The 72089-nt window shown below is 32.9% G+C and overlaps 3 protein-coding genes and 2 long non-coding RNA genes across 7 annotated transcripts; 3 read left to right on the forward strand and 2 right to left on the reverse strand.

The window, feature by feature from the left end:
* Nucleotides 1-5936: 5936 nt before the first annotated feature.
* On the forward strand, nt 5937-17819 carry hmw (hemingway). 3 transcript variants are annotated; one of them, XM_075292793.1, is made up of 5 exons: nt 5937-6146; nt 6214-6441; nt 9964-11165; nt 17343-17493; nt 17545-17819. In XM_075292793.1, exons 2-5 carry the CDS (start codon nt 6271-6273, stop codon nt 17683-17685), a joined length of 1665 nt encoding a protein of 554 aa, XP_075148908.1. In that variant the 5' UTR covers nt 5937-6146; nt 6214-6270; the 3' UTR covers nt 17686-17819. The 3 variants fall into 3 exon arrangements, with proteins under 3 accessions (XP_075148908.1, XP_075148909.1, XP_075148907.1); XM_075292794.1 differs by lacking the exon at nt 5937-6146 and having other exon boundaries at nt 6178-6441; nt 17343-17478; XM_075292792.1 differs by lacking the exon at nt 5937-6146 and having other exon boundaries at nt 6179-6441.
* WRNexo (WRN exonuclease) lies at nt 17761-27821 on the reverse strand. Its single transcript, XM_075292795.1, has 6 exons — nt 27635-27821; nt 27063-27274; nt 26769-26996; nt 23158-23299; nt 22572-22673; nt 17761-18163 (listed from the first exon to the last, which is right to left on the reverse strand). Exons 1-6 carry the CDS (start codon nt 27683-27685, stop codon nt 18005-18007), a joined length of 894 nt encoding a protein of 297 aa, XP_075148910.1. The 5' UTR covers nt 27686-27821; the 3' UTR covers nt 17761-18004.
* A 2812-nt stretch (nt 27822-30633) lies between these two features.
* On the reverse strand, nt 30634-31060 carry LOC142219469 (uncharacterized). Its single transcript, XR_012717591.1, has 2 exons — nt 30953-31060; nt 30634-30870 (listed from the first exon to the last, which is right to left on the reverse strand). It is a non-coding gene; the product is annotated as an uncharacterized LOC142219469 (long non-coding RNA).
* An 11180-nt stretch (nt 31061-42240) lies between these two features.
* Nucleotides 42241-42753, forward strand: LOC142219470 (uncharacterized). The gene is made up of 2 exons (XR_012717592.1): nt 42241-42482; nt 42540-42753. It is a non-coding gene; the product is annotated as an uncharacterized LOC142219470 (long non-coding RNA).
* Nucleotides 42754-43907: 1154 nt separating this feature from the next.
* Nucleotides 43908-45514, forward strand: Nup43 (nucleoporin 43). The gene is made up of 2 exons (XM_075292796.1): nt 43908-44303; nt 44631-45514. The coding sequence occupies exons 1-2, from the start codon at nt 44027-44029 to the stop codon at nt 45440-45442; spliced, it is 1089 nt and encodes a 362-aa protein (XP_075148911.1). The 5' UTR covers nt 43908-44026; the 3' UTR covers nt 45443-45514.
* The last annotated feature ends 26575 nt before the right edge of the window (nt 45515-72089 follow it).

Genomic DNA, 72089 nt, shown 5'->3' on the forward strand with positions numbered 1-72089 from the left:
TGGACCAATTTTTGCATGGTTGTTAGAGACCATATACTAACACCATGTACCAAATTTCAGCCGGATCGGATGAAATTTGCTTCTCTTAGAGGCCTCGCAAGCCAAATCGGGGGATCGGTTTATATGGGGGCTATATATAATTATGGACCGATGTGGACCAATTTTTGCATGGTTGTTAGAGACCATATACCAACACCATGTACCAAATTTCAGCCGATTCGGATGAAATTTGCTTCTCTTAGAGGCCTCGCAAGCCAAATCGGGGGATCGGTTTATATGGGGGCTATATATAATTATGGACCGATGTGGACCAATTTTTGCATGGTTGTTAGAGACCATATACTGACATCACGTACCAAATTTCAGCCGGATCGGATGAAATTTGCTTCTCTTAGGGGCCTCGCAAACCAAATCGGGGGATCGGTTTATATGGGGGCTATATATAATTATGGACCGATGTGGACCAATTTTTGCATGGTTGTTAGAGACCATATACTGACATCATGTACCAAAATTCAGACGGATCGGATGAAATTTGCTTCTCTTAGAGGCCTCGCAAGCCAAATTTTGGGGTCCGTTTATATGGGGGCTATACGTAAAAGTGGACCGATATGGCCCATTTGCAATACCATCCGACCTACATCAATAACAACTACTTGTGCCAAGTTTCAAGTCGATAGCTTGTTTCGTTCGGAAGTTAGCGTGATTTCAACAGACGGACGGACGGACGGACGGACGGAAGGACGGACGGACATGCTCAGATCGACTCAGAATTTCACCACGACCCAGAATATATATACTTTATGGGGTCTTAGAGCAATATTTCGATGTGTTACAAACGGAATGACAAAGTTAATATACCCCCCATCCTATGGTGGTGGGTATAAAAAAAGGCCGATCAAATACGTATATAATTAAGTTTAAAGTTTCTATAGAAATAAAATTTTTACAAAATAAAATTTTTACAAAATAAAATTTTGACAACATTTTCTATGGAAGTAAAATTTGGAAAAAATTTTCTATAGAAATAAAATTTTGATAAAATTTTCTATAGAAATAAAATTTTGCCAAAATTTTCTATAGAAATAAAATGTTGACAAAATTTTCTATAGAAATAAAATGTTGACAAAATTTTCTATAGAAATAAAATTTTGACAAAATTTTCTATAGAAATAAAATGTTGACAAAATTTTCTATAGAAATAAAATGTTGACAAAATTTTCTATAGAAATAACATTTTGACAATGTTTTCCTAAAAAATAAAATATTGGTAGATTATTTTTGGCTCGAGTAGCAACCATGATTATGCACCGATATAGACCAATTTTTGTGTGATTGGGCTATATACAACTGTAGACCGATATGGACCAATTATGGCAGCCGGATCGGATGAAATTTGGTTCTCTTAGAGGCTCCGCAAGCCAAATCGGGGGATCGGTTTATATGGGGGCTATATGTAATTATTGCATGGTTGTTAGAGACCATATACTAACACCATGTACCAAATTTCAGCCAGATCGGAAGAAATTTGCTTCTCTTAGAGCAATCGCAAGCCAAATTTGGGGGTCCGTTTATATGGGGACTATACGTAAAAAAGGACCGATATGGACCAATGTTTGCATGGTTGTTAGAGACCATATACTAACACTATGTACCAAATTTCAGCCGGATCGGATGAAATTTGCTTCTCTTAGAGCAATCGCAAGCCAAATTTGGGGGTCCGTTTATATGGGGGCTATACGTAAAAGTGGACCGATATGGCCCATTTGCAATACCATCTGACCTACATCAATAACAACTACTTGTGCCAAGTTTCAAGTCCATAGCTTGTTTCGTTCTGATTTCAACAGACGGACGGTCGGACATGCTCAGATCGACTCAGGATTTCACCACGACCCAGAATATATATACTTTATGGGGTCTTAGAGCAATATTTCGATGTGTTACAAACGGAATGACAAAGTTAATATACCCCCATCCTATAGTGGAGGGTATAACAAGTAAGGAAAGTCTAAAGTCGGACGGGGCCGACTATATTATACCCTGCACCACCTTAGATCTAAATTTCGACACCATATCACATCTGTCAAATGTGTTGGGTGCTTTGTTCCTAATACATAAATTTAACTATCACTCGGTCTGGACAGAATATGATAGACTTCCACAAAATCTATAGACTCAAAATTTAAGTCGTCTAATGCTCTGGGGTGGAACATAATGTTAGTAAAAAGCAAGTAAGGAAAGTCTAAAATCGGGCGGGGCCGACTATATTAAGCCCTGCACCACTTTGTAGATCTAAATTTTCGATACCATATCACATCCGTCAAATGTGTTGGGGGCTATATATAAAGGTTTGTCCCAAATACATACATTTAAATATCACTCGATCTGGACAGAATTTGATAGACTTCTACAAAATCTATAGACTCAACATTTAAGTCGGCTAATGCACTAGGGTGGAACACAATGTTAGTAAAAAAATATGGGAAACATTTAAATCTGAAGCAATTTTAAGGAAACTTCGCAAAAGTTTATTTATGATTTATCGCTCAATACATAGGTATTAGAAGTTTAGGAAAATTAGATACATTTTTACAACTTTTCGACTAAGCTGTGAAGATTTTACAAGGAAAATATTGGAATTTTGACCATTTTTGTCGAAATCAGAAAAACATATACACAGTCTCACACAAGTTTAAATACGGTTAAAAAATTTATATTTTCTTTAAATAATAAAATTTTAAAAAATATACATATATATCCTTTAGTTTTAGTAAAGTAATTTGAAAAATAAAGTATTTGTTAATTTTCAAGAAGATTTTTTTGGTGTGGGTTATAAACAACAACAAGAAACAGGTTTAGTTAAGAGGTAAAAAACTCAGGGGTATGAAAACTTGTGTGAGACTGTGTATATGGGAGCTATATCTAAATCTGAACCGATTTCAACCAAATTTGGCACGCATAGCTACAATGCTAATTCTACTCCCTGTGCAAAATTTCAACTAAATCGGAGTTAAAAATTGGCCTCTGTGGTCATATGAGTGTAAATCGGGCGAAAGCTATATATGGGAGATATATCTAAATCTGAACCGATTTCAACCAAATTTGGCTCGCATAGCTACAATGCCAATTCTACTCCCTGTGCAAAATTTCAATTAAATCGGAGTAAAAGATTGGCCACTGTGGTCATATGAGTGTAAATCGGGCGAACGATATATATGGGAGATATATCTAAATCTGAACCGATTTCAATAAAATTTGTCACACTTGACTACACTACTAATTGTACTTCTAGTGCAACATCTCAACCAAATTGGGGTAAAACTCTGGCTTCTGGGAGCGTATTAGTCCATATCGGTCGAAAGATATATATGGGAGCTATATCTAAATCTGAACCGATTTCAATAAAATTTGGCACACTTGACTATAGTTCTAATTGTTCTTCTTGTGCAAAATTTTAAGCAAATTAGGGTGAAACTCTGGCTTCTGGGGCCATATATGTTAAGTCCATATCAGGCGGAAAATATATATGGGAGCTATATCTAAAACTGAGGCGATTTCTTCCAAAATCAATAGGGTTCTATTCTGACCCAAAGTACATACTTGTGCCAAATTTGAAGTCGATTGGACTAAAATTGCGACTTAGACTTTGATTACAAAAATGTGTTCACAGTCAGTTAGGATGCAAGGCGGACATGCTAACCATTGCTCCACGTGGCAAACAAATGTATGTTTCTGTTAAATAATGTTTTGCTTGCATCGGCTCGTGGGCGCCGCACACTATGCTATATAAATATAACTTATAACGATAATTGTCTATTGATGACCATAACAGCTACGTAGCCCAGTGGATAGTGTGTTAGCTTACAAACTGTATGGTCCTCGGTTCGATTCTCCGTCCAGGCGAAAGGTAAAATTTAAAAAAAAATTATAAAATTGAATAATTTCTTCAACATTAGTTGTATTAGGTTAGGTTAGGTTATGTGGCAGCCCGATGTTTCAGGCTCACTTAGACTATTCAATCCATTGTGATACCACATTGGTGAACTTCTCTCTTATCACTGAGTGCTGCCCGATTCCATGTTAAGCTCAATGACAAGGGACCTCCTTTTTATAGCCGAGTCCGAACGGCGTTCCACATTGCAGTGAAACCACTTAGAGAAGCTTTGAAACCCTCAGAAATGTCACCAGCATTACTGAGGTGGGATAATCCACCGCTGAAAAACTTTTTGGTGTTCGGTCGTAGCAGGAATCGAACCCACGACCTTGTGTATGCAAGGCGGGCATGCTAACCATTGCACCACGGTGGCTCCCACATTAGTTGTATTACGTGGAAGTGAAAATTATGTGATTCCCGCTTTGGGGAAAATGCTTCCAAGCATATAATATTTTTGGGCTCAAAATGCTTCCAAACATATAATATCCCAGCAAAAAAAGCGTCGCCAAAAATGTAATAAAAATGTTCTTTTTGGATCCGGAAGTGGTGCAAAATTGACGCTGAAGCGATGAATTTAACATGGGCTTGTCATAGGACGGAAGTCCTCCATTTCAACAGCCGTTGCACTGAGTTTGCATCACTTCTTTAGGTGTGATCCGAATTCAATGTTTTGGATGTAAATTAAAAAATTCTGTAATATTTTGTCAAATAAATAATTTTTTTAATTTTTTTATAATTTTTATTGGATTCTAACGTTGGTCTGAAACGTTTGACCTCAAATATTTTCAAAAATTCACAATTTTTACAGATTGGCTTTAGCATTTTTTCGACAAAATTTAAATAATTTGTACCTTTTTATGAATTCTTATACTGTTTTTAACAAATTTGAAACAAAAAATGTTAAAATTACCCATTAAAAATGTGAAAAAACATGTTTTAAAAAATTGAATGAAAATAACTTCCTGTGTAGTTAAAATAAAGAACATCATTGGGAGTAGATCTTCTGGAAGTGCTTTTGGAAGAACGTCCAAATTTTTTTGCTGGGATGTTCACATAAAACCAACATAATAATGTTTCGGCAGTATCCAATAATATATGTGCTTCCTGCAAAATATGTTTGGAACATATGTTAGAGAAGCGATTTTTTTTGAAGGTGTATAGAAAATTTGGGCAACATTTTATTTCTATAGAAAATTGTTGCAAAATTTTATTTCTGTAGAAATGTTTGTCAATTTTTTTTATAGAAAATTTTATCAAAAATTTATTTCTATAGAAAATTTTGTCAAAATTTTTTTCTAAAGAAATAAATAGAAATTTTAGTTCTATAGAAACCTAAAAATTTTTAATTTTATTCCTATAGAAAATTTTGGCAAAATTTTATTTCTATAGAATTATTTAAAAATTCTTCCAAATAATCAAGAATTCTACCAATTTACCATTTTTGGTAGAATTCTACCAACTCTGGCAACCGTGCTTCTTAGTCGATCTAGCAATGTCCGTCTGTCATGTTTTGATTAAAATAGAACCCTATTGAGTTTGGATAAAATCGGTTGAGATTTAGATATAGCTCCCAAAGTTTCACTTTTTTTGAGAGGATATATTAACAAAACTATTATATGCAAATAAATATCAGGTTTGACAATTATAACAGATTTATCCATGTTAAAATTTTTTTCTTATTTAAAAACAAAAAAACATTAAGCCCAAGATATAAAATCCTCAAAATAAGTATTAGCCTATATTTGAAGCTTTTTTCTCTTTAATTCAATATCACTCTTATCTTCAAAATTATCTTCTTAAATATTTAAAAATATTTTTCTTTACATTAACCAATTTCCCCAACTGTAGGGTAATTCAAAACAATTGCCAAGGTAACACACAAAAATGGTATCCTCGGTTTAAGGACATAGCAACCATCGCTAGCAATAACGCGAGAGAGAGCCATCGAATTCATGTACAACCCATGGGGGCCGGTATAAGAACAACATGAATTAGTACTCAAATAAAGCCAAATAAAGTAACAACAACAGAGAAACAATATTAAAAACAAATCGCCCATGCGAGAGAATCCAATAAGAAACGCGACATAAAGGATATTAGTTTTATATCGGAAATATAAAATTGACTGCCCTCCATTATTATTGATGGGAACACATGCAAGCATTGCGATAAGGTTGCTATAGTTTCCACCAAGTGTTCAAAGATTTCTGTAAGTTATTGTCATCGATAAAGTTTTGAAAAAGTTTTCATAAATATTATTTTTTTATTTTCTAAAGACTGAATTGTTCACAAAAAGAAAGGGAAAATTATTTTCGAAGAACTTTAAAACAAATATGAGCAACGCTGATAATTACAATTCGGACGATGAACTTTATGCCGATGATACCTTTGAGCAGGAGTCAGATACAGATGTTCCCGAAGTTGCAGAAATTGAAAGTGAAATATCTGAGGTCAGTGATGAAGAGGATGAGAGGGAAAGTTTACCCACTGTGATATCAAATACGGTGAGTTAAGAAAATTTCAAAAATTTTACACTAGCGGGTCAAGATAATGGAATGGTTTTGGTATATTGAATGTTTCCATATTTTTCTACCTAAACCAAAGTCACATACATATATATGTATGTATGAATGTACATATATATATATATAATAATTATCTTATATACAGTGTATGTTAGTTAATCCCAAGTAGATCCGGGAACTACTGAAGTGGCATGCTTTAATTTTCAAGGAATGTAGAGATAAGACCAGTTTTAAAATGGAATGGATTTTGACAAAATTTTCTACAGAAATAAATTTTTGACAAAATCTTCTGTAGAAATAAAATTTTGACAAAATTTTCTATAGAAATAAAATTTTGGACAACATTTTCTATAGAAGTAAAATTTTTGAGAACATTTTCTACAGAAATAAAATTTTGACAAAATTTTCTATAGAAATAAAATTTTGACAAAATTTTCTATTTTCCATAGAAATACAATTTTGACAAAATTTTCTATAGAAATAAATTATTGACAAAATATTAAATAGAAATAAATTTTTGACAAAATATTTTGTATAAATAAAATGTTGACAAAATTTTCTATAGAAATTAAATTTTGACAAAATTTTCTATAGAAATGAAATTTTGACAAAATTTTCTATAGAAATAAAATGTTGACAAAATTTTCTATAGAAATAAAATTTTGACAAAATTTTCTATAGAAATAAAATTTTGACAAATTTTTCTATAGAAATAAAATTTTGACAAAATTTTCTATAGAAATAAAATTTTGGACAAAATTTTCTATAGAAGTAAAATTTTTGAGAAAATTTTCTACAGAAATAAAATTTTGACAACATTTTCTACAGAAATAAAATTTTGACAAAATTTTCTATAGAAATAAAATTTTGACAAAATTTTCTATTTTCCATAGAAATACAATTTTGACAAAATTTTCTATAGAAATAAATTATTGACAAAATATTAAATAGAAATAAATTTTTGACAAAATATTTTGTATAAATAAAATGTTGACAAAATTTTCTATAGAAATTAAATTTTGACAAAATTTTCTATAGAAATGAAATTTTGACAAAATTTTCTATAGAAATAAAATGTTGACAAAATTTTCTATAGAAATAAAATTTTGACAAAATTTTATATAGAAAAAAAAATTTTGACGAAATTCTCTATAGAAATACAATTTTGACAAAATTTTCTATAGAAATAAAATTTTGGACAAAACTTTCTATAGAAGTAAAATTTTTGAGAAAATTTTCTACAGAAATAAAATTTTGACAAAATTTTCTACAGAAATAAAATTTTGACAAAATTTTCTATAGAAATAAAATTTTGACAAAATTTTCTATTTTCCATAGAAATACAATTTTGACAAAATTTTCTATAGAAATAAATTATTGACAAAATATTAAATAGAAATAAATTTTTGACAAAATATTTTGTATAAATAAAATGTTGACAAAATTTTCTATAGAAATTAAATTTTGACAAAATTTTCTATAGAAATTAAATTTTGACAAAATTTTCTATAGAAATAAAATGTTTACAAAATTTTCTATAGAAATAAAATTTTGACAAAATTTTCTATAGAAATAAAATTTTGACAAAAATTTCTATGAATAAAATTTTGACAAAATTTTCTATAGAAATAAATTTTTGACAAAATATTCTGTAGAAGTAAAATTTTGACAAAATATTCTGTAGAAATAAAATTTTTGACAAAAATTTTTATAGAAATAATATTTTTGAGGAAAGTTGCTATAGAAATAAAATTTTGACATTTTCTATAGAAATAAAATTTTGACATTTTCATAGAAATAAAATTTTTGCAAAATTTTCTATAGAAAAAAATTTTGACAGAATTTTCTATAGAAAAAAAATTTGACAAAATTTTCTATAGAAATCAAATTTTGACAAAATTTTCTATAGGAATAAAATTTTGACAAAATTTTCTATAGGAATAAAATTTTGACAAAATTTTCTATAGAAATAAAATTTTGACAAAATTTTCTTTAGAAATAAAATATTGACAAAATCTTCTATAGAATTAAAATGTTCTATAGAAATAAAAACCTTGTGAAAATGAACTCTAACTAATGGAAGAATTATGAAGTTTTTAACTAGCCTTTGGATCTGTGCATATGTTAGGATAAAGCACATTAATCCACATTGGACTCTAGCTATGTTATTTTCTCGAAAATTATGTATCTGATTTCACAATCATGAATATATTTGTTGAGAACACAATATATTTGCGAGAACAATGTTCTATATTCACCGTCCAAAAATAATATTTTGCTCTTGAAACATTTTTCGGGTATGTATTCATATTCCTTCCATCCATAGATAAAATTCTTAAACCCCGACCGAAGGCCGTCCAATTTTATAACTGCAAGTGCATTGGTCCTTTAAACACCGTGAAAATATCCAGTCTTACCATTTTGACTTCGTGTCGGGCCCCGAAACTTATCTGATATACGGAACAATAAAAGATGCCAACTTTTGCCATATCCCTGAAAGTGAAAATAGTCTCCACTTGGAAACACGAAACATGAACTTCAAAAGGAAATTAGGGTTTATTTTCATTTAAAATACTTGAGTTTATTTTCATAATGTAGGTCCCAAAAATTAAATTAAATTATTCCCCAAAACCATAAAATTTTGTGTTGTTGTTTTCCATATAATTTTCGGGGTCATATTCCATTTATGTTTTGGGGCCCATTTGCATGGGACCAACGCGATTTTAAAGTGTTATAAGAGGGCGATTTCTCCTATGGACAGAGTCCAAATTCAGCTAACGCGTACCAACAGTTAGGGTTCATTTTCACACAGTCGTTAAAATCAAAAGCGAAAATGAGTCCTAATTTAGCTTTAAGGTCGATTTCATTGGGGCTCTTTTTTATAGCGTTCATATTCATTATGAAGCTTCGCCCCACTTTCGAGCCCTGATTAATTTGGGTTTTGCGATTCATTTTTCTGGGCCCCTTTTTCATACCGCAGTTGGAGCTAATTTCCCTGGGGCCCATGTTGAGACAGTCGCATTTTTGAAATTGGGTACAAGAGCGACACAAATACTAGCAAAATTAATTAAGAGACAGGGAGAGAGAGAGAACAGGAAAAATTCGTCACCATATCTATTACCTTGATGCAGCATCCTAAAAATAAATCGCAGCTATTAATAGAAGTTTTTTCATACTTAATCTAAAGTTTCTATATCTCTTAATTAATTCTAATCTAATCTAAATTAATTTAAAATGTATTTCTTTGTATTTTGTATCACTTCAAAGAATTCAACGGAGAAATAAATTGCAAGGATCAGTATCCTAAAATTAATGAAACAAAAAAAATCAGAACAATGATTAAAAACATTCTCTTAATAAAAGTTTATTTATTTTGAAATTTAAAGTTTATTTATCTTAATATTGTGTACATTGTGTACTAAAAATGTATCGATCAGACCGATATCAGTTCTTCGAAAATCTCTAAATAATAAAACTTCTAACCTTTTTGCCCCTTTCCAGAGTAATATCAGAGTGTCTACAAAATACACAAATATACGAACTGTACCAGCTAATACGGATTCTGTACCATTTGATAGTTCATCGGAAGAAGAAAATGATGTGGTCGTCGGTCAAACATTGGTGGAAATCAATACTCCTTCAATGCACTTCATAGATGGTGAAGAATCACCCGTATCGTCACGTCGCGAGCGACGATCCCAGAGATACGAAAGTGTACGCCAATTGAAGAGTATAGATGAACAAAGTGATAGTTCAGTTAGTGAAGAGGATATTGAAGATAGTGACGATGAAAAAGAATTTCAGAAAATACGTGAAATGGAGGAGAATTATTTGTTGCAGAACTCTGCAAAAACACCCAAAACTGGTTTGATGAACAACGAGTCAAACAAATCGGAAGATATTGATCGAAATTTGAATCCAGAGAATTCACTAAAACAGAAAACTGAAAAGAATCCCCAAGATGTGCTCGATAATGACAAAGAAAATCCCGATATAGATCCTATACCAGAACTTATAGAAAAAGTCATGGAGAAATTTACACCTAATTCTCAGGTACCACCACAAATACAAACAGACTATATGGAAATTGTTCAAAATTCTTTGGCCAGTTTACAAACCAATTCCATGGGTCAGACAGAACAGATTGAACAAATTGAGACGATCATAACCGATGAACTAAGACCTCAATCATATATGGCGGATGAGTCTATAAGAATGACATTTAGTTTTGAACCCAATGATGTATTAAATCCAGACAATATAGCCAAAGCTTTCTTTGATGCCATTAATGCTACCAATGCAACCTTTAATCTAGATGATCAAAATCATGAGAGTTTTCACAGAAATGATACAAACGAGATGAATGCTAGTCTTGAAAATCAAATGGATACTTCCAAAAGTTTATCAAAAGAGCTTCCAGAGAATCCAGTTAATCTGAATCCGGAATCCGAAAAAAATGAGAGACCTACTACAGCTGACTTTGGTGAAGAGGAAATAGAGTTGGAGAGGCATAAAAACGACAATCCTTCTCCTACTGCTACTCCCATCTATGAGGATGCTGATGACAATCATGATACTGAAAGTTACTACGATACTCAATTCGATTATCAAATAACGAGTAAAGCACCAAGTTGTTTTAATTCAGATGACTATGTTTTCCATGCTAACTTTATCAGACCTACACCATCAACGGACAATTTAAGGTAAGAAGTTTTGTAGTACCATCACTCTAGTATTTATTCCCGAAATTTGGAAGTTTCTGGCAATTCACGACGTTTGTTGATACAAAAGTCAACCAATCGACTCCCGAGGTCAACTTTTGTTATCTTTGAAATTGGCCGTAATCGACTTTTAATAGTGACCAAAATCCACAGATATAATTTTAAGTAAAATATAAAAGGCCAAAATGGAATAGAAATGGGAATTTAATTTAGATCATTTTGTTGATAATTCATCGCCTTTTGGACAAATCTAATATTTGCCAAGAAATAGTCGAAAAAGTGAAGTCAACTTTCGTAATCTTCAAAATCGATTCCACTTCCACTTATTCCACTTTTGATATTTTTGGAAAATCGACTATTCGAATTTTGCCTTCTAAAAAAAAACAAAATATTCGAATTAGAATTGAAATTGAAATATCATTCCCGATGTTCGAAAGCCACGACGTCAAAAGTCAACTTTTTAATAATTGAAAAAGGGGACATTTAACAAAGTTGAACATTTAATTTATAACAAGTATATACGGCCGTAAGTTCGGCCAGGCCGAATCTTATGCACCCTCCACCATGGATTGCGTAGAAAGTTCTACTAAAGACAGTCATCCACAATCGAATTACTTGGGTTGTGATAATACTAACCGATGGTAAGGAATCTTAAAACTTTTTAACATCATCTTCTAAATTGTAAGTTAGTTCATACAGGGTATATATTAAGGTAAGTACTATGTTCGCTTTTCGAGTTGAAAGTAACCGCGAAACTTTATAAAAACAGTTCAATATAAAGCAGATAAATTAACTCAATTGATGCGCAGTTTCTTAATCTCTAAATTTCGTCAAAACATTATGGGAATATGTTTGTTTTCATTTATAAATTTTATTATTTCAGGAGCTGATAGCCTAAGATTTTTCTCTATTATTCTTATATTTACTATAAGTTTAATAAATAAATAAATAAATAATTATTTCAGGAAAAGTAATCGCGAAAATAAAGTGATTTTCAACTCAAAAACCGAACATAGTACCCACCTTTAGACAAAAAGAAGGCCGATTAAATACGTATATAATTCAGTTCTTGATCGGTATATATAGGGGTGTATATATAGGGGAGTAACAGTTCATATCAGTTCGTAAGTAATTACGAAACGATATGAACTGTTGCGTGGCCAGAAGTGATATATGGCGGTCGATTTATATGGGGGCTATATATTATTATGAACCGATATGGACAACTTTTGTGTGGATAGATATAAACCAAGTTAGGCTCTTCAAGAGGCTCCACAAGCAAAATCTGTGGATCCGTTTATATGGGGGATACATACCACCAATTTTTGCATGGGTGTTAGAGGCAATATATCAACACCACGTACCGAACAACCAGATCGGATGAAATGTGCTCCTGCAACAGACTCCGGAGGTCAAATCTGGGGATCGGTTTATATGGGGCCTATATATAATTATGGACCCCCATATAAACCGATCAAATCTGGGGTATCGGTTTATATGGGGGCTATATATAATTATGGACCGATATGAAACAATTTTTGCATGGTAGTTAGAGACCATATACTTACACCACATACCAAATTTCAACCGGATCGGATGAAATTTGCTGCTCCAAGAGGCTCCGGAGGTCAAATCTGGTGATCGGTTTATATGGGGGCTATATATAATTATGGACCGATTTGGACCAATTTTGCATGGATGTTAGAGGCCATATATAAGCACCACGTACCGAATTTCAACCGGATCGGATTAAATTTGTTCCTCCAACAGGCTTCGGAGATCAAATCTGGGAATCGGTTTATATATATAGCCCCTATATATATAATTATGGACCTATATGGGCAAATTTTAGCATGAATGTTAGAGACCGCTTTCTTACACCACGTACCAAATGCGATTGAAATTTGGTACGTGGTGTAGTAGTTAGTAGTTAGAGACCATATACTTACACCACATAGCAAATTTCAACCGGATCGGATAAAATTTGCTCCTCCAAGAGGATCCGCAAGCAAAATCCGGGGATCGGTTTATATAGGGTCTATATATAATTATGGACCGATTTGGACCAATTTTTACATGGATGTTAGAGACCATATATAAGCACCATGTACCAAATTTTAACCAGATCGTATGAAATTTGCGTCTCTAAGGGGCTCCGCAAGCCAAAACTGGGGATCCGTTTATATAAATTCGGTTCACACATTATGAAGTGATGCAAATTCAGTACAACGGCTGTTGAAATGGTGGAAATCCATCCTATCACAAGCCCATGTTAAATTCATCGCTGCTGCGCCAATTTTGCACCACATCCAGATCCAAAAAGAACATTTTCACCACTTTTTTGGCGACGCTTTGTTTTGCTGGGGGATAACGTCTTTACAGACGTACCACGTGTCAGCACATCCGACTCTCTATTAGATATTATTCGATAATATGCAGGTACCCAGCATATATGTTAGTAATATGATGTTGTTCAGAGAGAGCTCTTAGCTGTTTGCGACATGGACTGTTTGAATCATACAGACCGATTTCCCTTATCTCGTTAGTAGCCAAGACACTTGAGGTACTACTACTCCTCCCAAGCCTTGTGAAGAAATGTCCAAGCAGCAACATGGAGTTCGTAGAGAACATAGCATCCCGACAGTTTTGCAGTTTGGAAGACTCATTCAGCACAAGTCCTGACATAGGAAGGTCCTCGTGGAGTTCGAAGGCATTCTATGCGGTCAACCATTACAGAGAGAGAGAAGAGATTAAGAATTAATAAAATGGTACAAATTATTTAAATTTTGTCGAAACAAATTCTAAATCCATTGCAGAAAACTTGAGGTCAAATGTTTTAGACAAGAGTTAGAATGAATTAAAAATCATAAAAAATTATAAAAATTATTTATTTGGTAAAATATCACAAAAATTTATAATTCACATCCAAAACATTGACTTCTGACCACACCTTAAGAAGTGATGCTAATTCGGTACAAAGGCTTTTGAAATGGTGTAACATTTGTCCTATGACAAGCCCATATTAAATTCATCGCTTCTGCGACAATTTTGAACCACTTCCGGATCCAAAAAGGAACATTTTCACTACTTTTTTGGCGACGATTTTTTTGCTGGGACGCTTTGGATTCTAAATTCATTCGTATGTGGAATTTGAGGATAAAAAATCAAGATCCTGTAAAGTGGAACAGGGAGTTCCCCAAGGTGGAGTCATATCTCCGGCACTGTTCAACATCTACCTATTGTCTATTCCCGCCCATACTGACGGCGTCGAGATTGTGTCATATGCGGACGATTGTACAATCATGGCATCCGGGCCCTAGTTGATCTTACCAGTTATTTCACTGTTACAAATTTGAAGATATCTGCCACCAAATCCTCAGCCACAGTTTTCAGTACATGAACGGCTGAAGTACGCAGGCAGTTGAATGTCGAAAGTCGATGGTGAAATAGTTCTGACTATAAATTAGCTCAATATTCTCGGGGTCACATTCTACAGTCTTTCTACAAGTCGTGTACCCATTCCACTGCAATTTGCAATAAGCTCGGCGGTAGAAACCGTGTTGACTGCTTATAAGGCAATTGGCCGGTCAGAGGTAAACTATGCAGCGCTATTGTGGACACTTCAGACAAGTGATGCGCAGTGGAATAATATACAGGCTTGACGGAATGCTGGCCTTAGAACTGCGTCATGATGACCCCAGCACACACACCTTTATGTGGAGACAAAGATCATACCATTTTGTCAAAGCAGTATCTCCAGGGTTGTTAACGCAGTAATCATCCAAACCACCATCTCGTATATAAACAACCACCACCTAGGAATGTAAAGGTTGATCTAAATCATCTAGACCGCGAGATCCAGCGCTACAAAGGAGAGCCTCTAGATCAGATAGCATACCAGAAAAGGATTCATGAAGATATTGTAGCTAAAGCAGTGAGAAGCTACAAGTTTAATCCTGTTTTCGGAGTCCGACCATCGCTCATAGCATCGGAGGGAAGAGACCTCCCACGGCAGACTAAGGTAGTTTTAGCCCAACTAAGATCTTGCAAGTGCAGCCGTCTCAATTCTTATCTATCAGTGATTGATGCCAGCGTAGCTGATTTGTGTGTCCCACGGCGGCAGGTTCTGTGTACCGGATTGACCCGATGGACCCCATCCATTGCCCAGCGGCTGCCACATCAGTGTACGTGTTGTTTCGTCCGTGTGTTGTGTGTCCCATCTGCAAACAAGGGACACTGACACGCGTCATTTTTCGCTTACCCAGCTAAACCTTTCATCAGCAGGCGTGTATCATCTAATTGTCTTAGGCCATCTGACAGTCAATGTTTGGATTTCCGTCGAAAAATTCCACTAGGTTAGGTTAAGTTTAGAGGCAGTCCGTTATTTCAGGCTTATTCTATATTTAGTTCAATGGCAATCGACTCGACCCTATCCAGAGATGTTAACATTTACATCGAAGTATGAGAAGATTTCTCTAGTTGAAAAATCTATTATAAGGGGTTATGCTGATCCTTTCTCAGTTCTCGCTTCCTACTGTGGACAAAAAATAGTAAGACTTGTCAATTTAAATTTCGCGTAGAAATGCATTCATCCATTTTCATTCTTGTTATCTTGATTCCAGCTTAAAACCAAATCAAATTAAAACTACAATAATAGCTTAATCACAAACAGAGGAAAAGTATGCTTGCCAAATTTATTTGGGCAAAGCCTTTTAGATTGCAATATGGTTCAATAGATGGCCGTTTCGGAATTACCACATTCCTTATCAACTGCCTTATCAGCTCATAGCACTATATATCTATTGGTCGTCCCCTTATCAATTATGCGACCACCGTTTGGACTCCAAGTTTAGCGATAGCTAATGGAGAAATCTTCAAAGCATGCAAAATACTGCGTTGCGGATTTCCACACTCTAAAACACAAGAGCAGCATCTGCAACATGAGTCCAAAATGCTATCGGTGAGGCAACACTGCGTCCTCCTCCTGATAATGTGCAGAGGGATAGGTTAGGTTAGGTGGCAGCCCGATGTATCAAGCTCACTTAGACTATTCAGTCCATTGTGATACGACATTGGTGAACTTCTCTCTTATCACTGAGTGCTGCCCGATTCCATGTTAAGCTCAATGACAAGGGACCTCCTTTTTATAGCCAAGTCCGAACGGCGTTCCACATTGCAGTGAAACCACTTAGAGTAGCTTTGAAACCCTCAGAAATGTCACCAGCATTACTGAGGTGAGATAATCCACCGCTGAAAAACTTTTTGGTGTTCGGTCGAAGCAGGAAGTGCAGAGGGATAAACCATCCAAACCACGCCACATCCAGGGATAGAGACAAGCCCATTCGGTTTAATTTTAGGAAAGATATTCAGTCAATAGACCACTTGATCGGCGATGACAGTGATGAGGGAATAAGGAAGGCATTAAGGCGGCGCACACGGCAGCGGTTCAGAAGGCTTCCTGATTCCTACCAGTGCAGCGTTGTGCTGGGAGGAAGACCACCACCTCTTAGCGGAGATGGGAGACGTCTTCCTAGAGAGCCAAGGTCGTTGCTATCTCAGCTAAGATCGGGTATCTCCAGGTATTTGAATAGTTACCTCTCCCTTCCTAACCCGGCAATTCAAAATGTTTGCACGAATTGTGGACAGTCACCTCATATCACAAGGCATCTCTTCTCGTGTCTTCCAAAGCCAACAGACCGGACACCTATTTCACACTGGACTCATCCAGTAGAGGCAGTTTGCTTCCTCGAACTGGATGTAGAAGCCTAAATGCCTAACCCTAATAATTTGTTTGTTGTGTGTTTTATTTTCCCTATTTGGTTTTCATATATAAATTCCCAGGGCACAACAACCAATTATCAGAATAAATTCGGGTAATTCACTAAATCCAAAGTAAATTACACTTGAACCTCCCGAAAAAAAGGCTTTTGATAGTCGGCTTTGCCTACAGAAATTTACGTGAAAATGCATCTACAATTTGATGTAAAAATGGGCTGGATTTGGTCGCCTAAATATTGTCTACATTTTGGAAGTGTCCACTTATGATAGGTTACTTTTAATGTGATAATGTAGCAAGCGTCCTACGGAAATTGTCCACTTTTGGGACAGTCCATGATTGAGAGGTTTGACCATTTTTGTTTTGTTTTTATTCTTTTTCAGAGCTAAACCACATCCTCGCAAAAGTATGAGCTTTTCCAATGAACGTATGCGTGAAATCGAAAGACACAATCAAATTCTACTACGTAAAATCTTAACACAAAAGCCTACCTATATGTCCAAGAGTGCACAACACAAAGTACAATCGAATAAGGTATTCTGCCACAAATATATTACATTACTATTTAATAACTTTTTCTTGCAGACAAATTCTCAAACAAATGTAAGACTAACAACATCGGCAGTAAATCGTAAAAAGCAACAGAGACAAATTGATTTGGATAATCAAGTATTGAAACGTAAAATAGAAGCAATTGCCTTAAGACGACGTCCATTGATATCATAGCTTTGAATATTAGACCACTTGTTTTTGTATCACTCCAAAAGAAAACAAATTCGTGGTTTGAAAGAAAAGAACGTATTGTAGAAAATAATACAAAATATATTTTGATCAATTTTTATTTGTAAATAGACAATAAATGTTTTTTTTTTCTTTATGATAATATTAAACTGGTAAAATCAAACAAATGGAAAAATTACACACAAATAATTCGACTACACAATTTCACAGAAATGCACAACAATTGTTCTCATATGTAAAACATCTAATAGGATATGTTTAAATAACAACTTTCTAATTAAGAGTGAATGAGTGAGGAACTTTTTTAGATTGCAGCTTCCTCGGATTTTTCATTTATGAAATTTTCTCCCAATGCTTTTATGGCTTTGAATGCAGCCTCTCCATTCTTTTCAATGAAATTAGTCTCGTTAACCTCTTTGAGTTTTGCTCGTCTTTCAATTTCGCGATACATAAGTTGGCCGATCTGAAAAATAAATTGAATTATTGTTATAAGAAAAGTTTATATTTTAAAATTTGACAAAATAGCAATGGAAATTGTTCACACAAAATTTTTTTTCTAATCCAATCACGAAATTAATGGATTGATGATTAATTGAAATGTCTTCAATCACAGAAATGATAGTATCAATTAAAAAATTAATTGATACTACTAATTTTTGTGATTGATTTTTGTTTCAATTGAAAAATTTGTTGAATCAATTACATTTTTAATTGAATATATTTTTAAATTCAATTAAGACTTTAATTGGAAAATTTTTTGTGAAATATTTTTCTGTGTTAAGGTGAGTATTAAGTTCGAGTTTAGCCGCTAAAGTGAGCACTAAATCAGTAAGAAAAATGCATGAAATTATACATATTTGTTGCAAATTTTATTATAACTTGATGGGGAAAAGCCTAAAGCAAATTTTCACAAAGTTTGTATTCCTTAAAATGGATTATTAAAGAAAAGTAATCGTGAAAAATTAAGATTTTAGCGGCTAAACTCGAACTTAATACCAACCTTTAGATATAAAATTTCGAAATCTTTAATTTGAACAGAAATGATACATATGGATCATATACAAAGTTTCGTTCTCGTATGAATTTCGTACGACACCGTATTAAATGCACATTACAGATAGAACTAGCTATGCAATAAATAAATAGTTTATGTACATGTTTTGCCAATAATATACTATGTTGGTATTCAAAGAAAAGTATAATTTTATGATCGAATATTTATGTCATAATAAAAAGAAATATTTTCCGTTAATAAGGACCCCACTTTCATGGACTTACCCTTAACAGAAAAACTATCACCAAAACATTTTCAAACTATTACCAAAACGTAATTAATTAAAAATTAATATTTAGTCAAATTAAAAAATTGTGTTAATTAAAAAAGTAATTGCAAAATTTTACAGTATAATAAATCAGGTTTAGAAAATTACATGCAATTCTTTTTTGTTCACTCCTAGTACTGCGAATCACAGAACCAAATATCACCAAAATATTTTCCATTAAAATGTTGATTGAAACTGAAAACGTTTTCAATTAAAAAACAAGTAAGGAAAGTCTAAAGTCGGGCGGGGCTGACTATATTATACCCTGCACCACTCTGTAAATCCACATTTTCGATACTATATCAAATCCGTCAAATGTGTTGGGTGCTATATATAAAGGTTTTTGTCCCAAATACATACATTTAAATCTGATTCCATCTGAACAAAATTTATAATCTATTGACTTAAAAAAGGCTAATGCCCTGGGATGGTACACTAGTTAGTAAAAAAATATTGGAACATTTTAATCTGTACCAATTTTGAGGCAACTTCGCAAAAGTGTATTTATAATTTATCGGTCATAGATATGTATTAGAAATAAAAGAAAATTTGAGTCACTTTTACAAGTTTTCGACTTAGCAGTGGTGATTTTATCAGCAAAATGTGGGTATTTTTGGCCATTTTTGCCCAAATCGGAAAAACATATATATGGAAGCTATATAGAAATCTGAACCGATTTCAACCAAATTTGACAAGCATACTTGATATTTTAATTCTACTCCCTGTGCAAAATTTCACGTAAATCGGACTACAACTTTGACCTCTGAGGTCATATGACGGAAAATCGGGCGAAAGATATTGAAATCTGAACCGATTTCAATAAAATTTAGCACACTTGACTACACTACTAATTGTACCCCTAGTGCAAAATTTCAACCAAATTGGGCTAAAACTCTGGCTTCTGGGGCCATAGAAGTCTATATCGGGCGAAAGATATATATGAGAGCTATATCTCAATCTGAACCGATTCCAATCAAATTTGTCACACCTGACTACAGTACTTATTGTCCTCCTGGTGCAAAATTTCAAGCAAATAAGGGTAAAACTCTCGCTTCTGGGGCCATATAAGTCAATATCGGGCGAAAGATATATATGGAAGCTATATCTAAATCTGAACCGATTTCTTCCAAAATCAATAGGGTTCTATTCTGACCCAAAGCAGGAACTTGTGCCAAATTTGAAGGCGATTGGACTTAAACTGTGACCTAGACTTTGATCACAAAAATGTGTTCGCAGACAGACGGATGGACGGACGGACAGACGGACTCAGGGACCCACCCTGAGAATTATTGCCAAAGAAACCATGTGTCTATCTCGTATCCTTCTGGGTGTTGCAAACATATGCACCAACTTATAATACCCTGTTCCAGAGTGTGGCGCAGGGTATAATTAATTTTTCTCAATTAACTTTTTAATTAAAATAAATTAATAGAATATTTCCAATCAAAACTATAATTGAAAATTTAGCATGGAAATAATTATTTTTTTATTATTTTTAATATTATATTCATTGGTTCATTTTTTATACCCTGCGCCCCACTGTAGAACAGTTGTATATGTTTGCAACACCCAGAAGGAGACGAGATAGACATATGGTGTCTTTGCAAATGTTGCTCAGGGTCGGCCACTGAGTCGATAGTCATGCCCGTCCCCCGTCTAGGTTGCTATTTGAGTCTAATCGACTTCAAATTTGGCACAAGTATGTGTTTTGGGTCAGAATAGAAGCCTATTGATTTTGTAAGAAACCGGTTCAGTTTTAGATATAGCTGCCATATATATCTTTCGTCCGATATCTACTAATATGGCCGCAGAAGCAGCATATCAGCCTTATTTGCTTTAAATTTAGTACAAGGGGTGCAATTGATAATGTCGTAAAGTGTGCCGAATTTCCCATATATATCTTTCGCTCGATATGCACTTGTATTGCCCCTATGCCATAGCTTTGCCCTGATTTGCTTTAAATTTTGTACAGGGAGTAGAATTAACTTTCTGGATACGCATTCCAATTTTATTTTAGATCGGTTCTGATTTATATATAGCTCCCATATATGTATATCCTTCGCCCGATATACACTCACTTAACCAAGGAGGCAAAAGTTTTACTCTGATATACGTGAAACTTTTCATAGGGAGTATAATTAACGTTCTCGATATGCATGCCAAATTTGGTTGAAATCGGTTCAGATTTAGATATAGCTCCCATATATATTTTCCCCCGATTTCCACACATACGACCACAGAGGTCAGAGTTGTAATCCGATTTATGCGAAATTTTGTACAGGGAGTAGAATTAACGTTGTTACTGTGCATGCCAATTTTGGTTGAAATCGGTTCAATTTTAGATATATCTCCCATATATATGTTTTTTTGATTTCGGTAAAAATGACCACAATACGAACATTTTCCTTGTAAAATCGAAAACTTTTAAAAATCACTTAAATGTTTCTATATTTCAAATACATATCTATCGACCGATAAATCATAAATACACTTTTGCCATGTCGCCTAAAAATTACTTCAGCTTTAAATGCTTGCTATATTTTGTTACTAACGTAGTGTTCCACACCAGGGCATTAGCAGACTTAAATTTTAAGTCTATAGATTTAGTAGAAGTATAAAAAATGTTGTTCAGATCGAGTCAGATTTAAATGTATGCATTTGGGACAAAAAGCTTTTTATATAAAGCCATCGTGGTGCAATGGTTAGCATGCCCGCCTTGCATATACAAGGTCGTGGGTTCGATTCCTGCTTCGACCGAACACCAAAAAGTTTTTCAGCGGTGGATTATCTCACCTCAATAATGCTGGTGACATTTCTGAGGGTTTCAAAGCTTCTCTACGTGGTTTTACTGCAATGTGGAACGCCGTTCGGACTCGGCTATAAAAAGGAGGTCCCTTGTCATTGAGCTTAACATGGAATCGGGCAGCACTCAGTGATAAGAGAGAAGTTTACCAATGTGGTATCACAATGAACTGAATAGTCTAAGTGAGCCTGATATATCGGGCTGCCACCTAACCTATATATAGCACCCAACACATTAGACGGATTTGATATGCTATCGAAAATGTACAAAGTGGTGCAGGGTATAATATAGTCGGCCCCGCGCGACTTTAGACCTTCCTTACTTGTTTATTATTATAATCGAAATAACGATAAGAAACTGCTAAATCATATAGAGTCCTTAATGAAACAATTAAATATTGTTGAAAATATAGGTAACTGATATCCCAATTAAAAATTTAATTGAAAGTGCCGGTGAAATCAATTAATTTTAATATATTTGTCTGTCCAATTAATTCTATGATTGATACTATCATTTTCGTGATTGAATTATATTCAATTAAAAAAATAATTGGGTAAATCAATTTAATTAATTGAAATTGATATGGGCCTCATCGTCAAAGGTTGAACGATGAAATCACCATTTTTGTTGTGAATTTAAACAAATTCAATGTATTGAAGTATATTCTATTCGTGAAATACCAGTAAAATCTTCAAATGCGACATTTAACACTTCTTGTTGTAAAAACCCTTTATAAAGACACTTACGTAAACATCTACGGCTGCGTACATCAATTGAGTCTCATCCAAAGGTATAATATGCCATTTGCTCATACGGACTTTTTTGTTTTTATCGATGGCTTTTCCAAGCTGTAATAGACAAAAATAAATTATTATTTTCTTTTAATTAAAACCAAAAAAAAAATCCAATAAATGTAAAGGCATTTTCTTCTCGATTACAATTTATTATTGCTAGTTTTTATTTTGGTCAAATATTTATATATTTAAAGTTATTTTGGTAGTTTTTTTGTAACCATTTTATATTGGCCTAGAGGCTTGGTTATTTTTTACAATAAATATATAATATATAATGGATCAATTCCCAACATTTACTAGTTGGACATCTAGAAGTAATATTTTTATTCAATTTTTTGATAACTTTTTAACCTACACAGAATTTTGCAGTTCTTATGTTATTTACACCGTCAATTTTAGATATCTTAGTTATCCGATTTGCCTTATATTTGTGGATTGATCTATATTTTTGTTTCACAAAACTATTTATATTTCATAAAACTTTCTATCATTTGCCTTTATTTAATATTTATTTAAAAAAATAGGCATGTCCACTTACCAAGTATTCAGCTAAACGATCTAAACTCCATCGTCCTCCCGTTTCACATACTTCATTGCACCACACTCCCAAATCTTTTCCATTCACAATCAAGTCATCGGAATTTATTTCTGGAAAATCGCGGCCAAGTTTTCGGAAATCACTAAAAAAATAGTTTAAAAATTTGTAAAAGACAATTATGTGGGGTGAATCGTAGCGAAATACTCCCATCTTTTATAAATCCCATCTCCAATGTAAAACTTTTTAAGTTTCGCTGCAATTCGTGTACAAATGAAATGGTCCAATTGTTTTCACAAGTGGTTATTTTGTTTTAAGCCACTCAAATCATAGATGGACAATTTTAACTTTCCGAAAAAAATAAATACTATTCGATAAATCGAAAGGTTTTACTAAAAATTAAAGTAAAATTCCTGAGGTTATTCTAGCAATTTCAAGATTGAAATTTTCAGAAATTTTTGCTATATATTGGCAAAATTATTTTTTATTTGTTTTTTTTTTTTTTAAGAATTAAGAGGCGTAAAGGGGAAATGGACCACAGTGAGTTGGATTTAAACGTATTTACTTAGAAAAAAAAACTTAAAAAAATAATAAAATATTGAGCACCTGCAAGGATGATTGATCTTCTTACCCTTAAACAAAAAAAAACGAATTTTCAAATATATCAAGCCGTTATTGAGATATAGATTTTGAAGTACTTCAGAATTATGCAAAATTTCTGAAATTTTCAATTTTGTAAATGCAACAACAATCGGGGAATTTTATGTTAATTTTTGGCGCTATTTTATATATTGGCATAACCTTTCGATATATCGAAAAAAACTCAAAATCCCTGAACCACTATGTCAGACTTTTCCTGGCATGAGCCAATAATAATATCTGTTTTGGATTATGGATTTTTGAAAGATAAGATGAAGGGAGCTATTGTGATGCAATGGCTGCCATGCCCGCCCTGGATACAAAGGATGATGGGTTTCTACCGAAAACTAAAAAAAAAAAAAAAAAACAAGTATATACGGCCGTAAGTTCGGCCAGACCGAATCTTATGTACCCTCCACCATGGATTGCGTAGAAACTCCTACGAAAGACTGTCATCCACAATCGAATTACTTGGGTTGTGGTATCTTAAAACTTCTTAACATCGTTTTCTTAATTGTGAGTTAGTCCATACGTGGTATATATTAGACAAAAAAGTTATGTATAGGTAAGTCTTCAAATAATTACGAATCGATATGGAATATTTGCACGATACGTAGAGCCAGAATTGAAATATGGGAGTCTCTTATATGGGGGTTATATACAATTATGAACTTGATATGGACCAATTTTTGTATGATTGGGGATCGATTTATCTTAGGGCTATATATAACTATAGACCGGTATGGACCTAGTTAGGCATGGTTGTTAACGGCCATATACTAGCACAATGTACCAAATTTCAACTGACTCGGATGAAATTTGCTCTTCCACGAGGCTCCAAAACCAAATCTCGGGATCTGTTTATATAGGGTCTATATATGATTATGGACGATATGGACTACTTTTGGCAAGGTTGGTAAATATCATATACTACCACCATGTATCAAATTTCAACCAGATCGGTTGAATTTTGCTTCTCCAAAAGGCACCGGAGGTCAAATCTGGGGATCGGTTTATATGGGGGCTATATATAATTATGGACTAATATGAACCAATTCCTGCATGGTTGTTGGATACCATATACTAACATCACGTACCAAATTTCAACCGAATCGGATGAATTTTTCTCTTCCAAGGGGCTCCGGAGGGGATCGGTTTATATGGGGCCCATATATAATCATGGACCGATTTCGATCAATTTTTGCATAGGTGTTTGAGGCCATATATTAGATCCACGTACCAAATTTTAACTGAATCAGATGAATTTTGGTCTTCCAAGAGGGATGGAGGTCAAATCTGGGGATCGGTTTATATGGGGCCCATATATAATTATAGACCAATTTCGAGCAATTTTTGCATGGGTGTTTGAGGCCATATATTAACACCACGCACCAAATTTCAACTGAATCAGATGAATTTTGGTCTTCCAAGAGGCTCCGGAGGTCAAATCTGGTGATCGGTTTATATGGCGGCTTTATATAATTATGGACCGATGTGGACCAATTTTTGCATGGTCATTGGAGACCATATACTAACACCATTTACCAAATTTCAGCCGGATCGGATGAAATTTACTTCTCTTAGAGGCTCCACAAACCAAATCGAGGGATTTGTTTATATGGGGTCTATATATAATTATGGACCAATCTGGACCAATTTTTGCATGGTCATTAGAAACCATATACTAACACCATGTACCAAATTTCAGCCGGATCGTATGAAATTTGCTACTCTTAGAGGATCCGCAAGCCAAATTTGGGGGTCCGCTTATATGGGGACTATACGTAAAAGTGGACCAATAACAACTACTTGTGCCAAATTTCAAGTCTATAGCTTGTTTCGTTCGGAAGTTAGCGTGATTTCAACAGACGGACGGATGGACATGCTCAGATCGACTCAGAATTTCACCACGACCCAGTATATATATATATATATATATATACTTTATGGGGTCTTAGAGCAATATTTCGATGTGTTACAAACGGAATGACAAGGGTATAAATAAAGTTTTTTCCGAATTTTATTTGACATTTCTCTATTTCAGACTTACTCAATTTGAACCATGGACGTCGTGAATGGGCAGAATGGTCCAAGAAATGGCAACAGTGGATGATCAATTTTCGAAGAAAATCATCTTCAGTGATGAGGCACATTTTCACCTCAGTGGATTCGTCAATAAACAGAATTGCCGCATTTGGGCGAACCAATGCACCCACAAAGAGTGACTGTTTGGTGCGGTTTATGGGCTGGCGGCATCATCGGGCCGTATTTTTTCCAAAATGAGGCCGGTCAGGCAGTTACTGTGAATGGTGTTCGCTATCGTGAGATGATAACGAACTTTTTATGGCCCGAATTGGAAGATATTGATGTGGACGATATGTGGTTTCAGCAGGACGGTACCTCTTGCCACACAGCTAACGAAACAATGGCTCTTTTGCGTAACAAATTCAATGGCCATGTTATCTCACGTAATGGCGATGTCAACTGGCCGCCAAAATCAATGAGTTTCGAACATTGTATCACATCGGCTTTTGGTGAGCCACGACCAAATTTAGATTAGACTTTTAATGAATGAGATATATCAAAATTTTCTTAACCGTTTTGAAGGCTATATCACAGTAAACGGACATTTCGGGGGCAATTTGAATTGTTTGAATCGGTAAAGCAGACTAAATAATAATCATAAAATTCGCACACATAAACTACAGTTTAATTTATGGTGCTAATAATTATATCGAGCCTCAAAAATGTCGTAAGACATTGACGCTAATTTTCTTAAATATCGAAATATGACGTTTTGAAATAAATAATAAAAAACGATGAGGAAGCATGTTGCAGGAAATTTCTACATATGAAAGTAATAGCGAAATTTCTATTCGTAAAATTGAGGGATATGAGCGAATTGTTTCTATATACACTGTACAAACATAATAGAGCTCAAAACGAGCGGGTAAATAAAAAAATTGTGTACATACTTTTTCACATTGACTCCATGCAAACGTACTCGCTTGTGTTTTAACAATGCTACTAAAGCAGCTGGTAATTTCTTGAGATTCGTCAAATGAAACACATAGCAACATTTCTCATCCACGCACATTTGAATCACCGCCGCTTTTCCAGGACCAGTTTGAAAAGAAAATGGCCATTCCATATCAAATGAGATTGGTATCAAATCTTCGCCTGGCTGTTTCTCAACATATTGTCTGTAATTGAAAGAAATCGAACGACTTTATAGTTACATATTATATGCGACACTTTCAAATACTTACAATATGCTATCCGAAGCTTCTGCTATTTCATTGCCATTGGTAAAATATTTAATTTCTCCCTTATATTTAACAAATGTTAATGGTTTCTTTTTAACTTCTTCTGGTGAAGCAATCCCACCCTCTTCGGTCATTGATCGTGTGTTGCGTGTACTTCTAGTACTGCGTCTTTTGGGAGGATTTTCTTCTTCATTTTCTTTGTCTTGGCCAGGTGCCTATGGATAAATGAGGGGAAATTACAGATTTTTAATTGTATGTTTTGTAATGCAAAAACAATAAAGATGCGAGTCAAGGGTAATCAGTATTATATTTGATGAAAATTGGTTAACATTTTATACATGTAAATCGGATCAAATGATAATAATGTATAGAAGCGATTCCGATATTTCGATGTCTCCATTCGAAAGTACGCCAAGTCTAAAAAGTGAATTTTAAAGGAAACTAGCATGAATTAACTTATTTCTATTTAATCCAATCATTTGGATTAAATAGAAATCGTAAATTTTACTTCAACCCTCGTTTCTTTTTTTCAAAGTCTTACTCTTTGTTTGATTTCTTTTGCTTATGGTACATACTTTATCATCTTTCGTCTTGATTGCTTTCTCCAAATTGCGTTTCCTTGGCATGTTTAATATCTTCTAATTTTCACTTGAACCCAATAGACTCTCACGATCAAATGTGCGAATTAAAAAAGTAATCTTAACTTTACAAGATGTTTTTGCATATGCTGCTATTTTGCCCGCCAAAAACTGCAATATTTGTAAACAACAACACTGTGTTGCCAGATGCCCAAATAGTAAACAAGCACGAGCAGTGATGCCAATTTGGTGTTTTTTGATTTCCAAAAAGCACCAAATTGGCTTTTTAGTGCCTTTAAAAAAATGCACCTACGTGGTGCTTCCTGGCGTTCTCATTTACAGCAAAGACCATTAATAAAGAAGACGTGAGATAAGCTTGCTCTTCCCCTTTTTCTTGAAAAAAAAAACAGAGATTAATATCATACATGTTCCATGAGACGTTGCAACTTTTTTTCGGTTTCTCTTTTCATTTTGCATTCGTAACAAAACTTAATTCGCTTATTTTAGCAATTTTTTTAACTCTTAAACGAACAAAAACACTTTGTGAAACATTTTATTAATAATTTAGTGCAACCGACATAGAAATTTGCGTGAAATGTTGGAGAAAATAGCTAAATAAAAATTGTCTGCATCAAACCAGTAAGTTCGGAGCGCTTTTCCAACAAGTATATGTAGGTACTATGTTTATTGGCACGAAAAAAAGAAAAATGAGAGTGTTGACAATAGATTTCGAAGGAAGAAAACAGCTATTTTGGAAATATTTCGCGTTTATTTCTCCGAAATGTAATTGACAATATCGCCAAACGTCATAAAATTATTACATCCCAATAAACACAAACGTTTGAAAAATGCTAAATTTCAACAATTTTTCAAACATTTTTTCAAAGGATTAGGGTAATATTCAAGTTGAGAAATTGTTGAGAAAATCGCGTTCTCAACAAAAAACAGACCCCAATAAACACCAACGTTTGAAAAATGCTAAATTTCAACAATTTTTCAAACATTTTTTCAAAGGATTAGGGTAATATTCAAGTTGAGAAATTGTTGAGAAAATCGCGTTCTCAACAAAAAACAGACATTACCCTCAACAGTGAAATTCAACACATTAGCAATAATATCTCAAGTGTTATCCTCAAATTGAAATGCATCGCTACTCAATAATTTGTCAAACAATTTTCGATGCGAGTCAAATTCAAAATTAACATCGTTGCAAATACTTTTCAACCTAAATTTGTATGAATGATATCCCCACATCAAATTGAAAGCCAAAGCCAAAATTCTATGAATTTTGTATAATTTATTCATTTTCATCAAAATAAAATATATAATAATACACTACACTGCATAATACACTAAAATACCAATTGATAAATAATAATCTTATTAAACATATCAACAAATAAGAACAAAAAAAAAACAAACAACAAAACTTTAAATATCTTAAACATTATTAGTAAACACTTTTGCATTGATAATTCGTTTTCCTTCCTTTTGGTGTCATAAAACAGCATTAAAATTTATTAACATGCGGGCAAGTTGAAATTAGGAACGTACTGGACCGCATGTTAGAATTGATTTCCAGCAGAAGGAATTCACAAAATATCCATTTTAAACTGATAATAGCATATGTATTAAACTGACGATGTGATGCCCATTTTCATCCAGAAGTTGTTGATTTCAACAATTTGTTGTTTTTAACAATTTTAATTGGTTGCACTTGTAATGTTTCTGGTCGATAAGCCACTCATTTTTCATTGGTCAGCTTCTTATTGTTTGCAAGAATGTAGCATCTAAAGATTTTAGTTTTCGGCAAAGAGATTTAAATTTAGTGAATTCTCTAAAGTTTTGATTTAATTTTTCATATTGCCGTACCAATTATTATAAACTATTTGAAGCAGTTCCAGTTAATTGTCCACCATTTTTTCATCGGTCAGCTTTTTAATGTTTTCAAGAACGTAGAATCCATAATTTTAGTTTTCTGCAAAGAGATATACATTTAGTGACTTCCTTAAAGTTTTATTTCATTTTTTATTTTCACTTACCTATTTTTATAAACTATTTGGTTATTTGTCTAAAATTTTCCATTTTTTTATTTCTTGCAATTGACCACGAACTTCGTTGCACAAATAAGTATTGAAAACCACATGGTTTTTTCGTTGCATTTTAGGGTAGTGTTTTGTCAAAGTTTTCTCATATTATCTTCAACAACTTTTCAAAGATTTCGTCAACATTTTGGCAAATTGGAAGTAATTCGCAAACAATTTGAAGATGTATTGAAGATGAGCTATTTCAAGTCAAGTTGAATTTATGTTGAAAATTATATTTACCCTCAAACTGAAAAGTTGTTGCATTTGAAAAACGCTCATCCTGTGTTTATTGGGACATTACCCTCAACAGTGAAATTCAACACATTAGCAATAATATCTTAATGGCCAGTTTCTCATCCTCCGATTAATTTTAACCGGTGGATAGACCTCCGGTTAGTAAAATTTTTGTATGGGATCAGCTGTTTTATCGACACGATAATTAATAACAAGACATTGAGAAACTGGCCCTAAGTGTTATCCTCAAATTGAAATGCATCGCTACTCAATGATTTGTCAAACAATTTTCGATGCGAGTCAAATTCAAAATTAACATCGTTGCAAATACTTTTCAACCTAAATTTGTATGAATGATATCCCCACTTCAAATTGAAAGTCAAAGCCAAAATTCTATGAATTTTGTATAATTTATTCATTTTCATCAAAATAAAATATATAATAATACACTACAATACATAATACACTACAATGCCAATTGATAAATAATAATCTTATTAAACATATCAACAAATAAGAATCAAAAACAAACAACAAAACTTTAAATATCTTAAACATTATTAGTAAACACTTTTGCATTGGTAATTCGATTTCCTTCCTTTTGGTGTCATAAAACAGAATTAAAATTTATTAACATGCGGGCAATTTGAAATTAGGAACGTACTGGACCGCGTGTTAGAATTGATTTCCAGCAGAAGGAATTCACAAAATATCCACTTTAAACTGATAATAGCATATGAATTAAACTGACGATGTGATGCACATTTTCATCCAGAAGTTGTTAATTTCAACAATTTGTTGTTTTAACAATTTTAATTGGTTGCACTTGTAATGTTTCTGGAAACTTTTTCTTGTCGATAAGCCACTCATTTTTCATTGGTCAGCTTCTTATTGTTTGCAAGAATGTAGCATCTAAAGATTTTAGTTTTCGGCAAAGAGATTTAAATTTAGTGACTTCTCTAAAGTGTTGATTTAATTTTTCATATTGACGTACCAATAATTATAAACTATTTGAAGCAGTTCCAGTTAATTGTCCACCATTTTTTCATCGGTCAGCTTTTTAATGTTTTCAAGAACGTAGAATCCATAATTTTAGTTTTCTGCAAAGAGATATACATTTAGTGACTTCCTTAAAGTTTTATTTCATTTTTTATTTTCACTTACCTATTTTTATAAACTATTTGGTTATTTGTCTAAAATTTTCCATTTTTTTATTTCTTGCAATTGACCACGAACTTCGTTGCACAAATAAGTATTGGAAACCACATGGTTTTTTCGTTGCATTTTAGGGTAGTGTTTTGTCAAAGTTTTCTCATATTATCTTCAACACCTTTTCAAAGATTTCGTCAACATTTTGGCAAATTGGAAGTAATTCGCAAACAATTTGAAGATGTATTGAAGATGAGCTATTTCAAGTCAAGTTGAATTTATGTTGAAAATTATATTTACCCTCAAACTGAAAAGTTGTTGCATTTGAAAAACGCTCATCCTGTGTTTATTGGGATATGTATACGCAGCAGCTGATTAGATTGTTTACACACACGCATTCATGATAATTGTTTTGAAAAGTTTTTTCTACCAGTTTTTAAATTGTTTTGCAACCAAACCTCACACAGCACTGGACACTAATAATTGTTAAGAATAAAACGCCAGCCGCTCTACTCCTTGTGTCTTACCACATTCGGCAACAGCTTTAACGACATGTGGTACATTGTCGTCTTCTTCAGCTTTTCCAAATGGATACCGTCAATTTGTAACGCCCATCTAACAAACATATAATTCCGGTGTTATGCTAACTTTTACATCATGCGCAGCAATGGACTCATTCATCAACAAACTTAATTCGTTGGTGTCCACAATATCTACACAATCGCATTGCAATACCAGCGGACAAGAGTGTACTTATGCCCATGCTGTTGCCGCCTCACTAGCAATTTCAAATCCAGTGGTCACCACCACGGTTCCCACAAAGGATAATAACGCCATTTCATTTGCCAATGTCGTTACCTCGGGGGGAACAACATCATGGGGTGACCAGTTAAAACACGTACACCATACAATAGCTATAGTCAAAGTGAAACTTTTTGTTCAATCAACATAAGCCTATAACTCACGTTCAAGGGTAGTTCCTAAGCAAAAGTCACTGTTCCCGACTTATATTTCGCAAGATAATTCGTCACAAAGGGATGTTAGTGTTCTATACCAGGAACTCTTCGTTGACTGAAATTATACATTGAGATGCAAAGTAGCTGGTTTACTGAAGAATGTTTCTTGTTACACTCTCCCAATGTATAATTTTATAACTATTTCAGACACGTTATAAAATTCAACCAGTGTTTTGAATCGATAAAATGCAAGATATATGCATAATTAATTTTTGCATTTTATTTTTGGAACATAGCAATTTATTTTTGTGATTCCATTCGTAGCTACCTTAGTACTGCAACATCAATCGCACTGCCTTCTTTATAATTACGATGCACTGCCAGCATTTGTGTTTATTATCCCCACCTATACCCAATAAAAAGAAACGATTGTAAAATGAAATTCACTAAATAGAACTTTATTTTGTTAACACTTTTCTATAAATTTCATGTTATGTACATTATTTCTATTCTATCATGTAGTAGGGAGTCGCTAGATGGTGGCTTTATTACGAAAACACCACTCCAAGTTATTTTTATTTTGTCAATCGATCTTATTGCATTTTTAAATAACAATGCGAACCACATATGTATTGTAATTTCACACAAATTATTTGAATAAATAAATTATTTCTTAATTCACATTGCAAATGGCGCCATGTTTTGAAACTAACTAATCTCAACATATGGAAAGGATTTAACACGATCTAATTAGGGACTGTGCGCTTTACGTCAGTTTTTCAACTCGAAAAAAACAAAGTACCACAAATGAAAAAATATTTCGGTAGTTTTTCGCATTTTTGGTTTTGTATGGGATTTCGCTGCGGAAACCGAACATAGTACCTACCTTATGATATTAATCTCCGTTTTCTATTACTAACACTATCAAAGCCCAATTCACGTCTTCTTTATTAATGGTCTTTGATTTACAGCCTATTTCTGATATCCGAATTCTGCTGTTCGTTCGCATACAAAACTAAAAATCAGCTGATTTCGGTTTCTCTAAGCTCTACCTAAAGGTGTGTACTATGTTCTGTTTTCGAGTTTAAAACCACTTTATTTTCGCGATTACTTTTCCTTAAATAATCAAAATTGTAAATGATAACAAACATATTCCCATAATATCTTGCCGAAATTTAGAGGAACAAGAACCTGTGCATCAATTGAACTAATTTATCTGCTTTATATTGAACAGTTTTAATTAAGTAACCGCGAAAATTTCAACTCGAAAAGCGAACATAGTACTTACCTTAAACGACAAGTGATACGAAAATCAATGCGAACGAAAACGTTACGTTACCACTAAAATTGGGTTTCTCTAACTCCATTCGTTCGCATTTTGTCGAACAGAAATGTCAAATCCACTCACATTGCACAAACCTTTCTTTTTGAGGAAAAAGGCATTCATAAATAGAGAAAAACTTAATAATTGATAAATTAATTAACGCTTTTTGGTGCAAATATATGATAAAAGTGGTTTATATCGATATATTTCTGTTCATAGCCGCCATATAGCCCGATTAAAGGAAATTCTAAAACGAACAAACACATACATTTGGAATTAAACACTCATTAAAAGGAAAACCGAAACCTAATTATTGCAGATATATAGAAATACAAATACATATCTCTCTACGAGGGCTAATTTCTTAAAAAAAATATTGAGCTAAACCAAATATCTACAATGAGAAAAATTTGCAAAATAAACGGCGATGCCAGATTGAATTTTATGGAAAATAATTTTTAAAATGTATGGGCCTTTTTCAAGTAATTGAAATAAATGAGATCAGTAACGTAAGCCATGCGAACGAACGAAAGGAAGTTAGAGAAACCCAAATCTAGACGAAAGTGAGTGACTGCCGTTCGTTCGCAATTGCTTTCGTTCGGATATCAGAAATAGGCTGTTAGTTCTTTGGTGATTTTTTTTTTTCAATTTTAACAGTAGGGCTGTTTTCTTTTAGCACAAGATGCAACATTTGTGTGGGCTATCCAGAACATCGTTGCACTGGTGTTCTATCCAGAACAACTCATCAGTGCAAGTCGTGCAACAGTGCAACAACTCATCAGTTGCCAGATTGTATTTTGATAAAGTGGCTTTCAAACATTTTTTCAAAGAAATAGATTGGAATTCAATTTGAGAAATTGTTGAGAAAATCGCGTTCTCAACAAAAAACAGACATTACCCTCAACAGTAGAGTTCAACACGTTAGCAACAACTTCTCAACACCTTAGCAACAACTTTTCAAACTAAATCTCATTTTAATGCTTCAAACCTATTGGAAAATTTGTTGAAAGCAAGCAATTTGCAAGGCCATTTGATTTAGTGTTGAAGATAGGATTCACTATCAAATTGATATGGCGTTACCTATGAAAAATGCTCATCCTTGTGCTTGTTGGGGCGCTTCTTTGATTCACAATAGCAACTTATTGTGACTATTTTATCGAAAAACATGAAATTCATAGTGGTACAGTGTCATAACCCTGCCAACATTTTTTGAATTTGAGGGCGCTTCTGAGAATCCCCACTACGTCGAAAACAGACGTATACGATATCCAAAACTCCTCGGAAAAGCGCCGTCACTATTGAGAAGTTGTACCACGCCAAGTTACTACAAAAAAGTATCGCATGAGTGCAATTATTAGGTGACCTTCTGGATACATTTAGAGGTACGTCAATAAGAGCCCCTTCAAACAATCAGAGAAAGTGCATTTTAAGATAGTTGTAAAAGAATCATTTCGGTCAAGTAAAACACGATTGTTTAGATGTTTATTAATTTTATTAAACATTTATAAATGCTCGTAAATATAACATTTATACGACTATCACATCACATTAGCATATTTTTATGCATCAATAAAAGATTGATGTTGAGTTACAAGTTGCAATTTACATGTTGTAGCGTCTATCAGCCAGTGCTTTTATTCCCAATGGAGGCAGCGTGTCTGGAAAAATATTTGAAAAACTATCACTTTATTCCATTTGGAAAGTCAAAAATTGTTCACCAACCCTGCCACACGCTCACAAAAAATCGCTTCTGTAACATATACTCCCAAACATATTTTTCTTCAAGCATATACATTTTTGGGTATTGCCCAAACATTTATATGTTTGATCTCTTCCAATATATAATATGTTTGAAAGCATATTGGTGTAAACAATATATGTTTGGGTAGTCTAAGTTCCAAACATTTTGTATTTTTGCATCCAAATTCAATAATGTTGTCTTCCACAAAACAATATGTTATTATGTGAACATATAATATGTTTGGAAGCATTTTGCACCCAGAAATATTATATGCTTAAAAAAAATTCTCCCAAACAATATTGTGCTCAAAATTTTATTTGTTTATTTATATATTTACAATCATAATGAATTATGAAAATAAACTGGTAATATAGGTGCTAACAACATAGGTTTTCGACCTGAATGCTCAAAATTTTGTTTCTGCCCAATTGTATATTCCCCCACATCTTTCTCACTTCCACGAGATTTTTTAGTTCTTAGCACCTTTTTCTGTAATACAAACATTGTAGAAGAAATTATTCAATTGTATGATTTTTTTATTTTAATTTTACCTTTTGCCGGACGGGGATTCGAACAGCGGACCACACAGTTTGTAAGGATCAAAGAAGTAGCTGATCAATTGCCCAAGGAAAAATAAAATGTTAATTTTGTAATAACAAGCAACAACCACCAACTTAATTCAATATCGCTCCCTGTTAAATAGCGCTCCAAGCTACTAAACACATATATGTTTATAGGCTATTTCTAAATTAATATATGTCTGCATCCAAGCATATTATATTTACAAACATTTTATGTCCCAAACATAATATGTTCTAACATATTAACATATATGTCCCAAACATGTTATGCTAGTTTATGAACATTATATGCTTGCACTCAAAAATATTGTGTTTAAAAATTTGTGTTCCAAACATATAATGTTTATAGCCAAACATATGAAAAACAGTCTTTTTCATCCGTGCAGCATTTCAAAATTCCATTTCATCCTCATCGCTACCACAGACTCGTAAGTGACACTGCAACAATCGCCAACTGTGATAATATTTAATATCACTATTCGCATGAAAGTATTTTGCCATCACTATTGTTACAAGAGCCATTTTATATTTTGTGAAACACCAAGCGCACAATTTTAAGCGAAATAACTATGTTTTCGGCACTTCATTATCGTTTTATTTAAATAAATTATAAGAAGCTAGTTGTGTTTGGTGTTTCACAAAATATAAAATGGCTCTTGTAACAATAGTGATGGCAAAATACTTTCATGCGAATAGTAGGGCTGTTTTCTTTTAAAGGCCGGTACTCTGTTCGGTTTTCGCGTTGAAACTCCATACAAAACCAAAAAATGCGAAAAATTTGCGAAATTTTTTCCATTTGTGATACTTTGTTTTTTCGTGTTGAAAAACTGACGTCTATAGCACGGCGCCATTTGCAATGTGAATTAAGAAATAATTTATTTATTAAAAACTATTTGTGCGGGTTTATAAATCAAACACGGACCATATTTTTGTTCCGAAACTATACAAAGGATCAAAGGAATAGCAGATCAATTGCCCAAGGAAAAATAAAATGTTATTTTGTAAAAAAAAGGAACAACCACCAACTTAATCCAATATCGCTCCCTGTAAAATAGCACTCCAAGCTACCTAAAAAAACGCCGCTTTCTATGTGCGAAATAATGGTTTCCATCAGCGTTGCCAGAATTGTTTCACAAAAAACCGCTAGATTTGTCCAAAAAACTAGCCAAAAAAAGCTACAAAATTTTAAAAAATGGCTAGAAAAAAAGCTAAAATTTTTTGTACCAAAAGTCACATTTTTGATTGAAATTTAACAAACTTAATGGCTTTATTTCACTTAAAATGCATATTATTTTAATTGTATTCATTTTAATTCAATTTCTGTGAGACTGTAAGAAAATTTAAGTCATATTAGCTCTGTTTGCGTACTCGATACATTTTGATTACTATCACAAATTTTTACTGGAAGTCCTTCGTTTATATTTCCTAGTAAAAACATTTTTCCCAGTAAACTTGCAATTGCCAGCTGGTTAATCATCAACAAGTCCAATGTGCGATATATTGCATAATGTCACATAGAACTGCATTAGAAAATATCAATAGGGCTGTTTTCTTTTTGCACTGGATGCAACATTTGTATGAGCTATCCAGAACATCGTTGCACTGGTGTTCTATCCAGAACATCTCATCAGTGCAAGTCGCGCCAATGTTGCCAGATTTTATTTTGATAAAGGGACGCTTCATCGATTCACAGTAGCAATTTATTGTGACTAATTTGTCGAAAAACATGAAATTCAAAGTGGTACAGTGTCATAAATAATCGCAGCATTAAATATTTATTACTAATTGGAGCATTTATACATTAAAAATGCAAGATTTCACTTCTTTTCTGTGATTGTTTTTTTAACAGCTGATTTCAGTGTTGCATATTTTTGGAGATGTCCTGGATAAACGAGTACTCTTTTTTCTTTTAGTCCTTCACGGCTTAGCATAAACAGTGCTAAAAGAAAACAGCCCTAATATATTTCGTTTTGACTGAATTAATGATAAATTCGTGAACGTGTACACTTCTCCTAATTTTACCCAAGAGAATAAAACCCATTCTAACTGTCTTGCAAGTTTATATTGAATAACTTTTATTCGAAAAATTCCCATACAAACCTATTGTTGTCCAATTTTCGTAAATGTAAATCCATTCCATTTGTTTTGATCCTATCACTACGAATTTTTTCATTGCATTTTTTGATGTTAAAAAAAATAATACCACATTCAAAACTTTATTTCCTTAATTATTTCTATGTTCGGTTCCAAAGATTTTGTACACTAATGATTTTGGTATTGATTCCGAGTCAAATTTGAATTTAAATATTCGTTTTTTCCAGCTTTTTCTTCATGAGCTATCACAGTGCTTTAAAAACGTGCTAACGACAACTTAAATTTCCAAATTCAGACTCGACTTTAAGTAGAAATTATTCTATGTATACGTTTTTAAAATAAAATGTTGAAAAACCTCTTCCATTTTTGAACGCTATTTTGGTTTGTGGTACACTAGCAATTCACATCTACTATTTTAATTTAGTAATATCATAATAAGTGTAGAATATTATAATAACATAAAAAGGATAAACGAGTCAAATGGTAATATTCCTAATAATTTACTGACAGTTTATATAAGGAATTGAAATATGTGGAAAACCTTATTCTGGCAGCAAGGCTTAGATAAAAACGAAGTTTTATCCATATTTCAATAGGAACATGTAGAAAATAAAAAAAGTCAAAAAATACTAAAAGTGTCATGAAAAAAAAGCCAGAAAAAAAGCTAAAAGCTAAATGCATTTTTTTCCCGCTAAACGTCTTCAAAAAAAGCCAAATCTAGCGGGAAAAAAGCTAAATTGGCAACGCTGGTTTCCATAAAAAATTTTCGCAAGAATGAACATAGTACCGGCCTTAACACTGGATGCAGCATTTGTATGGGCTATCCAGAACATCAATGCACTGGTGTTCTATCCAGAACATCTCATCAGTGCAAGTCGAGTCGGTGTTACCAGATTGCATTTTGATAAAGTGACGCTTTTTAGATTCACAATAGCAGTTTATTGTGACTAATTTATCGAATATCATGAAATTCAAAGTGATACAGTGTCATGAATAATCGCAGCAGTACATATTTATAACTATTTGAGCATTACATACATTTAAAATTTAAGATTTCACTTGTTTTCTGTGATTGTTTTTAAACAGCTGATGACAGTGTTGCATATTTTTTGGAGATGTCCTGGATAAACGAGTACTCTGTTTTCTTTTAGTCCGTGACTGCTTAGGGTATCCAGTGCAAAAAGAAAACAGCCCTAGTGATGGCAAAATACTATCACAGTTGGCGATTGTTGCAGTGTCACTTACGAGTCTGTCGTAGCGACGAGGATGAAATGGAACTTTGAAATGCAGGCAGGGTCATTACTGATAAATAAAAATTGAATGTGATATAATGTTCCCACCGACTCGTTTTCCTCATTCGTTTTTCCAAAACATTTCACCGTTCACACCGGGTTGAGATGTTTAATTTGACGGTTGCCATGGAATCTCGAAATTCCCATTTACTCTAAATTCACATATATGCAACGTATGTTCAAATAATTACCGCGAGCGCAAAGGGAAAAAATGTTTTATGTTATTTTCACATGTCCATGTTCTTAAAAGCCTTTGTTTATTCTTTTTTTCTATGAAACTTATTTCAATATTTTGACTTATATTTTGAATAGGTTATGTTATTCGGGGTTTTGGAGGATAACTTGTGTTTTGAACTTGTTTTTTAGTATGGCGAAGACGACTCGTTTTGAAGTGCTTATAAAGGGAAAACATTTCAAACCCCAAAACATGCTTGGTGAGAACACCGTATAAGATTATTTGCAAACACCGACAAAAGCGCATAAAATACATTTTATATCGAAAATGAAATGTTGGGTCGAAGGATTACTGTTTAATGTTAATTAATCAATAGATAATTAATCGGCACCGGAACATCAAATTTGTATTGGCTCAGCCGTCAAACCGCCGTCGCCATTACCAAAAACTGGTTGTCAACCAACGTCGACAAAAATAGGTCATTCTCTGCTCATATTTCTCAAAATTGTGATACCAATCGGTTCATACCGTAGCCAAAGATTATAAATTGTAGGAGGATAGGAAATTAGCTACAGAGGAGATCGAACCATTTACCAGATTAGTTTAATACTCGAACCAAACGCGTATACGACAAGTATTGACATAGCATTAAAATGCAAATAAAAAGAAATTAAGTGCACGAAATAAATTTCCATACAGGGGAAAATGTAATTTTTTTGTTGTTGCCTAAAATTTAATATTGTTTCATTAAAAAAATTAAATTTTTCATTTAAAGGCCGGTACTCTGTTTGTTGGTGCGAAAAAAGTTCCACTCAATCATTGTTTCGCGTTGAAAAATGATAGTGTTGACAATATATTTTGAGGGGAAAAACAGCCATTTTGGGACTTTTTTGCGTTTATTTCGTCGAAATGTATTGACAACATCGCAGACTGTCACGAAATGATTACATATACATACGCAACTAGTGGCTCGATTTACACACACACGCATACAAAATAAATAATTTGAAAAAGAAGAAGCAGGCGAAGTTATTTTGGAATTAAAAAACTAATTTTACAGTGCTGCATTTTATTTTTTGGAACATAGCAATTAATTCTTGTGATTCCATTCATTGCTACCTCGGTGCTATACATGTTGGTTGAAGTGCTAATGCTTGTTTTGGAACATCAATTGCTGTGCCTCATTTTGTTTAAATTATGTTTTGTGTTTATTATCCCGATGTCCAGTAAAAATGAAACGATTGTAAAATATAATTCACCAAATAAAGCTTTTATTTTGTTAACATTTGTGTTTAAATTTCATTTTATATATGTACATTATTTATATTCTACCATATAGTAGGGAGCGGCTAGATATTGTTGCTAGTTTATTATGGAAATACAACTCCATGTTATACTTTGTTTTATCAATCATCAGATTACATTTTTAAATAATAATCAGATCCACTTTTGTGTTATAAATTCACAAAAATCAGTTTAATAAATAAATTATTTCTTATTCACATTGCAATTGGCGCCATGTTATGAAAATACTGACTACGCGAGTTACGTCAGTTTTTCAACTCGAAAAAAAAACAAAGTACCACAAATGGAAAAAATTTCGCTAGTTTTTCGCATGTTTTGGTTTTGTATGGAGTTTCAACGCGAAAACAGAACAGAGTACCGGCCTTAAGAAATAAAAACGACAAACAACTAAAAGACTACAAACATGTATTGAACTAACATGGTAAATGTAACATTTGGTATACGCAAGCCAATTTCCTATCTTCCTCAAATCTATAATCTTTGACCGTAGCTTAGGTTTGTTTACAAACGTAGCATAGACATCCACCGAAAAATATTTGTCTATTTGATATTGACTAATGTTTGATTTTGACTTGTTTCTCAACAATAGTGTAATTGGAATCATATCTTATCATATTATTGTGAATGTGCTTGTATTTATAATGTACTGTGCGCTATCGGTCACTAGATGGCACTGTTTACTTGACTTAAGTGTGGTTGGTTTGATACTTTCCCGCCAACATTTTTTGAATTTGGTGGCGCTTCTGAGAATCCCCACTACGTCGAAAACAGTCGTATACGATAGCCAAAACTCCTCGGAAAAGCGCCGTCACTATTGAGAAGTTGTACCACGCCAAGTTACTACAAAAAAGTATCGCATGAGTGCAATTATTAGGTGCCCTTCTGGATACATTTATAAGGATGCCAATAAGAGCCCCTTCAAACAATCAGAGAAAGTGCATTTTAAGATAGTTGTAAAAGAATCATTGTGGTCAAGTAAAACACGATTGTTTAGACGTTTATTAATTTTATTAAACATTTATAAATTCTCATAAATATAACATTTATACGACTATCACATTTAACATATTTTTATGCATTAATAAAAGATTGATGTTGAGTTACAAGTTGCAAGCACAACTAGCTTATTATAATTTATTTAAATAACGACAAAATTGAAGTGCTGAAAATTTTGAAAGGTATATTGGTGAACAATTTGCGAATTTACAAATGGATAAAGTGATAGTTTTTCATATATTTTTCCAGACACGCTGCTTCCATCGAGAATGAAAACACTGGCTAGACGCTGCATCATGTAACTTTCTACTTGTAACTCATCATCATTATTTTATTAATAGGGCTGTTTTCTTTTAGCACTGGATATGCTAAGCCGTTAAGGACTAAAAGAAAACAGCGTACTCGTTTATCCAGAACATCTTCAAATATATGCAACACTGTCATCAGCTGTTTAAAAACAATCACAGAAAAGAAGTGAAATCTTGCATTTTTAATGTATGAAATGCTCCAATTAGTAATAAATATATAATGCTGCAATTATTTATGACACTGTATCACCATAGACCAAGGAAGGTATAGACATCTCAAGTTAATTCGCAGCGCTGTAGTTTGTCTGCAAACCGTAGATGGCTCTTTTTCGTCTGCAATTGAGTGATTTTTTAATTTGGCTTTAACCCTGCCAGCATTTCAAAGTTCCATTTCAACCTCATCGTTACCACAGACTCGTAAATGTCACTTCAACCATCATGAAAAGGTACATCAAAAAGTACATGCAAGTAATTTGCCATCCCTACTGTTAAAAAAGCCATTTTTTGTGAAACGCCAAGCGCAACCAGCTTGTTATATTTTAATTAAATAAAAACGAAAATAAAGTTCTGAAAACATAGATTATACGCTTAAAATTGTGAAAGGTATATTGGTGAACAATTTGGTGATTTTCCAAATGGAATAAAGTGATTGTTTTTCAGATATTTTACAGACACGCTGCCTCCATGGAATAAAAACACTGGTTGATAGACGCAGCAACATGTAACTCGCTACTTGTAACTCAACATCATCATTAATGCCAAAAATTATGTTAAATGTAATGTGATAGTGGTATAAATGTTATATTTTTAAGAATTTGTAAATGTTTAATCAAATTAATAAATATCTAAACAAACGTGTTTTACTCGACCACAATGATTCTTTTACAACTATCTTAAAATGCACTTTTTCTGATTGTTTGGAGGGTCTCTTATTGGCGTCGTTCTAAATTGATCTATAAAGGCACCTAATAATTGCACTCATGCGAAACATTTTTGTAGTAACTTGGCGTGGTACAACTTCTCAATAGTGACGGCGCTTTTCCGACGAGTTTTTGATGTCGTATATGATTGTTTTCGACGTAGTGGGGATTCTCAAAAGAGTCCCCAAATTCTAAAAATGTTGGCAGGGAATTTGTTTTCTTTCCTTTGTTCTCTCGTTGAAACACCAAATATTGTGAAAGTTTATAAAATACTATTCATCCACACCTTTTTTGTAATGCAAATTGACTAATTTATACGGTTACTCTCGTTTTCCAAAAATAAATTGAGTCACTTGACTGCGCAATTGAGTGGAATGACTGCGCACAGCAAATAAACAAAACCATGGTGAATTATCAAGGTATGTCTCTATATTTTCTTGGTCTATGGTATCACTTTGAATTTCATGTTTTTCGATAAAATAGTCACAATAAATTGCTATTTTGAATCGAAGAAGCGTCACTTTATCCAAATACAATCTGGCAACATCGGCACGACTTGCACTGATGAGATGTTCTGGATAAAATACCAGTGCAACGATGTTCGGGATAGCCCATACAAATGTTGCATCCAGTGCAAAAAGAAAACAGCCCTAATGCAAAATTTATTTATTTATTATATTAAATGTGATGTGATAGTCGTATAAATGTTATATTTATAAGAATTTATAAATGTTTAATCAAATTAATAAACATCGAAAAAATCGTGTTTTACTTGACCACAATGATTCTTTTACAACTATTTTGAAATTCGCTTTTTCTGATAGTTTGAAGGGGCTCTTATTGGCGTCGTTTTAAATTTATCGAAAAAGGCACCTAATAATTGCACTCATGCGATACTTTTCTGTAGTAACATGGTGTGGTACAACTTCTCAATAGTGACGGCGCTTTTCGAAGAGTTTTGGATATCGTATACGACTGTTTTCGACGTGGTAGTCAAATTCAAAAAATGTTGACAGGGTTGTTATGAATTAGAGAATCCATCTTACGGATTGGCACACACCTCAGACAGCTATGACATCGTTTTCCGTTCAATTGTAAACTCTGTTATTAGGACAGCTGATTGGATGCCGCTGTGTTTGACATTAACCTCAAACATACAAATTGCTCTGGTGTAAACAATATAATTTAGCATTTTGCCGAAATTTTTGCATAGCCACTGTAGCCAGTATGAGTGAAGCAAAAGTTAATACTTTTTTCATCTCTGAAAAAATATCGAAAGTTCGTTGGGTGCCGGAACAATTGCGTGAAAGTGAACGCTTTATAACCGGCACCTGGGATATGCCAAAAAATTTCGTACGAATTTGGCGCCTGCACAAGAACCAATATGATGATTCCGATTATAATGAATATGTACCAAGATGTAGCGATAAATTGGCCATGGATGGTGATGTTACAGGTCTGGAATTTGTAACTGATGATTCGGTTGTTGTTAGCTGCAGTGATGGTAAGTTGTGTACGAATCTATTTTGTCTTATTGCGATTTAATGGAACAATAAACCGGAAACCATTGGAAGTCTGAATTCCTTGTTGTGTCCATCAGCCAAATGTGGCTCACACATCAATGGGCAACATTGGTCAATATGATCTATAACATATAGACAAATAGGTGCAAATGTTTCGAGCCTAATTAGCTAAATTTAAATTGACACATCTTAGTTTTCCAAGGCGGAAAAAATAAAATTGGCTGTGCTTCGCACTCACAGTTTATTAAAATTACCTTTGCATAAAAATGCCTTTTTATTTATACTATGTATTATTCATCCTATTTTAGGTCGTTTATCACTCCTAAAAATAAAAAAGGCCGTTGAGGAAGATGTACTACAAAAAGAAGCCCACAGCGAGGTTTTGCATAAATTTAAGGCCAGCAATCGAAATGCTTGTTGCACCTCAATCTCCGTGTATGGAAAAGAAGTGGCTTCGGTTGGCGAAGATGGACACTTGAATATTATTGATACTCAATCTCATATGGATGTGAGGCGATCCATCGATGCCGATAGCTGTTCGCTTTTATCAGTGCTATATGTAAATCCCCAGGAAGTCCTAACTGCCAATCGTATGGGTATTATACGAATGTTTGATATACGATCTTCATCCGATGGGGCAGCAACATCAGCCTTCATGACATCCTGTGAAGATGACAAACGCTGTAATTATGTCTCCTGCTTAACCTCACATCCCACACAACCACATATTGTATTGGCTGGTTCGGAAGAGGGTTCTATAACTGTATGGGATTTACGAAATCCTGGCTATCCTGCTTCATACCTATCTGCTCACTCAAGTCCCATAACTGATATTGGTTTTCATCGTTCAGATCCCACGAAACTTTTTACGACGGCTGAATGTGGTGAACTTTGGCTGTGGTCACAACATTCCACAATGGCTGGCGTGCCACACCAACCATCATCGTCGTCGGAAAATATTAATCCATGGCTAAATGGAGAACGAGCAAAAAGTAGAATTAGTGTAACATCATTGATGTCGGATCTTAGAAAAGCTATTAACTCTTTTGATACGCAAAATTCAAAAATTATTTGTGGCAGCGATAGCGAAGCAATTTATTTTGTAGACAATATTTTGTAAGATCATATTCAGTTAAGTAAAATAAAGAAGAGCCTTTGGAGTTATTTCTCAAAGATTTTATTTGGAAAATGATTTGACATTGTTTGATAATGGCTAAAGTGACATTCATAATCGGTTTAGGGACATAATTTATTATCAACAGAATATCAATTTCTAGATTTCTGGATTTCTAGACCACCACATTTTTGTCGTATAGGAAGGTGACCAGTCAAAAAAATCGAAATTTCATATTGAAAACTTAAAATGGCTACGTTTGCTAAACTAAGCCTCTAATCGAGAAAATAACGTTAATTCGTGATCATCTCAAAAAATTAAAAATTTGGCCACGAGACCCCCTTTTCTTATTAAAAATTTAAAATGGTCGTATCTCCTAAACTAAGCCTCTAATCGTGAAAATTTGGCCAAAAAAGTCGAAATTTCATATGGAAAATTTAAAATGGCTGCTCTCCTAAACAAAGCCTCTAGTCGAGAAAATAACGTTAATTCGTGATCGCCAATCAAAATTTGGCCACGACACCCACAAAGAATCGAAATTTCAAATGGTAAACTTAAAATGGCTGTATAGCCTCAACTAAGCCTTTAATCGATAAAGTAACGTTAATTCGTGATCATCCCAAACAATTTAAAATATGACCTTTAATCGAGGAAATAACGTTAATTCGTTACCACGTCAAAAAATTCAAAATTTTGCAAAAAACGTCGAAATTTCATACGGAGAACTTAAAATGGCTGTATCTCCAAAACTAAGCGTCCTAGACAGAAAAAACGTTAATCCGTGACCACCCCAAACATTTTTATATGAAAAAGGACATTAATCCGTGAACACCCACAAAAAATCAAAAATTCCATCGAAATCTTAAAAAATTCAAATTTTTATATGAAAAACTTCTTTTGCTCGTAACTCCTAAACTAAGCGTCCTAGAGCCAAAAGGACGTTAATTCGTGACCACCCCCACAAAATCAAAAATTCCATCGAAATCTTAAAAAAATTCAAATATTTATATGAAAAACTTCTTTTGCTCATATCTCCTAAACTAAGCGTCCTAGAGCCAAAAGGAGGTTAGGTTAGGTTAGGTTAAAGTGGCAGCCCGATTAAGATTCAGGCTCACTTATACTATTCAGTCCATTGTGATAGGAGGTTAATTCGTGACCACCCCCAAAAAATCAAAAATTCCACCCAAATCCTGAAAAACATGAAATTTTTATATGAAAAACTTCTTTTGCTCATATCTCCTAAACTAAGCGTCCTAGAGCCAAAAGGAGGTTGATTCGTGACCACCCCCAAAAAATCAAAAAATCCATCGAAATCTTAAAAAAAATTCAAATTTTTATATGAAAATCTTCTTTTGCTCATATCTCCTAAACTAAGCGTCCTAGAGCCAAAAGGAGGTTAATTCGTGACCACCCCCAAAAAATCAAAAATTCCAACCAAATCCTGAAAAACATGAAATGTTTATATGAAAAACTTCTTTTGCTCGTATCTCCTAAACTAAGCGTCCTAGAGCCAAATGGAGATTAATTCGTGACAACCCCCAAAAAATCAAAAATTCCATCGAAATCTTAAAAAAATTCAAATTTTTATATGAAAAACTTCATTTGCTCATATCTCCTAAACTAAGCGTCCTAGAGCCAAAAGGAGGTTAATTCGTGACCACCCCCAAAAAATCAAAAATTCCATCGAAATCTTAAAAAAATTCAAATTTTTATATGAAAAACTTCTTTTGCTCATATCTCCTAAACTAAGCGTCCTCCAAAAGGAGGTTAATTCGTGACCACCCCTAAAAAATCAAAAATTCCATCGAAATCTTAAAAAAATTCAAATTTTTATATGAAAAACTTCGTTTGCTCATATCCCCTAAACTAAGCGTCCTAGAGCCAAAAGGAGGTTAATTTGTGACCACCCCCAAAAAATCAAAAATTCCATCGAAATCTTTAAAAAATTCAAATTTTTATATGAAAAACTTCTTTTGCTCATATCTCCTAAACTAAGCGTCCTCCAAAAGGAGGATAATTCGTGACCACCCCGAAAAAATCAAAAATTCCATCGAAATCTTAAAAAAATTCAAATTTTTATATGAAAAACTTCTTTTGCTCATATCTCCTAAACTATGCGTCCTAGAGCCAAAAGGAGGTTAATTTGTGACCACCCCCAAAAAACCAAAAATTCCATCGAAATCTTTAAAAAATTCAAATTTTTATATGAAAAACTTCTTTTGCTCATATCTCCTAAACTAAGCGTCCTAGAGCCAAAAGGAGGTTAATTCGTGACCACCCTCAAAAAATCAAAAATTCCATCGAAATCTTAAAAAAAATCAAATCTTTATATGAAAAACTTCTTTTGCTCATATCTCCTTAACTATGCGTCCTAGAGCCAAAAGGAGGTTAATTCGTGACCACCCTCAAAAAATCAAAAATTCCATCGAAATCTTAAAAAAATTCAAATTTCTATATGGAAAACTTCTTTTGCTCATATCTCCTAAACTATGCGTCCTAGAGCCAAAAGGAGGTTAATTCGTAACCACCCCCAAAAAATCAAAAATTCCATCGAAATTTTAAAAAAATTCAAATTTTTATATGAAAAACTTCTTTTGCTCATATCTCCTAAACTAAGCGTCCTAGAGCCAAAAGGAGGTTAATTCGTGACCACCCCCAAAAAATCAAAAATTCCATCGAAATCTTAAAAAAATGCAAATTTTTATATGAAAAACTTCTTTTGCTCATATCTCCTAAACTATGCGTCCTAGAGCCAAAAGGAGGTTAATTCGTGACCACCCCCAAAAAATCAAAAATTCCATCGAAATCTTAAAAAAATTCAAATTTTTATATGAAAAACTTCTTTTGCTAATATCTCCTAAACTAAGCGTCCTAGAGCCAAAAGGAGGTTAATTCGTGACCACCCCCAAAAAATCAAAAATTCCATCGAAATCTTAAAAAAATTCAAATTTTTATATGAAAAACTTCTTTTGCTCATATCTCCAAAACTATGCGTCCTAGAGCCAAAAGGAGGTTAATTCGTGACCACCCCCAAAAAATCAAAAATTTCATCGAAATCTTAAAAAAATTCAAATTTTTATATGAAAAACTTCTTTTACTCATATCTCCTAAACTATGCGTCCTAGAGCCAAAAGGAGGTTAATTCGTGACCACCCCCAAAAAATCAAAAATTTCATCGAAATCTTAAAAAAATTCAAATTTTTATATGAAAAACTTCTTTTGCTCATATCTCCTAAACTATGCGTCCTAGAGCCAAAAGGAGGTTAATTCGTGACCACCCCCAAAAATCAAAAATTCCATCGAAATCTTAAAAAAATTCAAATTTTTATATGAAAAACTTCTTTTGCTCATATCTCCTAAACTAAGCGTCCTAGAGCCAAAAGGAGGTTAATTCGTGACCACCCCCAAAAAATCAAAAATTCCATCGAAATCTTAAAAAAATTCAAATTTTTATATGAAAAACTTCTTTTGCTCATATCTCCTAAACTAAGCGTCCTAGAGCCAAAAGGAGGTTAATTCGTGACCACCCTCAACAAATCAAAAATTCCATCGAAATCTTAAAAAAAATCAAATTTTTATATGAAAAACTTCTTTTGCTCATATCTCCTAAACTATGCGTCCTAGAGCCAAAAGGAGGTTAATTCGTGACCACCCCCAAAAAATCAAAAATTCCATCGAAATCTTAAAAAAATTCAAATTTTTATATGAAAAACTTCTTTTGCTCATATCTCCTAAACTAAGCGTCCTAGAGCCAAAAGGAGGTTAATTCGTGACCACCCTCAAAAAATCAAAAATTCCATTGAAATCTTAAAAAAAATCAAATTTTTATATGAAAAACTTCTTTTGCTCATATCTCCTAAATTAAGCGTCATAGAGCCAAAAGGAGGTTAATTCGTGACCACCCCCAAAAAATCAAAAATTCCATCGAAATCTTAAAAAAATTCAAATTTTTATATGAAAAACTTCTTTTGCTCATATCTCCTAAATTAAGCGTCATAGAGCCAAAAGGAGGTTAATTCGTGACCACCCCCAAAAAATCAAAAATTCCATCGAAATCTTAAAAACAATCAAATTTTTATATGAAAAACTTCTTTTGTTCATATCTCCTAAACTAAGCGTCCTAGAGCCAAAAGGAGGTTAATTCGTGACCACCCCCAAAAAATCAAAAATTCCATCAAAATCTAAAAAAAAATCAAATTTTTATATGAAAAACTTCTTGTGCTCATATCTCCTAAACTAAGCGCCCTAGAGCCAAAAGGAGGTTAATTCGTTACCACCCCCAAAAAATCAAAAATTCCATCGAAATCTTAAAAAAATTCAAATTTTTATATGAACAACTTCTTTTGCTCATATCTCCTAAACTAAGCGTCCTAGAGCCAAAAGGAAGTTAATTCGTGACCACCCCCAAAAAATCAAAATTCCATCTAAATCTTAAAAAAATTCCAATTTTTATATGAAAAACTTATTTTGCTCATATCTCCTAAATTAAGCGTCCTAGAGCCAAAAGGAGGTTAATTCGTGACCACCCCCAAAAAATCAAAAATTCCATCGAAATCTTAAAAAAATTCCAATTTTTATATGAAAAACTTCTTTTGCTCATATCTCCTAAACTATGCGTCCTAGAGCCAAAAGGAGGTTAATTCGTGACCACCTTCAAAACATCAAATTTCCATCGAAATCTTAAAAAAAAAATCAAATTTTTATATGAAAAACTTCTTTTGCTCATATCTCCTAAATTAAGCGTCCTAGAGCCAAAAGGAGGTTAATTCGTGACCACCCCCAAAAAATCAAAAATTCCATCTAAATCTTAAAAAAATTCCAATTTTTATATGAAAAACTTATTTTGCTCATATCTCCTAAATTAAGCGTCCTAGAGCCAAAAGGAGGTTAATTCGTAACCACCCCCAAAAAATCAAAAATTCCATCGAAATTTTAAAAAAATTCAAATTTTTATATGAAAAACTTCTTTTGCTCATATCTCCTAAACTAAGCGTCCTAGAGCCAAAAGGAGGTTAATTCGTGACCACCCCCAAAAAATCAAAAATTCCATCGAAATCTTAAAAAAATGCAAATTTTTATATGAAAAACTTCTTTTGCTCATATCTCCTAAACTATGCGTCCTAGAGCCAAAAGGAGGTTAATTCGTGACCACCCCCAAAAAATCAAAAATTCCATCTAAATCTTAAAAAAAATTCCAATTTTTATATGAAAAACTTATTTTGCTCATATCTCCTAAATTAAGCGTCCTAGAGCCAAAAGGAGGTTAATTCGTGACCACCCCCAAAAAATCAAAAATTCCATCGAAATCTTAAAAAAATTCCAATTTTTATATGAAAAACTTCTTTTGCTCATATCTCCTAAACTAAGTGTCCTAGAGCCAAAAGGAGGTTAATTCGAGACCACCCCCAAAAAATCAAAAATTCCATCGAAATCTTAAAAAAATCAAATTTTTATATAAAAAGCTTCTTTTGTTCATATCTGCTAAACTAAGCGTCCTAGAGCCAAAAGGAGGTTAATTCGTGACCACCCCCAAAAAATCAAAAATTCCATCGAAATCTTAAAAAAATTCACATTTTTATATGAAAAACTTCTTTTGCTCATATCTCCTAAACTATGCGTCCTAGAGCCAAATGGAGGTTAATTCGTGACCACCCCCAAAAAATCAAAAATTCCATCGAAATCTTAAAAACAATCAAATTTTTATATGAAAAACTTATTTTGCTCACATCTCCTAAACTAAGCGTCCTAGAACCAAAAGGAGGTTAATTCGTGACCACCCTCAAAAAATCAAAAATTCCATCGAAATCTTAAAAAAAAATCAAATTTTTATATGAAAAACTTATTTTGCTCATATCTCCTAAACTAAGCGTCCTAGAGCCAAAAGGAGGTTAATTCGTGACCACCCCCAAAAAATCCAAAATTCCACCGAAATCTTAAAAAAATTCAATTTTTTTATATGAAAATCTTCTTTTGCTCATATCTCCTAAACTAAGCGTCCTAGAACCAAAAGGAGGTTAATTCGTGACCACCCCCAAAAAATCAAAAATTCCATCGAAATCTTAAAAAAAATCAAATTTTTATATGAAAAACTTCTTTTGCTCATATCTCCTAAACTATGCGTCCTAGAGCCAAAAGGAGGTTAATTCGTGACCACCCTCAAAAAATCAAAAATTCCATCGAAATCTTAAAAAAAATCAAATTTTTATATGAAAAACTTCTTTTGCTCATATCTCCTAAACTAAGCGTCCTAGAGCCAAAAGGAGGTTAATTCGTGACCACCCCCAAAAAATCAAAAATTCCATCGAAATCTTAAAAAAATTCAAATTTTTATATAAAAACCTTCTTTTGCTCATATCTCCTAAACTAAGCGTCCTAGAGCCAAAAGGAGGTTAATTCGTGACCACCCTCAAAAAATCAAAAATTCCATCGAAATCTTAAAAAAAATCAAATTTTTATATGAAAAACTTATTTTGCTCATATCTCCTAAACTAAGCGTCCTAGAGCCAAAAGGAGGTTAATTCGTGACCACCCCCAAAAAATCAAAAATTCCATCGAAATCTTAAAAAAATTCAAATTTTTATATGAAAAACTTCTTTTGCTCATATCTCCTAAACTAAGCGTCCTAGAGCCAAAAGGAGGTTAATTCGTGACCACCCTCAAAAAATCAAAAATTCCATCGAAATCTTAAAAAAAATCAAATTTTTATATGAAAAACTTCTTTTGCTCATATCTCCTAAACTATGCGTCCTAGAGCCAAAAGGAGGTTAATTTGTGACCACCCCCATATCATATCTCCTAAACTAAGCGTCCTAGAGCGAAAAGGAGGTTAATTCGTGACCACCCCTAAAAAATCAAAAATTCCACCGAAATCTTAAAAAAAATCCAATTTTTATATGAAAAACTTCTTTTGCTCATATCTCCTAAACTATGCGTCCTAGAGCCAAAAGGAGGTTAATTCGTGACCACCCTCAAAAAATCAAAAATTCCATCGAAATCTTAAAAAAAATTAAATTTTTATATAAAAAACTTCTTTTGCTCATATCTGCTAAACTAAGCGTCCTAGAGCCAAAAGGAGGTTAATTCGTGACCATCCCCAAAAAATCAAAAATTCCATCGAAATCTTAAAAAAAATTCAAATTTTTATATGAAAAACTTCTTTTGCTCATATCTCCTAAACTATGCGTCCTAGAGCCAAAAGGAGGTTAATTCGTGACCACCCCCAAAAAATCAAAAATTCCATCGAAATCTTAAAAAAATTCAAATTTTTATATGAAAAACTTCTTTTGCTCATATCTCCTAAACTAAGCGTCCTAGAGCCAAAAGGAGGTTAATTCGAGACCACCCCCAAAAAATCAAAAATTCAATCGAAATCTTAAAAAAATTCAAATTTTTATATGTAAAACTTCTTTTGCTCATATCTCCTAAACTAAGCGTCCTAGAGCCAAAAGGAGGTTAATTCGTGACCACCCCCAAAAAAATCAAAAATTCCATCGAAATCTTAAAAAAAAATCAAATTTTTATATGAAAAACTTTTGCTCATATCTCCTAAACTAAGCGTCCCAGAGCCAAAAGGAGGTTAATTCGTGACCACCCACAAAAAATCAAAAATTCCATCGAAATCCTAAAAAAATAAATTTTTATATGAAAAACTTCTTTTGCTCATATCTCCTAAACTAAGCGTCCTAGAGCCAAAAGGAGGTTACTTTGTGACCACCCTCAAAATATAAAAAATTCCATCGAAATCTTAAAAAAATTCAATTTTTTATATGAAAATCTTTTTTTGCTCATATCTCCTCAACTAAGCGTCCTAGAGCCAAAAGGAGGTTAATTTGTGACCACCCCCAAAAAATCAAAAATTCCATCGAAATCTTAAAAAAAATCAAATTTTTATATGAAAAACTTCTTTTGCTCATATCTCCTAAACTAAGCGTCCTAGAGCCAAAAGGAGGTTAATTCGTGACCACCCCCAAAAAATCAAAAATTCCATCGAAATCTTAAAAAAATTCAAATTTTTATATGAAAAACTTCTTTTGCTCATATCTCCTAAACTATGCGTCCTAGAGCCAAAAGGAGGTTAATTCGTGACCACCCTCAAAAAATCAAAAATTCCATCGAAATCTTAAAAAAAATCAAATTTTTATATGAAAAACTTATTTTGCTCATATCTCCTAAACTAAGCGTCCTAGAGCCAAAAGGAGGTTAATTCGTGACCACCCCCAAAAAATCAAAAATTCCATCGAAATCTTAAAAAAATTCAAATTTTTATATGAAAAACTTCTTTTGCTCATATCTCCTAAACTAAGCGTCCTAGAGCCAAAAGGAGGTTAATTCGTGACCACCCTCAAAAAATCAAAAATTCCATCGAAATCTTAAAAAAAATCAAATTTTTATATGAAAAACTTCTTTTGCTCATATCTCCTAAACTATGCGTCCTAGAGCCAAAAGGAGGTTAATTCGCGACCACCCCCATATCATATCTCCTAAACTAAGCGTCCTAGAGCGAAAAGGAGGTTAATTCGTGACCACCCCCAAAAAATCAAAAATTCCACCGAAATCTTAAAAAAAATCCAATTTTTATATGAAAAACTTCTTTTGCTCATATCTCCTAAACTATGCGTCCTAGAGCCAAAAGGAGGTTAATTCGTGACCACCCTCAAAAAATCAAAAATTCCATCGAAATCTTAAAAAAAATTAAATTTTTATATAAAAAACTTCTTTTGCTCATATCTGCTAAACTAAGCGTCCTAGAGCCAAAAGGAGGTTAATTCGTGACCACCCCCAAAAAATCAAAAATTCCATCGAAATCTTAAAAAAAATTCAAATTTTTATATGAAAAACTTCTTTTGCTCATATCTCCTAAACTATGCGTCCTAGAGCCAAAAGGAGGTTAATTCGTGACCACCCCCAAAAAATCAAAAATTCCATCGAAATCTTAAAAAAATTCAAATTTTTATATGAAAAACTTCTTTTGCTCATATCTCCTAAACTAAGCGTCCTAGAGCCAAAAGGAGGTTAATTCGAGACCACCCCCAAAAAATCAAAAATTCAATCGAAATCTTAAAAAAATTCAAATTTTTATATGTAAAACTTCTTTTGCTCATATCTCCTAAACTAAGCGTCCTAGAGCCAAAAGGAGGTTAATTCGTGACCACCCCCAAAAAAATCAAAAATTCCATCGAAATCTTAAAAAAAAATCAAATTTTTATATGAAAAACTTTTGCTCATATCTCCTAAACTAAGCGTCCCAGAGCCAAAAGGAGGTTAATTCGTGACCACCCACAAAAAATCAAAAATTCCATCGAAATCCTAAAAAAATAAATTTTTATATGAAAAACTTCTTTTGCTCATATCTCCTAAACTAAGCGTCCTAGAGCCAAAAGGAGGTTACTTTGTGACCACCCTCAAAATATAAAAAATTCCATCGAAATCTTAAAAAAATTCAATTTTTTATATGAAAATCTTTTTTTGCTCATATCTCCTCAACTAAGCGTCCTAGAGCCAAAAGGAGGTTAATTTTTGACCACCCCCAAAAAATCAAAAATTCCATCGAAATCTTAAAAAAAATCAAATTTTTATATGAAAAACTTCTTTTGCTCATATCTCCTAAACTAAGCGTCCTAGAGCCAAAAGGAGGTTAATTCGTGACCACCCCCAAAAAATCAAAAATTCCATCGAAATCTTAAAAAAATTCAAATTTTTATATGAAAAACTTCTTTTGCTCATATCTCCTAAACTATGCGTCCTAGAGCCAAAAGGAGGTTAATTCGTGACCACCCTCAAAATATAAAAAATTCCATCGAAATCTTAAAAAAATTCAATTTTTTATATGAAAATCTTTTTTTGCTCATATCTCCTCAACTAAGCGTCCTAGAGCCAAAAGGAGGTTAATTTGTGACCACCCCCAAAAAATCAAAAATTCCATCTAAATCTTAAAAAAATTCCAATTTTTATATGAAAAACTTATTTTGCTCATATCTCCTAAATTAAGCGTCCTAGAGCCAAAAGGAGGTTAATTCGTGACCACCCCCAAAAAATCAAAAATTCCATCTAAATCTTAAAAAAATTCCAATTTTTATATGAAAAACTTATTTTGCTCATATCTCCTAAATTAAGCGTCCTAGAGCCAAAAGGAGGTTAATTCGTAACCACCCCCAAAAAATCAAAAATTCCATCGAAATTTTAAAAAAATTCAAATTTTTATATGAAAAACTTCTTTTGCTCATATCTCCTAAACTAAGCGTCCTAGAGCCAAAAGGAGGTTAATTCGTGACCACCCCCAAAAAATCAAAAATTCCATCGAAATCTTAAAAAAATGCAAATTTTTATATGAAAAACTTCTTTTGCTCATATCTCCTAAACTATGCGTCCTAGGGCCAAAAGGAGGTTAATTCGTGACCACCCCCAAAAAATCAAAAATTCCATCTAAATCGTAAAAAAATTCCAATTTTTATATGAAAATCTTATTTTGCTCATATCTCCTAAATTAAGCGTCCTAGAGCCAAAAGGAGGTTAATTCGTGACCACCCCCAAAAAATCAAAAATTCCATCGAAATCTTAAAAAAATTCCAATTTTTATATGAAAAACTTCTTTTGCTCATATCTCCTAAACTAAGTGTCCTAGAGCCAAAAGGAGGTTAATTCGAGACCACCCCCAAAAAATCAAAAATTCCATCGAAATCTTAAAAAAATCAAATTTTTATATAAAAAGCTTCTTTTGTTCATATCTGCTAAACTAAGCGTCCTAGAGCCAAAAGGAGGTTAATTCGTGACCACCCCCAAAAAATCAAAAATTCCATCGAAATCTTAAAAAAATTCACATTTTTATATGAAAAACTTCTTTTGCTCATATCTCCTAAACTATGCGTCCTAGAGCCAAATGGAGGTTAATTCGTGACCACCCCCAAAAAATCAAAAATTCCATCGAAATCTTAAAAACAATCAAATTTTTATATGAAAAACTTATTTTGCTCACATCTCCTAAACTAAGCGTCCTAGAACCAAAAGGAGGTTAATTCGTGACCACCCTCAAAAAATCAAAAATTCCATCGAAATCTTAAAAAAAAATCAAATTTTTATATGAAAAACTTATTTTGCTCATATCTCCTAAACTAAGCGTCCTAGAGCCAAAAGGAGGTTAATTCGTGACCACCCCCAAAAAATCCAAAATTCCACCGAAATCTTAAAAAAATTCAATTTTTTTATATGAAAATCTTCTTTTGCTCATATCTCCTAAACTAAGCGTCCTAGAACCAAAAGGAGGTTAATTCGTGACCACCCCCAAAAAATCAAAAATTCCATCGAAATCTTAAAAAAAATCAAATTTTTATATGAAAAACTTCTTTTGCTCATATCTCCTAAACTATGCGTCCTAGAGCCAAAAGGAGGTTAATTCGTGACCACCCTCAAAAAATCAAAAATTCCATCGAAATCTTAAAAAAAATCAAATTTTTATATGAAAAACTTCTTTTGCTCATATCTCCTAAACTAAGCGTCCTAGAGCCAAAAGGAGGTTAATTCGTGACCACCCCCAAAAAATCAAAAATTCCATCGAAATCTTAAAAAAATTCAAATTTTTATATAAAAACCTTCTTTTGCTCATATCTCCTAAACTAAGCGTCCTAGAGCCAAAAGGAGGTTAATTCGTGACCACCCTCAAAAAATCAAAAATTCCATCGAAATCTTAAAAAAAATCAAATTTTTATATGAAAAACTTATTTTGCTCATATCTCCTAAACTAAGCGTCCTAGAGCCAAAAGGAGGTTAATTCGTGACCACCCCCAAAAAATCAAAAATTCCATCGAAATCTTAAAAAAATCAAATTTTTATATGAAAAACTTCTTTTGCTCATATCTCCTAAACTAAGCGTCCTAGAGCCAAAAGGAGGTTAATTCGTGACCACCCCCAAAAAATCAAAAATTCCATCGAAATCTTAAAAAAATTCAAATTTTTATATGAAAAACTTCTTTTGCTCATATCTCCTAAACTATGCGTCCTAGAGCCAAAAGGAGGTTAATTCGTGACCACCCCCAAAAAATCAAAAATTCCATCGAAATCTTAAAAAAATCAAATTTTTATATGAAAATTCCATCGAAATCTTAAAAAAATCAAATTTTTATATGAAAAACTTCTTTTGCTCATATCTCCTAAACTAAGCGTCCTAGAGCCAAAAGGAGGTTAATTCGTGACCACCCCCAAAAAATCAAAAATTCATCGAAATCTTAAAAAAAATCAAATTTTTATATGAAAAACTTCTTTTGCTCATATCTCCTAAACTAAGCGTCCTAGAGCCAAAAGGAGGTTAATTCGTGACCACCCCCAAAAAATCAAAAATTCCATCGAAATCTTAAAAAAATTCAATTTTTTATATGAAAATCTTCTTTTGCTCATATCTCCTCAACTAAGCGTCCTAGAGCCAAAAGGAGGTTAATTCGTGACCACCCCCAAAAAATCAAAAATTCCATCGAAATCTTAAAAAAATTCAAATTTTTATATGAAAAACTTCTTTTGCTCATATCTCCTCAACTAAGCGTCCTAGAGCCAAAAGGAGGTTAATTTGGGACCACCCCCAAAAAATCAAAAATTCCATCGAAATCTTAAAAAAATTCAAATTTTTATATGAAAAACTTCTTTTGCTCATATCTCCTAAACTATGCGTCCTAGAGCCAAAAGGAGGTTAATTCGTGACCACCCTCAAAAAATCAAAAATTCCATCGAAATCTTAAAAAAAATCAAATTTTTATATAAAAAACTTCTTTTGCTCATATCTCCTAAACTAAGTGTCCTAGAGCCAAAAGGAGGTTAATTCGTGACCACCCCCAAAAAATCAAAAATTCCATCGAAATCTTAAAAAAAAATCAAATTTTTATATGAAAAACTTCTTTTGCTCATATCTCCTAAACTATGCGTCCTAGAGCCAAAAGGAGGTTAATTCGTGGACACCCTCAAAAAATCAAAAATTCCATCGAAATCTTAAAAAAAATCAAATTTTTATATGAAAAACTTCTTTTGCTCATATCTCCTAAACTAAGCGTCCTAGAGCCAAAAGGAGGTTAATTCGTGACCACCCCCAAAAAATCAAAAATTCCATCGAAATCTTAAAAAATTCAAATTTTTATATGAAAAACTTCTTTTGCTCATATCTCCTAAACTAAGCGTCCTAGAGCCAAAAGGAGGTTAATTCGTGACCACCCCCAAAAAATCAAAAATTCCACCGAAATCTAAAAAAAAAATCAAATTTTTATAATAAAAACTTCTTTTGCTCATATCTCCTAAACTAAGCGTCCTAGAGCCAAAAGGAGGTTAATTCGTGACCACCCCCAAAAAATCAAAAATTCCATCGAAATCTTAAAAAAAAATCAAATTTTTATATGAAAAACTTCTTTTGCTCATATCTCCTAAACTATGCGTCCTAGAGCCAAAAGGAGGTTAATTCGTGACCACCCTCAAAAAATCAAAAATTCCATCGAAATCTTAAAAAAAATCAAATTTTTATATAAAAAACTTCTTTTGCTCATATCTCCTAAACTAAGCGTCCTAGAGCCAAAAGGAGGTTAATTCGTGACCACCCCCAAAAAATCAAAAATTCCATCGAAATCTTAAAAAAAATCAAATTTTTATATGAAAAACTTCTTTTGCTCATATCTCCTAAACTATGCGTCCTAGAGCCAAAAGGAGGTTAATTCGTGGACACCCTCAAAAAATCAAAAATTCCATCGAAATCTTAAAAAAAATCAAATTTTTATATGAAAAACTTCTTTTCTCATATCTCCTAAACTATGCGTCCTAGAGCCAAAAGGAGGTTAATTCGTGACCACCCTCAAAAAATCAAAAATTCCATCGAAATCTTAAAAAAAATCAAATTTTTATATGAAAAACTTCTTTTGCTCATATCTCCTAAACTAAGTGTCCTAGAGCCAAAAGGAGGTTAATTCGTGACCACCCCCAAAAAATCAAAAATTCCATCGAAATCTTAAAAAAATTCAAATTTGTATATGAAAAACTTCTTTTGCTCATATCTCCTAAACTATGCGTCCTAGAGCCAAAAGGAGGTTAATTCGTGACCACCCCCAAAAAATCAAAAATTCCATCGAAATCTTAAAAAAATTCAAATTTTTATATGAAAAACTTCTTTTGCTCATATCTCCTAAACTATGCGTCCTAGAGCCAAAAGGAGGTTAATTCGTGACCACCCTCAAAAAATCAAAAATTCCATCGAAATCTTAAAAAAATTCAAATTTTTATATGAAAAACTTCTTTTGCTCATATCTCCTAAACTAAGCGTCCTAGAGCCAAAAGGAGGTTAATTCGTGACCACCCCCAAAAAATCAAAAATTCCATCGAAATCTTAAAAAAAATCAAATTTTTATATGAAAAACTTCTTTTGCTCATATCTCCTAAACTAAGCGTCCTAGAGCCAAAAGGAGGTTAATTCGTGACCACCCCCAAAAAATCAAAAATTCCATCGAAATCTTAAAAAAAAATCAAATTTTTATATGAAAAACTTATTTTGCTCATATCTCCTAAACTAAGCGTCCCAGAGCCAAAAGGAGGTTAATTCGTGACCACCCACAAAAAATCAAAAATTCCATCGAAATCTTAAAAAAAATAAATTTTCATATGAAAAACTTCTTTTGCTCATATCTCCTAAACTAAGCGTCCTAGAGCCAAAAGGAGGTTAATTCGTGACCACCCCCAAAAAATCAAAAATTCCATCGAAATCTTAAAAAAAAATCAAATTTTTATATGAAAAACTTCTTTTGCTCATATCTCCTAAACTAAGCGTCCTAGAGCCAAAAGGAGGTTACTTCGTGACCACCCTCAAAATATCAAAAATTCCATCGAAATCTTAAAAAAATTCAATTTTTTATATGAAAATCTTCTTTTGCTCATATCTTCTCAACTAAGCGTCCTAGAGCCAAAAGGAGGTTAATTTGTGACCACCCCCAAAAAATCAAAAATTCCATCGAAATCTTAAAAAAATCAAATTTTTATATGAAAAACTTCTTTTGCTCATATCTCCTAAACTAAGCGTCCTAGAGCCAAAAGGAGGTTAATTCGTGACCACCCCCAAAAAATCAAAAATTCCATCGAAATCTTAAAAAAATTAAAATTTTTATATGAAATACTTCTTTTGCTCATATCTCCTCAACTAAGCGTCCTAGAGCCAAAAGGAGGTTAATTCGTGACCACCCCCAAAAAATCAAAAATTCCATCGAAATCTTAAAAAAAATCAAATTTTTATATGAAAAACTTCTTTTGCTCATATCTCCTAAACTAAGCGTCCTAGAGCCAAAAGGAGGTTAATTCGTGACCACCCCCAAAAAATCAAAAATTCCATCGAAAACTTAAAAAAAAATCAAATTTTTATATGAAAAACTTCTTTTGCTCATATCTCCTAAACTAAGCGTCCTAGAGCCAAAAATCAAAAATTCATCGAAATCTTAAAAAAATTCAAATTTTTATATGAAAAACTTCTTTTGCTCATATCTCCTAAACTAAGCGTCCTAGAGCCAAAAGGAGGTTTATTCGTGACCACCCCCAAAAAATCAAAAATTCCACCGAAATCTAAAAAAAAAATCAAATTTTTATATGAAAAACTTCTTTTGCTCATATCTCCTAAACTAAGCGTCCTAGATCCAAAAGGAGGTTAATTCGTGACCACCCCCAAAAAATCAAAAATTCCATCGAAATCTTAAAAAAATTCAAATTTTTATATGAAAAACTTCTTTTGCTCATATCTCCTAAACTATGCGTCCTAGAGCCAAAAGGAGGTTAATTCGTGACCACCCTCAAAAAATCAAAAATTCCATCGAAATCTTAAAAAAAATCAAATTTTTATATAAAAAACTTCTTTTGCTCATATCTCCTAAACTAAGCGTCCTAGAGCCAAAAGGAGGTTAATTCGTGACCACCCCCAAAAAATCAAAAATTCCATCGAAATCTTAAAAAAAATCAAATTTTTATATGAAAAACTTCTTTTGCTCATATCTCCAAAACTATGCGTCCTAGAGCCAAAAGGAGGTTAATTCGTGGACACCCTCAAAAAATCAAAAATTCCATCGAAATCTTTAAAAAAATCAAATTTTTATATGAAAAACTTCTTTTGCTCATATCTCCTAAACTAAGCGTCCTAGAGCCAAAAGGAGGTTAATTCGTGACCACCCCCAAAAAATCAAAAATTCCATCGAAATCTTAAAAAAATTCAAATTTTTATATGAAAAACTTCTTTTGCTCATATCTCCTAAACTAAGCGTCCTAGAGCCAAAAGGAGGTTAATTCGTGACCACCCCCAAAAAATCAAAAATTCCACCGAAATCTAAAAAAAAAATCAAATTTTTATATGAAAAACTTCTTTTGCTCATATCTCCTAAACTAAGCGTCCTAGAGCCAAAAGGAGGTTAATTCGTGACCACCCTCAAAAAATCAAAAATTCCATCGAAATCTTAAAAAAAAACAAATTTTTATATAAAAAACTTCTTTTGCTCATATCTCCTAAACTAAGCGTCCTAGAGCCAAAAGGAGGTTAATTCGTGACCACCCCCAAAAAATCAAAAATTCCATCGAAATCTTAAAAAAAATCAAATTTTTATATGAAAAACTTCTTTTGCTCATATCTCGTAAACTATGCGTCCTAGAGCCAAAAGGAGGTTAATTCGTGGACACCCTCAAAAAATCAAAAATTCCATCGAAATCTTAAAAAAAATCAAATTTTTATATGAAAAACTTCTTTTCTCATATCTCCTAAACTATGCGTCCTAGAGCCAAAAGGAGGTTAATTCGTGACCACCCTCAAAAAATCAAAAATTCCATCGAAATCTTAAAAAAAATCAAATTTTTATATGAAAAACTTCTTTTGCTCATATCTCCTAAACTAAGCGTCCTAGAGCCAAAAGGAGGTTAATTCGTGACCATCCCCAAAAAATCAAAAATTCCATCGAAATCTTAAAAAAATTCAAATTTTTATATGAAAAACTTCTTTTGCTCATATCTCCTAAACTATGCGTCCTAGAGCCAAAAGGAGGTTAATTCGTGACCACCCTCAAAAAATCAAAAATTCCATCGAAATCTTAAAAAAAAAATCAAATTTTTATATAAAAAACTTCTTTTGCTCATATCTCCTAAACTAAGTGTCCTAGAGCCAAAAGGAGGTTAATTCGAGACCAACCCCAAAAAATCAAAAATTCAATCGAAATCTTAAAAAAATTCAAATTTTTATATGAAAAACTTCTTTTGCTCATATCTCCTAAACTAAGCGTCCTAGAGCCAAAAGGAGGTTAATTCGTGACCACCCCCAAAAAATCAAAAATTCCATCGAAATCTTAAAAAAAAATCAAATTTTTATATGAAAAACTTATTTTGCTCATATCTCCTAAACTAAGCGTCCCAGAGCCAAAAGGAGGTTAATTCGTGACCAACCCCAAAAAATCAAAAATTCCATCGAAATCTTAAAAAAAAATCAAATTTTTATATGAAAAACTTCTTTTGCTCATATCTCCTAAACTAAGCGTCCTAGAGCCAAAAGGAGGTTACTTCGTGACCACCCTCAAAATATCAAAAATTCCATCGAAATCTTTAAAAAATTCAATTTTTGATATGAAAATCTTCTTTTGCTCATATCTCCTCAACTAAGCGTCCTAGAGCCAAAAGGAGGTTAATTTGTGACCACCCCCAAAAAATCAAAAATTCCATCGAAATCTTAAAAAAAATCAAATTTTTATATGAAAAACTTCTTTTGCTCATATCTCCTAAACTAAGCGTCCTAGAGCCAAAAGGAGGTTAATTCGTGACCACCCCCAAAAAATCAAAAATTCCATCGAAATCTTAAAAAAATTCAAATTTAATTCGTGACCACCCTCAAAAAATCAAAAATTCCATCGAAATCTTAAAAAAAATCAAATTTTTATATAAAAAACTTCTTTTGCTCATATCTCCTAAACTAAGCGTCCTAGAGCCAAAAGGAGGTTAATTCGAGACCACCCCCAAAAAATCAAAAATTCAATCGAAATCTTAAAAAAATTCAAATTTTTATATGAAAAACTTCTTTTGCTCATATCTCCTAAACTAAGCGTCCTAGAGCCAATAGGAGGTTAATTCGTGACCGCCCCCAAAAAATCAAAAATTCCATCGAAATCTTAAAAAAAAAATCAAATTTTTATATGAAAAACTTATTTTGCTCATATCTCCTAAACTAAGCGTCCCAGAGCCAAAAGGAGGTTAATTCGTGACCACCCCCAAAAAATCAAAAATTCCATCGAAATCTTAAAAAAAAATCAAATTTTTATATGAAAAACTTCTTTTGCTCATATCTCCTAAACTAAGCGTCCTAGAGCCAAAAGGAGGTTACTTCGTGACCACCCTCAAAATATCAAAAATTCCATCGAAATCTTTAAAAAATTCAATTTTTGATATGAAAATCTTCTTTTGCTCATATCTCCTCAACTAAGCGTCCTAGAGCCAAAAGGAGGTTAATTTGTGACCACCCCCAAAAAATCAAAAATTCCATCGAAATCTTAAAAAAAATCAAATTTTTATATGAAAAACTTCTTTTGCTCATATCTCCTAAACTAAGCGTCCTAGAGCCAAAAGGAGGTTAATTCGTGACCACCCCCAAAAAATCAAAAATTCGTCGAAATCTTAAAAAAAATCAAATTTTTATATGAAAAACTTCTTTTGCTCATATCTCCTAAACTAAGCGTCCTAGAGCCAAAAGGAGGTTAATTCGTGACCACCCCCAAAAAATCAAAAATTCCATCGAAATCTTAAAAAAAATCAAATTTTTATATGAAAAACTTCTTTTGCTCATATCTCCTAAACTAAACGTCCTCCAAAAGGAGGTTAATTCGTGACCACCCCCAAAAAATCAAAAATTCCATCGAAATCTTAAAAAAATTCAAATTTTTATATGAAAAACTTCTTTTGCTCATATCTCCTAAACTAAGCGTCCTAGAGCCAAAAGGAGGTTAATTCGTGACCACCCCCAAAAAATCAAAAATTCCATCGAAATCTTAAAAAAAATCAAATTTTTATATGAAAAACTTCTTTTGCTCATATCTCCTAAACTATGCGTCCTAGAGCCAAAAGGAGGTTAATTCGTGGACACCCTCAAAAAATCAAAAATTCCATCGAAATCTTAAAAAAAATCAAATTTTTATATGAAAAACTTCTTTTGCTCATATCTCCTAAACTAAGCGTCCTAGAGCCAAAAGGAGGTTAATTCGTGACCACCCCCAAAAAATCAAAAATTCCATCGAAATCTTAAAAAAATTCAAATTTTTATATGAAAAACTTCTTTTGCTCATATCTCCTAAACTAAGCGTCCTAGAGCCAAAAGGAGGTTAATTCGTGACCACCCCCAAAAAATCAAAAATTCCACCGAAATCTAAAAAAAAAATCAAATTTTTATATGAAAAACTTCTTTTGCTCATATCTCCTAAACTAAGCGTCCTAGAGCCAAAAGGAGGTTAATTCGTGACCACCCCCAAAAAATCAAAAATTCCATCGAAATCTTAAAAAAATTCAAATTTTTATATGAAAAACTTCTTTTGCTCATATCTCCTAAACTAAGCGTCCTAGAGCCAAAAGGAGGTTAATTCGTGACCACCCTCAAAAAATCAAAAATTCCATCGAAATCTTAAAAAAAATCAAATTTTTATATAAAAAACTTCTGTTGCTCATATCTCCTAAACTAAGCGTCCTAGAGCCAAAAGGAGGTTAATTCGTGACCACCCCCAAAAAATCAAAAATTCCATCGAAATCTTAAAAAAAATCAAATTTTTATATGAAAAACTTCTTTTGCTCATATCTCCTAAACTATGCGTCCTAGAGCCAAAAGGAGGTTAATTCGTGGACACCCTCAAAAAACCAAAAATTCCATCGAAATCTTAAAAAAAATCAAATTTTTATATGAAAAACTTCTTTTCTCATATCTCCTAAACTATGCGTCCTAGAGCCAAAAGGAGGTTAATTCGTGACCACCCTCAAAAAATCAAAAATTCCATCGAAATCTTAAAAAAAATCAAATTTTTATATGAAAAACTTCTTTTGCTCATATCTCCTAAACTAAGCGTCCTAGAGCCAAAAGGAGGTTAATTCGTGACCACCCCCAAAAAATCAAAAATTCCATCGAAATCTTAAAAAAATTCAAATTTTTATATGAAAAACTTCTTTTGCTCATATCTCCTAAACTATGCGTCCTAGAGCCAAAAGGAGGTTAATTCGTGACCACCCTCAAAAAATCAAAAATTCCATCGAAATCTTAAAAAAAATCAAATTTTTATATAAAAAACTTCTTTTGCTCATATCTCCTAAACTAAGCGTCCTAGAGCCAAAAGGAGGTTAATTCGAGACCACCCCCAAAAAATCAAAAATTCAATCGAAATCTTAAAAAAATTCAAATTTTTATATGAAAAACTTCTTTTGCTCATATCTCCTAAACTAAGCGTCCTAGAGCCAAAAGGAGGTTAATTCGTGACCACCCCCAAAAAATCAAAAATTCCATCTAAATCTTAAAAAAAAAAAACAAATTTTTATATGAAAAACTTATTTTGCTCATATCTCCTACACTAAGCGTCCCAGAGCCAAAAGGAGGTTAATTCGTGACCACCCCCAAAAAATCAAAAATTCCATCGAAATCTTAAAAAAAAATCAAATTTTTATATGAAAAACTTCTTTTGCTCATATCTCCTAAACTAAGCGTCCTAGAGCCAAAAGGAGGTTACTTCGTGACCACCCTCAAAATATCAAAAATTCCATCGAAATCTTTAAAAAATTCAATTTTTGATATGAAAATCTTCTTTTGCTCATATCTCCTCAACTAAGCGTCCTAGAGCCAAAAGGAGGTTAATTCGTGACCACCCCCAAAAAATCAAAAATTCCATCGAAGTCTTAAAAAAATTCAAATTTTTATATGAAAAACTTCTTTTGCTCATATCTCCTAAACTAAGCGTCCTAGAGCCAAAAGGAGGTTAATTCGTGACCACCCCCAAAAAATCAAAAATTCCATCGAAATCTTAAAAAAATTCAAATTTTTATATGAAAAACTTCTTTTGCTCATATCTCCTAAACTAAGCGTCCTAGAGCCAAAAGGAGGTTAATTCGTGACCACCCCCAAAAAATCAAAAATTCCATCGAAGTCTTAAAAAAATTCAAATTTTTATATGAAAAACTTCTTTTGCTCATATCTCCTAAACTAAGCGTCCTAGAGCCAAAAGGAGGTTAATTCGTGACCACCCCCAAAAAATCAAAAATTCCATCGAAATCTTAAAAAAATTCAAATTTTTATATGAAAAACTTCTTTTGCTCATATCTCCTAAACTAAGCGTCCTAGAGCCAAAAGGAGGTTAATTCGTGACCACCCCCAAAAAATCAAAAATTCCATCGAAATCTTAAAAAAAATCAAATTTTTATATGAAAAACTTCTTTTGCTCATATCTCCTAAACTAAGCGTCCTAGAGCCAAAAGGAGGTTAATTCGTGACCACCCCCAAAAAATCAAAAATTCCATCGAAATTTTAAAAAAATTCAAATTTTTATATGAAAAACTTCTTTTGCTCATATCTCCTAAACTATGCGTCCTAGAGCCAAAAGGAGGTTAATTCGTGACCACCCTCAAAAAATCAAAAATTCCATCGAAATCTTAAAAAAAATCAAATTTTTATATGAAAAACTTCTTTTGCTCATATCTCCTAAACTATGCGTCCTAGAGCCAAAAGGAGGTTAATTCGTGGACACCCTCAAAAAATCAAAAATTCCATCGAAATCTTAAAAAAAATCAAATTTTTATATGAAAAACTTCTTTTGCTCATATCTCCTAAACTAAGCGTCCTAGAGCCAAAAGGAGGTTAATTCGTGACCACCCCCAAAAAATCAAAAATTCCATCGAAATCTTAAAAAAATTCAAATTTTTATATGAAAAACTTCTTTTGCTCATATCTCCTAAACTAAGCGTCCTAGAGCCAAAAGGAGGTTAATTCGTGACCACCCCCAAAAAATCAAAAATTCCACCGAAATCTAAAAAAAAAATCAAATTTTTATATGAAAAACTTCTTTTGCTCATATCTCCTAAACTAAGCGTCCTAGAGCCAAAAGGAGGTTAATTCGTGACCACCCCCAAAAAATCAAAAATTCCATCGAAATCTTAAAAAAATTCAAATTTTTATATGACAAACTTCTTTTGCTCATATCTCCTAAACTAAGCGTCCTAGAGCCAAAAGGAGGTTAATTCGTGACCACCCTCAAAAAATCAAAAATTCCATCGAAATCTTAAAAAAAATCAAATTTTTATATAAAAAACTTCTGTTGCTCATATCTCCTAAACTAAGCGTCCTAGAGCCAAAAGGAGGTTAATTCGTGACCACCCCCAAAAAATCAAAAATTCCATCGAAATCTTAAAAAAAATCAAATTTTTATATGAAAAACTTCTTTTGCTCATATCTCCTAAACTATGCGTCCTAGAGCCAAAAGGAGGTTAATTCGTGCACACCCTCAAAAAATCAAAAATTCCATCGAAATCTTAAAAAAAATCAAATTTTTATATGAAAAACTTCTTTTGCTCATATCTCCTAAACTAAGCGTCCTAGAGCCAAAAGGAGGTTAATTCGTGACCACCCCCAAAAAATCAAAAATTCCATCGAAATCTTAAAAAAATTCAAATTTTTATATGAAAAACTTCTTTTGCTCATATCTCCTAAACTAAGCGTCCTAGAGCCAAAAGGAGGTTAATTCGTGACCACCCCCAAAAAATCAAAAATTCCACCGAAATCTAAAAAAAAAATCAAATTTTTATATGAAAAACTTCTTTTGCTCATATCTCCTAAACTAAGCGTCCTAGAGCCAAAAGGAGGTTAATTCGTGACCACCCCCAAAAAATCAAAAATTCCATCGAAATCTTAAAAAAATTCAAATTTTTATATGAAAAACTTCTTTTGCTCATATCTCCTAAACTAAGCGTCCTAGAGCCAAAAGGAGGTTAATTCGTGACCACCCTCAAAAAATCAAAAATTCCATCGAAATCTTAAAAAAAATCAAATTTTTATATAAAAAACTTCTTTTGCTCATATCTCCTAAACTAAGCGTCCTAGAGCCAAAAGGAGGTTAATTCGAGACCACCCCCAAAAAATCAAAAATTCAATCGAAATCTTAAAAAAATTCAAATTTTTATATGAAAAACTTCTTTTGCTCATATCTCCTAAACTAAGCGTCCTAGAGCCAAAAGGAGGTTAATTCGTGACCACCCCCAAAAAATCAAAAATTCCATCTAAATCTTAAAAAAAAAACAAATTTTTATATGAAAAACTTATTTTGCTCATATCTCCTACACTAAGCGTCCCAGAGCCAAAAGGAGGTTAATTCGTGACCACCCCCAAAAAATCAAAAATTCCATCGAAATCTTAAAAAAAAATCAAATTTTTATATGAAAAACTTCTTTTGCTCATATCTCCTAAACTAAGCGTCCTAGAGCCAAAAGGAGGTTACTTCGTGACCACCCTCAAAATATCAAAAATTCCATCGAAATCTTTAAAAAATTCAATTTTTGATATGAAAATCTTCTTTTGCTCATATCTCCTCAACTAAGCGTCCTAGAGCCAAAAGGAGGTTAATTTGTGACCACCCCCAAAAAATCAAAAATTCCATCGAAATCTTAAAAAAAATCAAATTTTTATATGAAAAACTTCTTTTGCTCATATCTCCTAAACTAAGCGTCCTAGAGCCAAAAGGAGGTTAATTCGTGACCACCCCCAAAAAATCAAAAATTCCATCGAAGTCTTAAAAAAATTCAAATTTTTATATGAAAAACTTCTTTTGCTCATATCTCCTAAACTAAGCGTCCTAGAGCCAAAAGGAGGTTAATTCGTGACCACCCCCAAAAAATCAAAAATTCCATCGAAATCTTAAAAAAATTCAAATTTTTATATGAAAAACTTCTTTTGCTCATATCTCCTAAACTAAGCGTCCTAGAGCCAAAAGGAGGTTAATTCGTGACCACCCCCAAAAAATCAAAAATTCCATCGAAATCTTAAAAAAAATCAAATTTTTATATGAAAAACTTCTTTTGCTCATATCTCCTAAACTAAGCGTCCTAGAGCCAAAAGGAGGTTAATTCGTGACCACCCCCAAAAAATCAAAAATTCCATCGAAATTTTAAAAAAATTCAAATTTTTATATGAAAAACTTCTTTTGCTCATATCTCCTAAACTATGCGTCCTAGAGCCAAAAGGAGGTTAATTCGTGACCACCCTCAAAAAATCAAAAATTCCATCGAAATCTTAAAAAAAATCAAATTTTTATATGAAAAACTTCTTTTGCTCATATCTCCTAAACTATGCGTCCTAGAGCCAAAAGGAGGTTAATTCGTGGACACCCTCAAAAAATCAAAAATTCCATCGAAATCTTAAAAAAAATCAAATTTTTATATGAAAAACTTCTTTTGCTCATATCTCCTAAACTAAGCGTCCTAGAGCCAAAAGGAGGTTAATTCGTGACCACCCCCAAAAAATCAAAAATTCCATCGAAATCTTAAAAAAATTCAAATTTTTATATGAAAAACTTCTTTTGCTCATATCTCCTAAACTAAGCGTCCTAGAGCCAAAAGGAGGTTAATTCGTGACCACCCCCAAAAAATCAAAAATTCCATCGAAATCTTAAAAAAAATCAAATTTTTATATGAAAAACTTCTTTTGCTCATATCTCCTAAACTAAGCGTCCTAGAGCCAAAAGGAGGTTAATTCGTGACCACCCCCAAAAAATCAAAAATTCCATCGAAATCTTAAAAAAATTCAAATTTTTATATGAAAAACTTCTTTTGCTCATATCTCCTAAACTAAGCGTCCTAGAGCCAAAAGGAGGTTAATTCGTGACCACCCCCAAAAAATCAAAAATTCCATCGAAATCTTAAAAAAAATCAAATTTTTATATGAAAAACTTCTTTTGCTCATATCTCCTAAACTAAGCGTCCTAGAGCCAAAAGGAGGTTAATTCGTGACCACCCCCAAAAAATCAAAAATTCCATCGAAATCTTAAAAAAATTCAAATTTTTATATGAAAAACTTCTTTTGCTCATATCTCCTAAACTAAGCGTCCTAGAGCCAAAAGGAGGTTAATTCGTGACCACCCTCAAAAAATCAAAAATTCCATCGAAATCTTAAAAAAAATCAAATTTTTATATAAAAAACTTCTGTTGCTCATATCTCCTAAACTAAGCGTCCTAGAGCCAAAAGGAGGTTAATTCGTGACCACCCCCAAAAAATCAAAAATTCCATCGAAATCTTAAAACAAATCAAATTTTTATATGAAAAACTTCTTTTGCTCATATCTCCTAAACTATGCGTCCTAGAGCCAAAAGGAGGTTAATTCGTGGACACCCTCAAAAAATCAAAAATTCCATCGAAATCTTAAAAAAAATCAAATTTTTATATGAAAAACTTCTTTTGCTCATATCTCCTAAACTAAGCGTCCTAGAGCCAAAAGGAGGTTAATTCGTGACCACCCCCAAAAAATCAAAAATTCCATCGAAATCTTAAAAAAATTCAAATTTTTATATGAAAAACTTCTTTTGCTCATATCTCCTAAACTAAGCGTCCTAGAGCCAAAAGGAGGTTAATTCGTGACCACCCCCAAAAAATCAAAAATTCCACCGAAATCTAAAAAAAAAATCAAATTTTTATATGAAAAACTTCTTTTGCTCATATCTCCTAAACTAAGCGTCCTAGAGCCAAAAGGAGGTTAATTCGTGACCACCCCCAAAAAATCAAAAATTCCATCGAAATCTTAAAAAAAATCAAATTTTTATATGAAAAACTTCTTTTGCTCATATCTCCTAAACTAAGCGTCCTAGAGCCAAAAGGAGGTTAATTCGTGACCACCCCCAAAAAATCAAAAATTCCATCGAAATCTTAAAAAAAATCAAATTTTTATATGAAAAACTTCTTTTGCTCATATCTCCTAAACTATGCGTCCTAGAGCCAAAAGGAGGTTAATTCGTGGACACCCTCAAAAAACCAAAAATTCCATCGAAATCTTAAAAAAAATCAAATTTTTATATGAAAAACTTCTTTTCTCATATCTCCTAAACTATGCGTCCTAGAGCCAAAAGGAGGTTAATTCGTGACCACCCTCAAAAAATCAAAAATTCCATCGAAATCTTAAAAAAATCAAATTTTTATATGAAAAACTTCTTTTGCTCATATCTCCTAAACTAAGCGTCCTAGAGCCAAAAGGAGGTTAATTCGTGACCACCCCCAAAAAATCAAAAATTCCATCGAAATCTTAAAAAAATTCAAATTTTTATATGAAAAACTTCTTTTGCTCATATCTCCTAAACTATGCGTCCTAGAGCCAAAAGGAGGTTAATTCGTGACCACCCTCAAAAAATCAAAAATTCCATCGAAATCTTAAAAAAAATCAAATTTTTATATAAAAAACTTCTTTTGCTCATATCTCCTAAACTAAGCGTCCTAGAGCCAAAAGGAGGTTAATTCGAGACCACCCCCAAAAAATCAAAAATTCAATCGAAATCTTAAAAAAATTCAAATTTTTATATGAAAAACTTCTTTTGCTCATATCTCCTAAACTAAGCGTCCTAGAGCCAAAAGGAGGTTAATTCGTGACCACCCCCAAAAAATCAAAAATTCCATCTAAATCTTAAAAAAAAAAACAAA

Source organism: Haematobia irritans, chromosome 1, assembly GCF_050003625.1.
Source record: "Haematobia irritans isolate KBUSLIRL chromosome 1, ASM5000362v1, whole genome shotgun sequence".
Lineage (NCBI taxonomy): Eukaryota > Metazoa > Arthropoda > Insecta > Diptera > Muscidae > Haematobia > Haematobia irritans.

Bases quoted from the DNA above. Each gene is read 5' to 3' on its own strand.
- hmw (XM_075292793.1), top strand. From the start codon at position 6,271: ATGAGCAACGCTGATAATTACAATTCGGACGATGAACTTTATGCCGAT. The intron at 11,166-17,342 runs GTAAGAAGTTTT...ATTCTTTTTCAG, and splicing joins CCATCAACGGACAATTTAAG to AGCTAAACCACATCCTCGCA. The intron at 17,494-17,544 runs GTATTCTGCCAC...TTTTTCTTGCAG, and splicing joins ACAAAGTACAATCGAATAAG to ACAAATTCTCAAACAAATGT.
- WRNexo (XM_075292795.1), bottom strand. From the start codon at position 27,685: ATGCCAAGGAAACGCAATTTGGAGAAAGCAATCAAGACGAAAGATGAT. The intron at 27,275-27,634 runs GTATGTACCATA...ATTTATCCATAG, and splicing joins TCAAGACGAAAGATGATAAA to GCACCTGGCCAAGACAAAGA. The intron at 22,674-23,157 runs GTAAGTGGACAT...TGTCTATTACAG, and splicing joins ATCGTTTAGCTGAATACTTG to CTTGGAAAAGCCATCGATAA.
- Nup43 (XM_075292796.1), top strand. From the start codon at position 44,027: ATGAGTGAAGCAAAAGTTAATACTTTTTTCATCTCTGAAAAAATATCG. The intron at 44,304-44,630 runs GTAAGTTGTGTA...ATCCTATTTTAG, and splicing joins TGTTGTTAGCTGCAGTGATG to GTCGTTTATCACTCCTAAAA.